The sequence below is a fragment of the Phodopus roborovskii genome, unplaced genomic scaffold (assembly GCF_943737965.1).
Source record: "Phodopus roborovskii unplaced genomic scaffold, PHOROB, whole genome shotgun sequence".
NCBI lineage: Eukaryota > Metazoa > Chordata > Mammalia > Rodentia > Cricetidae > Phodopus > Phodopus roborovskii.
In genome coordinates this window covers 24,450,845-24,522,933 of record NW_026125391.1, presented here as the reverse complement: position 1 = coordinate 24,522,933, position 72,089 = coordinate 24,450,845, and the positions used below count along the sequence as shown (strand labels likewise).

The window sequence follows — 72,089 nt, the reverse complement described above, 5'->3', positions numbered from 1 at the left end:
TAAGAGATAGCAGACTCGGGAGGAACTGGAGGGAGAGGGTGGGGATGAATATAAAGGAAATGCATGCTGTCTATATATGAGATTCTCAAAAAACCAATATAATAATAAACAGGACAAGGGACAAGGAGCAAAAGTGATTACGAGGACAGGAAAGAAGACAGTATCATTGCTAAACATGAGAAACACATGTCAGAGTTCTTTATACCAAATCTGAGAATGTTCTGGGACCTTTAGAAATAATTATCTTGCATATACCTAGAAAATCAATACGACAGCAGACTACACATGAAGTTCAGAGGTCATTTCTATGTTGTATGGCTAAGCATAGATAGAACTGCCCAGGGATTGTGGAGAGGGGAGCAGGCAGAGAACCAGTCATTGGGGAACCCTGCTATCATGGATAAATAAGAATTTAGGAAAACAAATAAGCTGATGGATGTTTATTCAGGGAGAAATCACTTACAACAGAAACAGATGACCACCAGCAGTTTCCCGACCCAAGGATGCCTCTGGATGCTAACTGTCTCCAACCAGGAAGCAAGAGAGAGCCTGCTGGGGTCCCTGACCCCAGACCTAGTTCCCCAGGTCATGCCTGCACCTGTTCCCCACCCCGCAATATGCCTGGTCAGTGCAACAGGTGTGGGCAGGGTGGCTATCTCACTATCTCACTGTACTCTGCATGCAGGACTGGGAAAGTGATGATGGATGCAGACACAAGGTCAAGAAGCTAGAAGAACCAGGAGAGGGACTGCTTGATGGGAGATGTCATTCTGTATATGTTTCTCATACTGGTTAATGAATAAAGCACTGTTGGCCAATAGGAAAGGAAGATAGGAGGGGCTAGGAGACAAGGAGGAAATAGGAAGGAGTAAGGAGAGCCAAGATGGAGAGACCAGGGAGAAGAGACGCTGGCCCGTTTCCCCGGTAAGAAGACCACGTGGAAATAACAGATTAACAGAAATGGGTTAATAATTAAGGCAGAGCTAGCCAATAAGAAACAAGTAACCGGGCTAACAAGGGCTGGCGTGGCAGCAGGACAAGACTGGCGGCGGGAGGAAAAACCTGAACTTCTTACAAATGGTGCCCACGTTGGCTAAGAACTTACACTTAAAATTTAACAAAAGCTTAAAAAAGGGTTTTAGAAACAAAAGAACAGAGACAAACAAGGTTTCTTGATAACAACATTTTCTGGGTTGCACTCTGTTTTGTGTGAGACAAGCAAAAATTTCTGCGACTCCTTTAAGGGAAGATTCCTGACTCAGCATAAGCGGCAAAAAACTGCAGGGCTTTAAAAAAGCACTGCTAACAATTTATTGGTGCATACGAGAGCTTGCAATGGCAGTGACCACATCTCCAAGCTGGCAGCATGCAGATTAAGGCAGTGAGAACAGCTTTCAGTGCTGGCGGTAAAATAGCCACCACCATCTTTTATAAACCGTGGCAGAAACAATAAAGATTTTCATTTTAACAATGTTGTTGTTTAACAGATAAAGACTCACGGCCAGAAAAAGATAAAGATTTACAGTAAGGACAGATTCATATTAAGAAAAATCTCTAAAGGTTTACAATGTGTTTTAAAATATATGTAAACATGAAAAAAAAATACTAAAATTGCTTTAAAGAGACAAAGAGGAACTGGGTGTGGTGGCACACACCTTTAATCCCAGCACTCAGGAGACAGAGGCAAGCAGATCTCTGTGATTTCAAAGTAAACCTGGTATGCAGAGTAAATTCCAGGACAGATAAGAGTTACACAGAGAAACCCTGTCTCAAAAAATAAAAAATAAAAAGTAAAAGAAACAGAGTAATAATAAAGCCACATAAAGATGAAAAGCTCAGAGAGAATCTGGTTACTGTATGGTATTATATCATCTTTGTATTGTTTGACTGCTGAGGAAACAACTGTTAAAACAAATGCTGCTGAATTAATTCAATTTATATATTTTAAAAATGCTTTGACTCAAAATTTTAAGTCTAAGGACAAGTTACTTGGGAAAAGGATTTCTAATTTTGTTTCCACAGAAAATAAAAAACTGTGGATTCCTTCCAGAATAATGTGGTTTGATCAAGCCAGACCCCCTGAAACAGAGTTCCTGGTGATCCAACATTAAAAACAGCTTGAACAAGGCAGCCTTGCAGACTACAGCCAGGATTTCTAAATCTTCTTAGGATCCCCATGACAGCGCCCCTCTCAGCAGGAAGTAGTTTGAAAAAAAAAAAAAAAAAAACGAAGCCCAAATTCCCAAATATTGTTTATAAATGTTTGTTTTCATTTAAATGGACTTGGTTATAAATGGTTAGTGATCACAACTATTATCCTTTTAAAGGCAAAAAAGAATTATGGTATGGATATGAATACTTTGTTTTGGAATGGATTTTCATTTATTGATACAATTTAAGGTCAATGTTGTGATATGTATATTTCTCTTCTTGTTTATGTATTGTGTTTATATAGCTCATTTAGAAATGTAATATATAATTCAATACAGATTATAGATAGTACCTATGATAGATATTATAGTTAAGTTAGTTAAGATTTCTAGATATACAGACATGTATTTGAGATGGATAGGCATTCTTCAAACCTTTCAAAGACCTACAGAATATGGCATTTAAAATGGTTTAGGGTTTTTCTTGACAATGAGACATAACTGCTCCTGGCAATACCACCTGTGTCAGAAAGGATGATGGACATTAAAGAAACATGTTATGGAGTTTGCCTCCAATATGGCAAGACTAGCCATTTGGACAAGATACTGCTCTTGTCTGGACTGTTTGACTTTGTGCTATATAAACTGGACATGCAGGGCCCATAGAAAAGTGACTTCTGATTGAAGATGGACATTGCTACAGAGTTCCTGCTTCATGGAAGAATCTGCCAGACAGTCTGCAGGACACAGAGAAAAATGACTGACAGACTGCCAGTACAAGAAGACAGTTTAAAGTTTCCTGCTTAGCTGAAGAGTCTGCCAGACACACTATGGCCTATGGGCTGAAGATGGAAGATTACAAAAGAACTTCAGGTGACCAGGCAGTGAGTTGTCTCTGTCATTTCTAGAGTTTATATACTATCCTTCTGTGGTCTTTAAAGGAGTTGAAGACAGTTATGGTTATAGTTTTCCTTAGTTAGGATTAAAGATAAGTTACATATAGAGTCACAAATATAGGATAGATGATAGAATAGTTTCTTCAAATCGTGCTAAATGTTAATGGACTAAATAGTGTTAACTGTGATTCTTATTTGATAACTGTTATGTGATATATTTTACTATATTAAGGTTGAAACCCTTCTTTTTATTTTAGAGAGAAAAGAGGAGATGATGGGAGATGTCATTCTGTATATATGTTTCTCATACTGGTTAATGAATAAAGCACTGTTGGCCAATAGGAAAGGAAGATAGGAGGGGCTAGGAGACAAGGAGGAAAGAGGAAGTAGGAAGGAAGGAGCCAAGATGGAGAGTCGGGAGAAAGCAGTATGCCGGCCGGCTCCCCGGTAAGAGAAATACATAGATCAGCAGAAATAGATTAATACCTAAGACAGAGCTAGCCAATAAGAAACTAGTAACGGGCCAACAGAATTATATCAAATACAGAGTCTCTGTGCATTATTTGGGGCAGGCACGGCGGCGGGACAAGACCAGCGGCGGCAGGCGGAAAAACCTGTACTCCTTACAACTGCTCTGGTATGTAAATGTAGGACAGTGAGGAGCCACATGTGACCAGGGAGAAGAACTGGCTTGGGCAAAGACAACTCTATATCTTTAGGAAAAATTCACCAGTGATGGAAAAGTGACACAAGAGCAAGTAGGAGCCGTGGGGGATACTGATCTGCAGCACATGGGAGACAAGGAGCCATTTTATCAAGGCAGGGATTCTAGGACACCGGTTGCCCAAGTATCCTCCAGGACATAAAGGGGAGAGGTCTATGGGGAAGGGACACTGACAGCCCTTCAGATACTTATTTTCTGGGGAATGCACATTTCTTAACACAGGGCTATGCCAACACAGGAAGGTTTTGAAACAGCAGTGCAGGGTTGCCTTTTTGAACAGCATCTTCCCAGCTCTTAGTAAGCTTGACTTGGAGATCCAGGGTCTTAAAAAAAAACTTGGCCACCATCAAAGCCATTCCACCCAATGCTTCTTGTCTTGAGAATTTGAAAAATGAAATTCATGGGAGGCAGAGTGAATTTTAGAGAGAGGTTCATTATAGATTTAGAGGTAAGTGATCAAGAGATGGGGAAGGAAGTAGGGGAGAGAGAGCATACACAGATGTAACAGGAAATAGGGTACCACTGAGCTGCTGGTCTGAAACCTTTTAGAGACACTACGGAAGAAACTGGAATGAGGTCAAGATGGTCCTTTTGGCCCAAACACAATGTGTCCTGATACCTCCTCTTCAGTTCAGTCACTCGGTTACTTGTAGCCTCTAGAAGAGGAACTCACCTAAGAAACAACAAAAGAACCAGAACCAGAAACTCTCTTTTGACTCCCCAGCCTCCAGCAACAACATCCTCAGAATTGCTCTGTGGGGCCATGGCCCCAACTGGCCAGTTTCTGTCTCTTATTCTCATTCATTTGATGTTTTAGCAAGTGACTAAAGGGATGCGTAGTGAGATGGCATAAGTGACCTCTGTAGACAAGATGAGGAGAAAGAGTGGAAGGGGAAGTAGGTCCCAAGTGAGGCAGAACACTTCTATTCTGCCAGCAGCTATAGTAACTGGCTAGCGTCTGTAGTAACTGACTGGCATCTGTAGTAACTGGCTAGCATCTGTAGTAACTGACTGGCATCTGTAGTAACTGGCTAGTGTCTATAGTAACTGACCAGCATCTGTAGTAACTGACTGGCATCTGTAGTAACTGGCCAATGTCTGTCCTATGCCAGTTGGGGTATTAACTGTTTAATCACATAAAAGAGCAGGCAGAACAAGAGGATCAGGCAACCAGCTGACTCAAAGGAATCTCTTCATTTGTGGCATCTCTATCAGGTCTTATGATAATTGTGACAATCACATGACCACCAGAGAAGAGTTTTTGAATAAAACTATACGTTTTTCAATGGAGAAAAGAATAATGTTTTTACTGAGGTATCTGGCAGGCAAATCTCTGTTTCCTGTTCTCCCTTAAAGAGACAAAGACAAAGCATGCAGGCCCTCCTGTTCCAATATCGCCAATAACTTAATTGCTTTAACTTTATTGTGATTCCACAAAAGATCAACTCAAATATGTGGGACTCCAGCTTTCATTAATTCAAACCTGCTGTTTTCATTTGGACATTTACTTTTAATCAACTTCGATAAAGAGCCTGATTACCTTGAGTATTAATAATAATAATCAATTTGCTAATGACTTCTTTCCCCTCTAAGTTGCAGGATTAAACAACACCAATTAGTCATCCCTGTTAGCATTTTCTTCACTGGGGAAACTAAATAAAATCCACACCAACTTGTCAACACTTTCTCCTACGTTTGCTTCGATAGGTTTCTTACTTTAATCCCTATTGTGCCAAAATTCTGAACCCCAGAATCACCAAGAGACCTGATCCAACACAAAAGAAAAGAATCTTCAATTAACAAGTTAACTGTATTAGCTAAGCTCCTCCATCTGTGAGAAGGACCCGGAGGAACCATGGGGCAGGGAATTTATTGGGGCAGAGCAAGGGGCGTGCTTGGGGTCCACAACGGTTTCAGGATTGATGCACTTCCAGGCTTGGGTGACCTATCCTGTGTTGGTCAATTGCAGCTGCAGCCAGGTTGCTATGGCCCACAGGCCCTCCCAGGGCAATTGCTATGCTCTATACTCCACTGTTGCTCAAAGCACATCCAAAGCCCACCAGCTAAATTCTGATTGGTTCCTTGCCACATGGAGGGGATCTGGCTTCCTGGTAACTGGGGCAAGTTCGGTACAAGAAACTCAGCACCTGTTGCTGAGTCTTTTCTGCAGCCGGTCATGGCTGCTAAAGCCTGGGGGTTAAGGTTCTGGTCCCTTCAATCCCCAGACTAGAAGCCCATTTACTGTACTCTCCAAATGAACTGGACCCAAAGTCAGATAAATATCAGGAAGTCAGGTGGAATATGTGTCTGCAACACCAGCTCTTGAGAGGTAGAGAATAGGGAATTAGTAGTTCAAGGCCAGCGTTGGCTATATAGCAAGTTTGTGACCAGTATGGGATCCATGAGACCAGGTCTTGTAAAACAAAAACCAGGGCTATGACAATCTTGGTAGGTAAAGTAGTTGCCATGCAAACATGAAGACCTGAGTTCAATCCCCAAAACTATATTTAAAAAAAAAATCAGAAATGATAGTACACACTTGCAATCTCAGTAATAGGGATGTGGGATGTGGACATATGCAAGCTCTGAGTCTCACTAATCAACTAAGCTTGTGTACCTGGTGAGTTCCAGGCCACTGAGACACACTGTATCCGTAAACAAGGCGGACAACACCCAAGGAAAGATATTATATGAGGTTCTTCTCTGGCTTTTATATGTTCACAGAGACATATGTACACGTACCTACACACTTGTGAATACACAGAGAGAGATAATCAGAGAAGGAGCATTTATATCTCAGTCTCTGTTAATTATAACAACAGCCGCAGTTGAAGAGTCACGCTAGGTAGTGTTTGCAAGCTCCATACACATCTATCTCATTTAAAATCTTACAGGGTTGATACTTATGGTATCTCCACTTTCAGGTAAGAAAACTAAGACAGCTGCTGGCTATCCTACCTTCTCTCTACATAGATTTGCCTATCTAGACCATTACTGTGAACAGAATAATTTCACATAGATCTTTCATGACTCCCTGAACTTAATGTGTTCAAGATTTATTGCCAAGTGATACTCCATTTCATAGATATACCACACATTGCTTATACATTCATCAGTTGATGGGCACACGGATTGTTTCCAGTTTTTAGCTCTTAGGAACATTGTAGTCATTAGTATGTGTGTGTAAGTTGTTTCTCGGTTTTTTAAGCATTCCAGTTTCTCCTGGACTAGTCGCCCTTCCAGGTGAATGAACCTGCAATAAACAATTGCAGGCTTCCCTGGAGATTTCTCTTGCTGTACCTGTTGAGGGAGATGGGTTTAAACTCTCCCAGGTCATCCTGTCTCCAAGCTCTCTCAGGCCTTGATCACACATCCTGGATTAGGGTTTATTTCTCCTAGAACTGATCTTCATGGAAATAATTCTGTCCAGAATACCCCTGTCTAGCACTCAAGCTTGGCATCCTCTTCTTCCACCACCAGCTCACCAATCCGTGCTTTCTCCTGCTATCTGAATTGGAAGCCCTTTCTTTAACCCCTGCACTTACCTTTATTCAATCTCTACCCACTAGAAATCACTTGGTATGTCCGTCTGTTGGCTTCTGCCTCCCTCATCATGAATCCACAAAACATTGTTAATTCCTGTATCTCACCTAGGCATAGTGCTGGTCACTGAAGACACAGGTATAACTGGAAGTCTGTGGTCTTGAAGAGTTCACACTCTGGATCTCAGTACAGTGAGGAGATAAGGAGGTAAATAGATAAGCTCACAGAGAATAAAATGACAGTGAATATGCAGAAATGAACTATTAGCCCAATCCTATGGTGACTTGAAGTACTTGTTTTTTTAACTACAGATGAAGTTTTTTGAGAAACATTTTTTAAACCCAGGGTTTTGATAATAAATGTTGAAGATTGGTTTCTTTTGTTTTTGTCTTAATAAAAAAGAGGGAGACTTAAGTAAATGTTCCTCACCTTGAGTTCTGAGGCTGGAGAAGGAGAAGCACCCTCAGATAACCCTGGATGGCTGGCCACATCTGAACACTTCAGGATTATCAGAATTACCATGACAATGACCTGAGGGTTTTTCCCCCAGATAAAGCCTGCAAACACATAGCTGATTCCAGCCAGATCCAACTGCTTGCCCTTGAGGTTTGTGTGTTGGGGGGTGGGGGGGAACAGAGAGGGAAGAAAGGGGGAAGTGCACACTAAAGGAAGAAGCCAGGATGTCTGCACAACCTTGGATTACACAGCTCAAATATGAGGAGAGCTCACTTGACATCTGGCTTTATCTTTGTTTTAAAAGGTTGGGGTAGACCACAAGACAGCTCCAAAACAAATTGCAGGTGTGTTAGGTCTCAACTTTCCCCAACTACTGACCACAGGAGAGGGAGCCAGTGCAGAAGAAAGGTACCTGGAGTTCCATTCCCCAGAGGCTTGGAGTTAGACAATGTAACTGAGATGCCGATGAATTTAGTCTTCAGAGACAAGAGAAGAGACAATACTCTCTGGACTCTCCTAGAGCCCATCCAGGTTCCTAACTCACACTGCAGATCAGTTCTTGCATATTTTCCAGATGGACAACCAGAGGTCCAGAAAATAGAAGGACTGGAAACTAGTCAGTTGAGGATATTGTTTAACAAAATACAAAATCAAAAGAAGACACAGTCAGATGATCCTTAATTCCACCCAATATGAAACATTCTGACACTTGATCAAACCAACACAGCATCAGACAGCAACAACAAAATTTCTGGATCAGAACTCGGGTCTCCTAGACCCAGACCAGAATCCACTTCAGGCTGACCCCTGTTTGCCTATATTGGAGACTATAGTGGTTTAATAAGGATTGGAAAAAACAGATAGGCTGAATAGATGTTTATTCAGGAAGAAATAACTTACAACAGAGACAGATGAACACCAGCAGGTACCTGATCCCAAGGATGCCTCCGGATGCTCTCTGTCCCCATTCCCTGTCCAGCAAGCAAGAGAGCACCCTGGAGCCCCTTCCCCAGACCTGGTTCCCCCAGATCTGCCCCTGTCCCCACCCCCCCCCCAATGGGTGTAGTCAGTGCCACAGGTATGGACAAAGTGAATATCTCACTACAATTCCCCTTTTAGTCTAAAAAAAAGATTTAGGCTTGATACAAACTATATACGAAACAGTAAATAACAAGTGTGCTCTAAGAAAAGGAAAATCAAGAATATACAAATGTAAGACCTACAGGAGACCTCATCAGCAATTTGAATATTCAGCCCAGATCCTCAATATCTATTCAGCAATCATGGAAATATGGCCCTTTGCAGGTCTCACAGGGAGAGAATGATGGATGGAGGAGAGGTAAAGAGGGCCAGTACAGAAGATGGGAATTTCCTTTTGCAGCAGACATTCTCCTTAAAAGGTGAAAGTATGTCCTCTACAAATCAAATTCTGCCTGTAAATGAAAACCTGAATGCCCTGTAAATAGATATCATGCAAATCCTTACAAAGGCAAGAGCTCCTTTTTGCCAAGTGAATAGCCACTTGTTGGTGTGTTAATGTAGGGTATTTAGAGTTTCATATCATTCCCCATGAAAAATAAGACAGTAAAACCAGCTCCACAGAGCAGTCTGCCTTTCCCAAGAATCCTAAGGCCTCCCTCTGGATTCTGACAACTCAGATTCCTTCTGTCTCTTTCTCTTCCGTCAGTCCTCTATGGAACCTCAGCCCCTCTCACAGTGACCAAGAACTTTGAGCTGGGCCTAACCTCAGAGTCTTTTGTTTTTTAAAGCAAAACTTCCAAAACTTCATGCTACACAGCAGCTCCTGTGGCTAGCTTGCAAAGCTACTCTTCCATCCCCTAATCCCTGAGCAATCCCCTGCCTGCTGACTCTTATTGCTCAAAAGCAACATAAGCTCTTCTGACATTGACCTGGTCAGGTAAGTACCAGACATAGCTCTGAAAGGAAAAGTACAGGACTCCTTGAGGCATGTTCTTGGTCTCCTTCATCTCTGTGGGGCACTCCAACTGGCCTAACCCCCTCCTCTGCAAGAGGGACCTTGAGAGTCTTCAGACGGGCAAAGCACAGGCCACAGGGACCAATGAGCTCCAGGAACAAGCCTCCTTTTCAAAAACTGTCCTACCCACAGATGCACCTTCAGAGAAACAAAAGACATGAAATTGGTTCTCTTTTCTTCTGCTTCCCTGCTTATGGACCAGGCCATCCATTTACCAATTAGATACAAGCAGTGGCTAGCTCTTAAGCTGTTGACAGGCTGGTGGTTGTATCATATCAGGCTCTAACTGGCTCCTAGCTATTTGGTTCTTCTCACTCTACCAAGGCCAAGTTCTTAAGACTAGAACAGAGCCACTTAAGGCCTTGCTTTACCCACAAGGGGTAGAACTGACACTCAGTAGTATCATTGCTTTTGTGGCTGAGAATTATCTTAAGTACATTGTGAGGCATACAAAAGATGATATAGTTATTTTCATTAAATTAGATTCATTTTCATTCAAGAATCTTTAATCTTTAACATTGCTTGGGTCTCTTTTTCACTTGGAATCTCCCCAAGGATACAAGAGACTCCTGTCATGTTCAAATGTTAGGAATAGACCTCTCTCTCTATCGTGGTTAATGCTGACAACATCATTGTCCCAGCACATGGTGAATCCTTGATGTCTAATATCCCTCTGCTAGAAAAAAAAAAAAAAAAAAGGAGGTTTTGTCATTAGAATACAGGGACTTAAATACTTCCTTTACCCCCTCTAAAATCTCACTGCCATGCCAGGCAAAAGATGTTTATGTTGCTGTATCCAAATCTCAGCCAGGCTTCCTCATGGCCTCCTCCCAGCCCTAATGCCACATAGACTCCCAAGGAAATGGCTTTTCCTCTTCACTCATTGCTCTCAATAACCTCACTGGGTCTCAACAGCCAATGGATATACCAATGCCATGTGACCTATGGCAGCCTCTTGCTGGAGCCATGAGTGAGAAGTCATTTGTTTGCTTAGAAGAGAAGTCGTCCTTCTCCATTGCCACCTTGGGGCAATGAAGCAAAGAACATAACAACCATGTTGGGGGAGTTAGAATCTCTACAAATGACTGAGAATGTCCAAAGAAATACATAGACAAAAGAATTTCCTAGAAGGACAGAAATCTGGGTAATGCCTTTTAATTAAAGCAAGATTTTTGAACAATCTGTCCTCAAGAAGGACAAAAGGAGTAGGAATTCAATTAGGATCTCACAGAAGAAAGAGGAATGTATAATCTCCAGACACCTCAGTCTATAAGTTCACCAGACACAATTCCCAGGAGAAAACCTGAGGGGTCTAATTCAGGGATTGAGTGCCCCACCTACACAACAAGGGAGATGAAGGCCAAGGAGCATTTTAAATGATTAGCTAACTATACACACTAAAGAAGGGACAGAAGCCTTCCTACTAAAGGGGAAAAGGAAAAGAAAAAAGCAGAGGTTCTGACCAAATGAAAGAATTCTAAGTAGGCAGAATGGCCAGTGCCCATCACAGACCAGAGCCTTGCCAAGAAAAGCTGGTAGGTGGGGAAAAAGAACATCTTCAGCCTGTGAGTTAACATGCAAAACTTAAAAAGAACATGAAGCACTTACCAGTGCAAATGCTTCAAGACAACTGGAGAAAAGGGATATAAGCATTAAATAAGTAATAAGCAGCCCCAGAGAAGAGTACAGGGAGAGAAAAGAGCAGACCAGTCCCTATAGGATCAGGGTGATGGGAGAGTAAGATTATGGGGCAGATGAGATACAGAACTATTTTTCTCAGGGATAAATATTTTACCAGTTACCTTGAAAGTAGCAATTTGAGATTTATTCAAGAATCTTAGCCCCGAACAATATATCTAACTACGTAGTAAAACATATATAAATCTCTTAATAATGTGTGATTTCAGTTCTTCTCTAACTTTTTATGTCTTCACAAAGTCCCTAGTCAGAGGCGCCGTCCCACTACCAAACACTTATTCTTAGCTGGACAGCATTCCAGAAAAATGTATTGCATGTGAACGGTGCTTCCCTTTATTTCTCTGTGGAACAGTGGACCACAGATAAACACAGAAATATAGATTTTGAAAAGACAAAGCAACTCTGCTAAGCACCATTGTCCAAACTCACATACCAAGAAATAAACTCCTGGGGGTGGGGGTGGGAATTGTGGGGGGGCAGACTAGAGCTATAGAGTGAACAGAAGCAGAGCAGAGGCTAACAGTCTCCTAGTGAGAAACCACTGAGACAGACAACCAGGACCATGATAAAGAAAGTGTCTGTGGAAACAAAATAAAACCATGGAAGAGCTAAGTGATGTGTGACGTGTCTCATCCAGGAAGTAACATGATCAAAAATGCCTAGTGATGGCCCAAGAGCTCAGAAGTCATAACCCTTTGTTCTTCACTGTAGCTTATCTCAAGCATATTTCAAGAATCAGTTTGTCAATGGCATGGGTAAACCCCAGAACGACCATGCTGAGTGTTAAGAAACCAAACAAAAAAGAGCACATGTCTACAATGATGCAAACCAATCTAACATGACAGAAGACAACTCACTGGTTTACTGTGGATGGGGCTGGGTGGGTGAAAAGAGCAGGGCTACAAAAGAGAAAGAATTGTTTTTGTTTGTTTGGTTGTTTGGTTGGTTGATTGGGTTGGGTTGGTTTTTCATGACAAGGTCTCTCTGTATAGCTCTGGCTGTCCTGGAACTCACTCTGTAGACCAGGCTGACCTTGAACTCACAAGAGATCTGCCTACCTCTGTACACATTGAATTTTTCGATTGCAGGAATGAGTTCACATATGTAAATGTCAAATTTAATCATATTATACTACATATTATTGCATAGCAAATCTGCTTTTCAAATGGTAAAAAGAGAGTACATTGTTCATTGAACTTGAGCATATAGTAGAAATTCTCTCAGCCTCGATGCTATTACATTTCGGCACTGGCACTGGACAATGCATTGTAATTACCAATAGCATCACCAGTGACAACCAAAGATGATACCAGACACTACCAAAAAAAAAAAAAAAAAAGAAAGGAAGGAAGGAAGAAACAAAGAAAGAAAGGAAGGAAGGAAGGAAGAAAGAAAAAAGAAAGAAAGGAAGGAAGGAAGGAAGAAAGGGAGAGAGAGAAAGAAAGAAAGAAAGAAAGAAAGAAAGAAAGAAAGAACGAAAGAAAGGAACAGTTGGGAACCTGTGTCTATAAGGAGAGGGGCACAGCCTGTGCTCTAGGAGAGGAGTTAAGCAATGGCCAAGCCAGACTCATAGAGAAAGGTGAGAAATAGTCATTCATCTACTTTTTCCCAGAGGATATTCACTCATATTCTCAGTAGGATTTGTAGAAACCAAGACCAAAGAGAGTGCTGCTATGTTACTGCACCTTAAGCCTCTACACACATGGCTTGAGCTTTGAGTCTCATGGGTTGGAAGCCTCGGTGATGTTCCCTTGCCCAGCTAGAACTGCCATGGAAAAGCCTGGAGGGCCAGGAAGTTCTTCATTTCTGGTGGTAATCTAACAAGAAACAGGCTGGTAACCTGTGAGGAACTGAGGGTGCTCAGCTTGAGGAGGCATTGGAGGACTTATCAGACAAGGAATGCATGAGTGAGGGTATTGAAGAATGTTCTTTTCTGACACTTAAAAATGGGAGGACTTTGGCTCTCTGAAATGATCTGCTATCACTGATACTGGGCAGGGAGATAAACAAGTAGTCAAAGACTAGCCCCGGGATTCCTTTCAGCAAGAAAAAGAAAGACTTTAGAGAGATGGACAACCATTTACCTCGGTCTGTGAAAGAAGCAAGGTTCCAGTGTGGCAGCCTCCCTTCCCCATACCTTCATCCTCCCAGAGACTAAAGACTTCTTTAGGAAGGCATTAATGTTAGCACAGTGTGAAGGTCACAAAGCCTTGCCTTGAACAGTGGGAAGATAGAGACTTGGCAAAGGGGCCTTTATGATCCACACAGATGATGGCACAAGCATGGTCCAGTCCTCTCTCAGCCCTAAGAAATCTAAATTAGTCCTCAGTGAAGGCTGACTACCCAAAAGAAAACTCACTAGAGACTTTCATCACAACATTCTGATTGGAACCTTAGTTATCAGAATATCTATGTGTGAGAGTGATGGGGGGCAGGGGGTCTGTGTGTTTATGTGTGTGTGAGGGAAAGAATGTATTTGAGTGTGTGTGCTTACAAGGCAATAATATTTTAATGACCAAGGCTTGCATTTTTGAAGTACCTTTCTCCTTCAGATCTCAAGAAATGTTCCGTATGGGCCTTTAAATTTTGTAATTATATATTTTAACAACTTTATAGTGAACAATAAACAGAATCATCAAAAAGGAAAAGAAAGTCCCTTCCCCTAAAACTCAACTAGTGTCAGGACATCATGGCCTCTCTTTTCTTTTATAATATGCAGATATAAATTTTTCATAACTGCTATTAATATCCCCCACATTACCTTAATGGTTAATTTTACTTAACATTACATAACCTACATGTGGTTCATGTCCTAGATCATTCACATATTTTAAAGTGATAGGATATTCAAATTGTTAACATAGCAAATCATTCAACAAAACTGCCACAGGGTTTGGGCATTCACATTGCCTTTCCCAGGAAAATCAGTTGCCTTCTAACATTTGGTTGGCTTGTCTGCTTGCTTGTTTGTTTGTTTGCTTGCTTGCTTGCTTGCTTGCTTGCTTGCTTGCTTGCTTGCAAGACAGGGTCTCACCATGTAATTCTGGCTGCCTGGAACTCACTACACAAACCAAGGGTCACTTGAACTCACGGTGATCAACCTGACTCTGGAGTACTGGAATTAAAGGCATGTGCCACCACACAAGGCTCTGGTCCATTTACTTCTTCACTTTCTCATTTAAGGTGGATTAAAAGGATGGCAGCACCCTGAGGACTTGGCAGATCACCATTGCTATCACACTGGCCTTGAACTGCCAGCCTCCTGGACGTAGTCTATGTAAGCTTTCACAACAGTGAAAGCCCTGCTTCTTGCAGCCAAAAGCCACCTAGTCACCACACCCTTGGACCACCTTGGGTCTCTGAGGGAGTGGAGCCCCTGCTTTCTGCACTCAGCTTCTTAGGGGATCCAGTGCCTTCTCCTGGCTTCACTGTGTCTCCCTTATCTGCACCTCAGTCTCTCTCCCTGTGTCCCTCTCCATCTGCTAATGACATTCTTAGATCTAAGGACTACTCTACAGAAAAGTCAGCAGGCCAGCACTCAGGGGACACAGGATTCCTTGGGGCTAGGTTTGCCTCAAGAACTCCTGCCAGCCTATTGAATTCTTTTCAGACTTCACTGTGGGCTAGGAGGTTTCCCCCAGCATTCCTTCTCTCTGTCCTTAGTCTGAAGCCACAATTTCTGGCTCGCTTCCCACTTGTCTCTAACAGAGTCCTGTATATATCTGATGTCATCTTGGCATATATTCCTCAAAGGACCCAGTGTGATGCACAGTGCAGGTGAAACGGTCTTAACAAATGTTTGTAAGCAGATGTAACAGTTGCTGCCATAGGAATATAACCTGAAAGGCCAACACAAAGGAATGCTAATAAGCATTGAGCTAATTCCACTAGAGGTCAAAAAAGTTTTAGGGCTTTACCAAAGGTGGGGAAAATGTAAGGCTGAAGACATCTCTATTAGATGAAAGTCTGTATAAATCAAACATTTTCTCTTGAAAGCCCTCAACTCTGGAATCCCTTGGCTGAAGGATGTATGCTTAACTCTTAACTCTCAATGGAAATTACCAAGCTGTTTTCCAAAACACTTCAGTCATTTTACATGCACTAGCAAATTGGTTTTGCAGTTGTTTCTCGACCCTTGGGTTTCCTTCCTATGACTTTTTTCCTGGCTAGTTTAGGAGTAAAGTTATATATGAGGTTTTCTTTCCCTTTCACATCTTTCATTCAGAACTTGACCTTAGGTGTTGCCTACTGTGTTTGTTGTTACTGAAGTGGAAGATGGTCTATGTCCCTGAACAAAGCATGTCTCACTCTCCTTGTAGCTCTCTGGATGCTGTCTTCAGTGTGTTTCCCTTCTCACTGGGTTCCTCATACCACTCTAATGAAGTATTTTGTAGAAGGAGACATCTTCCTATCTGCCCCCCACAAAAGTCACCTGAGACATTTAGGGTGTACGTTTCCTAAATGGATATCAAATGTATGGGTGTAGATTCTCCACAGTGTGTACCCCCAACTCAAGAACTCAAGGAATCACCCACAGTGATTGTTAAAAGCTGATGAGGACTATGAATGAAGTCCCAAGCTCCTTGCTGATAAGGAAGGACCATGGGTGAATTCTCAAGATCTTCAGTGATGAGGACCATGGATGAAGTTTCAAGCCTATTGCTGATGAAGATCATGGATAAAGTCTCAAGCTCCTTACTGATAAGGACCATGGATGATTCTAAAGTTCCTTGCTGATGGGGACCATGTATGGATTCTCAAGTTCCTTCCACTCATTTCGGTGTTTCTTCTGCTCTAATCAGTGCAGTTCTTATGCTGCCACCTAGTTCTCTTCCCAGGTCTACATAGTTACACAGCATCCCTCATCACTGCTGTCCTCTTCATGAACACTTTCAGCCCCGCTGCCAAGAAGAAGCTTCCACTGAACTCCCTTTGGCTGAGAATGCAAGCCTTCTGCTCACAGTCAATCAGCCTGGAGTCCATAGCACAGTACCATGTGATATTCTCAACTCATTGAAGGGTCCCCCTTTTGATAAAGGGTCTTGCAAGCCCCAGGAAACAGGGGGTCCTTTGTCTACACTACACAAAATGTCCAGAAAACATAACTCAAAGTGATCCACTTTAGCAACAGCAGGCAGAGTGAAGGCACATCTCTAGTAATTGCTGGCATGAAGCAAGTAGCCCCTAGGAGGATGAAAAGAAGAGGGTGAGAGAAAAGGTCTGCCACATCCTGTTCAATTCACGGGAGAAACAAAGTTTCTTTCCACTTCCCCAAAAGTTTGTTCGGAATACATCTGAGCATACTGTAAGTAGGGCCTTGTAATGCCTCAGTAATGACATCAAGCTTGTAGAAAAGGTGGTTCCTTTCCTCTGGGGACCAACTCCAGTGGCCACCCAGAACTGGCAGATCCTCCAAAAATAGATCATTCACATGAAAATATTATTGGCTCCAATTGCACATGCTCTGGGGTGCATTTTCCTTTTTTGAAAAGGAGCCTAGTAAGGGCAAGCTAAAACATTACATAATGAAGTAATATGTCAACCTTGAGGAATGGAAGGAAGAGGAGCCCAAAGGACCTTCCTGCCAGCATTCTGTCCACACACTGGTACCACGTGGATGTTTAAGCAGCCACCTTCCCGAGCCAGGAGAAGAGTTCTTGGCCATAAAATCAAGGTTTTCTGTTTTTAATTCGGAAGAAATCCCTTTTCTCAGTGTGTTCCCAAATCAGTTCTTCCAAGGTCTTGGAGTACCATCATTCCCTCTGCACAGGCTCAAGTGGTTTTAGATATCCAGAACCAAGAAATCCCACAGTAAAGAACCTTATTTAACTTTTTAAACTAAAATTTCCTGAATTTCTTGAGTTTGGGTACCTTTTTCCCTAAATACTGTCGATCAGCATGCAGAAAACCATATCCTGGGGTCCACATCACATTTTGACTGTACATCAATTTTTTTGAAAATCAAATCCTATTTCCCTGTTACTGTTACCTTCCATCGACATTTCGAGTTTTCTTCTTACCTCGTTGAGTTTATCTAATATTTTAGCTGGAAGCCTAACTTCTAAATCCAGGTCACAGTTTTGCCAGAAAGCTTCATGTGAAATCAAACAAATGTTTTAAAAACATGTAGCTTCCCTAAAATGGGATAACATAGTCCTTAACCTAATTTTTTGTTCACTTATTCATTCATCAATTCATTCACTAAACCACTCTCCCAGAGGCATAATGAGAAATACTGATAACACGATGGGGGACAAGTCACTGGGGATGAGTCCTATAGCAGAGATAAGAACTGAAAAACTCTATTTCCCTCCCATCTTGTAAGAGGTAGATAAAGTAGATCTTTGAGCCCACAGCAAGGCTCATGGGGAGGTGAGGATTTGAGGTTGCAAGTGATAGGGATTCGGCTACAACTAGCTTAAGCAAAAACAGTGAATGTATTGGCTTATCTGGGAAGCCCAAGAATGAAGATGGAGTATGGTATGACCGGATTCCTAAAGGTGCCTGCCCCACCTGTCTCTTCTCTCTGATGTTCTCTACAGGATTTAGTCATTTATAGTGCAAACAGGCCTTTTTCCTGAAGCACAGTGGGTGATAGCACCCAATCAATTCACATCCCTGCCGAATGGCTAAAAAGCAAGGCTCCCTTCCCGCCTCCTTGCCATCAGTTTCAGAGAAGGCTTCTTATGTTCCAAACCAACCTGTACATGCCAATATTGAACCCATCAAAGGAACAGGGACCAGGCACCTCTCTCCTGCCCACAAGAGCTTCCAATGGGCCCTGAAGGTAGCACAACAGTAACACAAATGGTCACATCTCTGGATGCATAGAGTGACATCAAAATGAAATTCCCGACTTTTAGGGGCCACCTTTCTATTCTGCCTGGTTTGGTTGGATTTCACTCCAGCTCAAGGTGGCATTGTCTTTGTTTTTCTTTGTTTTGCTTTTCACACTTTCCTTTTCTTCCAAGGGAAAAGTAAAGCCATTGCTCTTAATACAGAAGAAACATTGGTCCCAGTGCTAACTGAGTGTGTTCTCAAGAATCAGAACATTTTGTCTGTACTAACTTCCGTTTCTTTAAATTAGCATTGCTTTACAAATGCCTCTAACCCTAAATTCTATCACCAAATGCTACCGTTTTGATTGATTGAGGAGTAAAGAAAACAGATTTGGTGATCCTATGACATTCCAAAAGCAAAACACTAAAAAAACAACCTCACCAATGCAACATGCTACATAAATTTAAACATTTAAGTCTATATGTATTCATAAAACATAAAAGTCTATATGTGTTCACTATACATACTGGGTTTAACACATATCAAAGTTCTTAAGCTTCCTTCAAAGTCCTTAATGAGAATTATTTATAATTTATTTTGCCCTGTTTTATTGTATTCCGGACTGACTCAGAACTCTCAGTGACCTCCTGCCTCAGTTTCCCAGGTACAGACAGACATCAGCCATCATATCCAGCTGTTAATAATGATTCTTGAACTTCCCATGACAAATTCAGTTCTAGATTTTTATGTTTTGTGTTTCCCAACTTTTGTTCTGAGAACCCTCGATGAATTATCAAATTATGTGGGGTAGCTTGTCAAAAGCAGATTTCTGGCCCTAGCTTTACATCTATTGAGTTGGAATCTCTTGGGGGAAGTCTTTGAAATCTTTGGTTTTTTAAGCTTTGTAAATAACAGTTCCACAACCTAAAATGTGAGACGCTCTGTTCAGAAACTTTGGGGAGTTTTCTTGGGATTTTTTTTCAAACCACATTATTTTGTCAGTAAAATGTAACTAGCCATTCTATGTGTGTCATGCTATTTTTACATTTTATGACCCAAGTGTCACAGCTAGTTATAGAAGTCCCTCAGCTCTAAAACTACCCACTCCAAGGAGGTCACACATTAATGAATAGGAAAGGCAAATTCCACTATAGCAAACTTTTGTGATCATAATAAATAATGCAATGTGATTTAGTTATCATGAATGTGTAGCAAGAATTGACTGTGAAAAGATCCAACTGAAATTAATCATGGACAGCAACTTTTTGTGAGATTTCCTTCCCCGTGACCAGCCTTATAAAAACAGGATTTGATTCCTACAAGCTATCAGGTCATATATTTGACAACAAGATGGAAACCCTTCACAAAGTTCATGCATTTTGGAAAAGAAAGACCCTTTGGAAACAAGCAACCCTTTCTCCTACAAAGGAAGAAACTAAAGACCAAGTCACAGAGCAGAAGGACCTCCCGATATCTGTAGTTAACTCTTCCCAGACATAGCTCTTTCTGGAATAGCCACTGCTCTCACAGTCATCGGTGTTTGCAAACAATATATATGAGGGAATGGGAAATAGATATGTGCGCTAGGAACACACACACTCATATGTCCCAAGATTCATACACACGCGCGCGCGCGCGCGCACACACACACACACACACACACACACACACACACACACACGACAAGCTGTAAAATAAAAAGAAAGGCCACACATAAAACATGAGTTGTGTAAATTAATGCCATCTGGCTGCTTTTAGAGCATAGCTGAGGATCTATACTCTCCTACCATCAAGGCTACATGGTAGAAATGTTTGAAAGCCCAGTGCTACTTCACCAACACCGCTAAAATCTGACAAAGCTAAAACTGGGGGTATGGCATGATCCCAATATATATGTATGCTGAAAATAAATCAGATACCTCTGTGAAGCTCTTCTCTTGTGACCCACTGAGTATCTGCTGTAGGCCTGAGCCCAGATTTCCTCGTTCAACAAGAGTTCAGCAGCCAGAAGCTATGACACACCTCACAGTACTAAGATCAATGGACAGGGGCAAGCAAAACCATGTCCTGAATTGCAGTTTTAAATCACAAGCTTTAGAGCCAGGTGCAAGTTAGCTACACTGACCCAGAGAAGGGGTGGTAGTCTGTCTTGAAATCCAGCAAGGAGTTTAGCTAACAGATGGACAGAAAAAGAAGGCCATCATGTGAGCCTCAGGAAGTGTGAACAATGACAGAGATCACATGTGAGCAATGCCAGGAGCTTTAAGAATACTAGCATTAAAACTACAAACCTGTGACTGGGGAAGCCTTCGGGAGAGATCTGTCCTTCTGATTCTCCCCCTGAAGGCTTCAGAGGCCTTAGCTCTTAGTCTACCATGTCCAGAAAACCTGCTAACATTTCTAGAGGCGGATTAATCCTGGGAAGGAACATACTGGAGGGAAAGCGATTCGTTTCCAGGATTGCTCTAAGTTCAGTTCTTCTTTCCAAGGGTTTAGAATCAGAGCATATAGCAGAGGTTTTATGTTGGTAAGAGACCAGTGAATGGTAGACACGGATCCGCATATGATTCCTCCATCTGCAAGCTGGATGATCAAAGAAATTGTATACCTCGTGGGACACTGAGTTATTGCCATAAATGCCCTGCATGTTTGATGTGACACTTGAACATGATGCAAGGCAAGGCATCTATCACATAAGTTAAAATATATCGGACACCCATAAATGTTAGGTGCTTGGCATAATATAGTCACTTTGCCCATTCACATAGCAAATCTTTATTAACTGCAGAAAGCACACAAGTAAATCCGAATTGGATTTTGCTCCCACAGGCCTCACAATGCAGAGGAGAGATAGAGGGCAGACCCAAAAAGCTATGAGAACAGTTACAACCATGAGAAAGGGAAGAGGAGAGGAAAAAGACACTTAGAGTTAAGGATGAAGAGGCAGAACTGGGAGCTGAGTGAGGCCCAGCAAAACAGCTCTTCTGCCTTTCTGGTGTGGATATGGACAGCGACCTTCTGATCCCCTCACAGAGCCAAGACAGGTTTCACAACTGCCATAGATCATCCCACTTCACACACAGAGCGGAGTTCAGAACCCCTACTTCACACTGGAAGCACTTACCACTCTACTTTCTGACCTGCAGTTCATTTGCAGGCTTAGAGTAGAGGACGGGTCACAGGGAAACAGGGATGGGGTAACTAGCCACCGTCCCAGGTCAAGGAGAGCAGGGACTCGCCAGAGGCATGGTGAGAAGGGAGGGCTGGAGCAGGGTGGGAGCCCGGCGGGTGGGAAGGCAGGACGAGGGGCGGGCAGAGAGGGCGGGCGCACCCCGCTCTGCCCCCCCTCCCCAGTTGGTCCAGGATGCTGGCCCAGCCGGGAGCTCACACTCAGGCTGGCGGGCCATGGGGCGGCGGGCCCGGGCGCTGAGACTGCTGCAAGCGCTGGTGATTCTGGTTCTGAAGCCATCACCGCTGCAGCCACGAGAGCTGCCAGGGTCGCGCTGCCCGGAGCCCTGCGACTGCGCTCCTGATGGCGCCCTGCGCTGCCCTGGCCCTCGGGATGGCCTCGCCCGACTGTGAGTACATGGCACCCCAGGACTCTTGCCTTTTGCTACTCAGTGTTGGGTGACTTTGCTGGAAAGCAGGACATAGGTTTTCACCCTAGTAAACTCTCTCTTCTGAATGATAATGACCCAAAGGTTGAGCCCGCCTTGGTTGCTCGTGAGCAGCCCAGACCAGAACTTTCCGCATGGGGGAAACTGAGGCAGGTAACTTAAAACTGCCCCAAAGCACAGGAGGCGTCTTTTTGCTCTCCCTGAAGGTCTGATGAATCGGGTAGCCCTCCTGCACGAGTGTTCTATGCAGGAGCAGTCTGAACAGTTCTGAGCCTTGGTCAGCCCTATCTAGGAAGGCTGCTGTGGGTTCTGCATCTGTGGTCATCTAAGAACAAACCGCTTGCGCCCTAGGGCCAGGGGTGACCTGCTTTGTCAGCAGGGATGCTGGCCATCTGGCCTCCAGCCATCGTGTGAGCTAATAAGTGCCTGTGGCAGTGTGCTTGCTGCTTAGCCTGATTAGCTCTGCAGTGAAAGAAAAGCCTGTTACCTGGCTTCTGGGGTGCCACCCACAGATGTTAGTAAGGAAGGGACTGCAAGCATCAGTAAGAAGAGGAAGGCCACCCTTCTTGAAGCCAGGGGATAAAGACAAGGGGGAGTCATTAGTACTAAGATATCAGATGCCCTTCCATTTAGAAAAGTGTTCCTCTTGCTGCATGGTCCTGCTAATATGAAAATGGACAGATAGACTGAAGACTGGTGGGTTAATAGTTCCCAGGGGCCAGGGGATGGAGGGGTGGGTGTTTGTTAATGGCTATATGGTTAGGGGTGATAAAATTTTTCTAAACTTGGATTTTGGTAATGGGTGAATTTTACCTTACATGACTTTCATCCCAATAAAACCACCAAAGGAAGTAGGAGGTACCACAAATGTGCCACTGTGGTGGAGGTCTTCCTCAGGCTCCATTTGAAACCATGACTTGATATGATGGGGGAGAAACGAAACCCTGGCAGCCACCTCGGGAGGCCTGTCAGTGCCAGCTTCCTGAAGGAATTTACCCTTCCTGAGCACTTGCTCTGTCCCCTGTGGACAAACTAATGGCCTTCTAGGAATAGTTGTGGTTGTGAAAAACAGTTACTGGTTGAGGGGTTTCTCTTAATTAGTTTCCATTCACTATCTTGTCAGCTCTATTCCCTGAAAGCGATGACCATGCTGATAGAATTTGTTTCAACCAGTCAACAAATCTATGGGACCTGCCTCCAAGTTCTTGCCTTGTCTTTCTGTGACAAGCCTCCTGCATTGCTCTTATAAGTGACCACGTTGCTAACAGTCTTTTTTGCATGCCTGCCTTATACACTTTAGACAACGATGCTGAGGTCTAACTAGATGGAATCCTTTGTTTCAGGTCCCTCAGCTATTACACTGTGAAGAGAGCCTTTATTAATTACCTTTCTGCAGTTGCCTGTCTTCCTAAGAAAATTACTTTTCCTTTAATTAAAAAAAAAAAAAAAAAAAAAAAAAAAAACTACTTTCAACTTCCCCAACTTTGGTACTAGGTGGAAACTACCTATGGAGAAGGATGGAGAAAAATAGACAAGCCAAGTCCTAACCCCTTTGACTTGGTTCACATGTTGCCTCAGGAGGGGAACCCCTGGTAGACCCCTTCCCTGAAGAAAACTGAAGTGAAAACACCAGATGCTATTTCAGTGCCCCGCAGCATGGTTGAGACAAGCCTTCAAAATAGTTGCCATGCACACTATGGCTAAGTGGGAAGGAGGAACAATAATATTACAGTGAGCAGTTCTGGTTCTCTAGAAGGAGATGGTTCTGAAGGTTTGGGAGGGATCCTAGAGAATCCTCAGCATCCTCCACAGACCCTCCCTTTAGCTCTCACCAAGTTTAGAGGAGAGCATCCTCTCATAGACATTTAGAAAGCCCCACACCAAGCATGGCAACTCATACAAGGTCATGCTTCCTGAAGGCCACCTGACCGAGAGATGACCTTGTCCTTCCAGCTAGAGCTCTGTGAAGGCAGAGCCTTTGTAGGAGCAACACAGAGAACCCAACATCCATGTAAAAACAACAGATGCTTATTTAAAAAAAAAATAGGAAAGTTGTCACTTGGAAACAATGTTTCTCCAAGTGTGAACCTGAGCCTGCAAAGGATGGGCTTGGATCTCAGGCCCATGGTACTGAATCAGAAACTGGGAAATCTCCCGAGAACACTCCAAGTGTGGCTCTTCGTGGTAGCAGTGGCATAAACTCTCTCCAGCTATATGTGTCTCTTCCCCTCATCCCCTCTGTACATATGCCTACTTATTGGAAGAGGAAAGCATAAATTTAAATGTTCAAACTCAAAGACAGATGGAAACCAATCAGGGCAATGGAAGGTTTTATTTTGTTTCGCTTTTCTCCAAAGAGGAATAGAGGAAGAATTCCATAAGGAAGGGCAAGCAGAGGACTCCAGGGATGGGGAGGGGGGTTGTGAGTGTGAACTCTCACCTGAAGTAGGAGGGAAGCAATGGTCTAAAAACTTAAGTGAAGGGTTAGTCTCAAGAGAAGGGTCATCTGTGTGCTAAAGAAAGATGTGTGGGCAACGGTGGAGGAAGGGCCACATGCTGTCATCCCCATCACAAATGTGTCATTTATGATGAAAAACATGAATGAAGCAACAGAAAAATCATCACAAAACAGAAAAATGCTATGGATAATGAATTATCCAGAATGAATACACAGAAGAGATCTGAGGTATTGAAAGAAGGCTTCCAGAAGGAAGCGGTGGTCTGGCATGAACATGAAGGCAACGTTAGGCTTTTGCAGAGGGGAAGGGCGCCCAGGCTATGGCGGTTTAAAAAGGAAGGGAACTACCTCGTACTGTCTCTGAATTCATCAGTGTCCCTAAGTAGATACATCTGTGCTTTAGTCAGTCCAGAGGCTGAAAACGTTGCCTGCTCAGATCTTTGAAGTTTAAAAAGAAGAACAAAGGGTGCATGAGTGATAATTGCTTATCACTGACAACGCGCTGCTGGCAATTTTTCAAAACGTCATTGTTCAAATTATTCATATTTTCCTCCCCTTCCATTTCTCATTAAAGACGTAAGTGTTTAAAACCTAAACTATGACACAAGAAGCAGCCTCCTACATTTTCGTTTGTTCTAATGGGGGGAGGGATAAATGGAAAAAAATAATTTAAAATTTTCCCTTTCGTTTCTTCTTATTAGCTCTAAGCAACTGGTAGGAGGAAGTGGGGGTGGAAATCTCACCTTGCACATAGTTATATAAAGATCTTTGTCTCTATGACAACAGAAAGGTTGATCTGCTTGATATGGAAACAGCTTCTGAAAACCGTGAGTAAATGCTAATAATAATTATGGCAATTTATTGTTTGCACTTCGTGCCTTCTAAGCAGAGATCAAGTTTCTAGATGTTTGCTGGTAACACAACCAGAGACTCTGTAAGGAGAAAGCATGAGCACCCACCAATCCAGTGTGCCTGCAAGATGAGCATCTTGAGATACCTTGGTGGAAAGGTGTCTCTTTTCGCCACTGGGGGGGCAGGAGGAGGCTTAGAACAGTTCTCAATGCAGTGACAACAGAAATGTGTGTGAGTATGGCTCTGTTGCAAAGAGGGGGAATCTCGCCCAGGAGACTAGTGTAAGAGGAGAGAAAGGGCATAAAAGACTCTGAGAAACTTAGAGTTTCAGTGAATCACAAGGGACTGAGTACTCCAGAGGAGGGCTTTGTGGACCAAGGGTGAGAAAGCTGAGCCTTGAAATAAAGGAGGAGGAAGCATGTGCAAGAAACACAGGTTCCACTACAGGGGCCTGGCTGGGAAGAAGAAAACAAAGCTGAGTGGCTTCTTCCTTTTCTTCCCTCTCCCAGAGCTTTTGGAATGAAAAAAAAAAAAAAAAAAAAAAGGAAGATGAAGGTCATCAGAAATCCTTGATTAATTACCCAGAGAACCGTACTAAAAGAGAAACATCCCTGGTAACTAATGCAAGTCATTGTTTGATATTTGCATTCAAAGACTACAATTAGGAATCTCTTTCCCCCTGAAGCATTCACCATGCTTGCTACACACAGCACACAAGTACACACACACACACACACACACACACACACGTGCACACACCTCTGCATACTCACAGACATCTTTCTTTCATATTGGATCATTTGTTCAAGCGTGCCTTCTCCAGTCTGAACCTCAGTTCCTTAACATTTGAGGGCAGGCATGGTTTGTTGTGAAGGACTGTGGGCTAGCATCTCTGACCCCTGACCTCTAGATGTCAGTAGTACTGTTCTCCAAAATTATGGCAAGCCAAAACAGAGACACATTGTGGGGACAAATCTTCCCTCAGCTAATTGATTGAAAATCAATATGCTGGACTGAGAAGCATTTGAAAGAGTCTGATTTAACCCAGGATTCCCAGAACTCCATAGGCATTCTGATGATTAACTGTTTACTGGGCTATATGATGATTGAATTGTGGGGACAGGTCAGTTGTGGCAGTGCAAGTCTGTAATCCCAGCACCCAGGAAGCTAAGGCAGGAGGATTGTCCTACCTCCAGGATTTCAAGGTCAGACTATTTACATAGTGAGTGCAAAGTCAGCCTAGGAAAGCTGAGTACATGGGTGAATAGAACAATAACCTAATGCATGAAGTGAGTATGTGTGTTAACACATGCCACAGTTAAACATCACAAATCTCCATCTACTCAAGAAAGCAGTGGAGAGGGGTCTGTGGGTAGTCAAGGGAGTTCTTTGTATCTTTGTGCTATGTTAGCATCCAGATCCTGCAATCTTTGCCACTCTACAGAGACACAAGGCCTGGCTAGCAATGTAAGTCAATGACAGAGCTTGCCTGGCAGGTGTGGGAACCTGGGTTCCACCCCCAGTACTGCAGTCTGCAACCTGACAATCAACCAGCCAACAAAACAAGAGATGGGGACTACAACTTATTAACATGACTATACCCATCTAGATTGTTTTAATCATTGGTTCACATCCTGGGAGCCATTAAAACAACAACAATAACAACCAAGGCAAGTGCATTAGGACACACAGGTTCCCAGAGCAGGGTAATACCAGCTACCAGGTCACATGAAAGTGTCCACAAAACAGAAGAGAGATCCTTCCAAGCTCCTATGAGAAGTGGGCTTCAGACTCAGTTGGCCCAGCTGTGCTTGGAAGGCAATTCTTACATCTGGTTGGACAGATAAATAGTCTCCTTATATGGGAGGACCAGATTTTGCTTTTGAAAATCATCCTTTTGGAGAATAATGCCCATAACAGGACACAGAAACATAAACAGCTCCTAAAATCTCAGTGAGAAAGTATGGAAACCAACAGGGCCACATAAGAATCCTCATTTAGAAAACAATAATAGTTCCTTGGGCTGTCTGGGGTTCTGATGGTTTAACTCCAAAATCTGTGAACACAAAGCTCATTTCTGTTCATTCACTGACCACTCTCTGCCTCTCAAACCCATGAGTCGGCCTTCACTTCATTTCTATTTTTTATATATTTATTTACTTACTTGGGGCTGGAGAGATGGATGACTCAGCACTTAAAAACACATACTGCTTTTGTAGAGGACCCAAGTTTGGTTCCCTGCATCCATACCAGGTAGCTCATAGCTGCCTATAACTCCAGTTTTAGGAATTCTGAACCCTCTAGCCTCTGTGGGTACTTACATGCACATAGTGTACATAAACACATGCAGATGCCAACACACATGCGCGCGCGCGCGCGCGCACGCACGCGCACACACACACACACACACACACACACACACACACGGGGTTGGGGGAGAGAGAGGAGTATCAATGTTTTGAAAAGAAAACTTCATTTCTGTGTTGTATGTATGAGTGTTTGCCTGCATGCATGTATATATACTACATGGGAATCTGGTGCCCAGTGAAGCTAGAAGAAGGTAATAGATTCCTGGAATTGGAGTTTGATATTTGCCTGTAAACAACATGAGAGGAGTGCTAGGAATCAAACTGGACTCCTTTGCAAGATCAGCAAGTGGTCTTTTTAAAAATAACATATTTATTTTATGTGCACTGATGTTTTGCCTGCATGTATGTCTGTGTGTGGCTGTCAGATGTTGGAGGTACACACAGTTGTTAAATGCCATGTGGGTGCTAGGAATTGAACCCAGGTCATCTAGAAGGGCAGTCAGTGTGCTCTTAACCACTGAGCCTTCTCCAGCCCCCTAACAGCAAGTGGTCTCAACCTCTGGTCCATGTCTCCAGCCCCAGCCTTCATTTCTTGAAGAAAGTTAACAAAAATCTTGTCAAAATGCCATCTCCCTTCAGGCGGCAGCCCTGAAGGAGTCCTAACCTTGTGTAATGCTGGTGGTTCACAAGGTTTGGCAGGTGAGTCAGGACAGTGGAGAGAAGCCTTGCTGTTCACTTGAAGCTGAAGAGAACTGGGTCCTTAGTACAGATGTTCTATGTGCCTGCACTTCTTGGTTGGAGAGAAATTGCAAATTTTAATGAAGATTAGCAGATTTCCTACCAGATCTTTTGTTCTGCTTTGTTTGACAAGGGAATTAAAAGAATACCACTCACCATGCTCTGGCTCTTGGGCAGTGTCTGGGAACTTCTCCACAGAGTCTTCATTTCTTTTTCTCAGCTTCCACACCATTGGAAGATGACACCCCTCCCAGGCAACAAACCACTCATAGCTGCATCGCACACTTGAACCGTAACCCTCTAATAACGCTGGAGCCAAATTCAGAAAAGCCCAGTTCAGAAATAAAACTCAACTTGCAGAAGGGAAGGCTTTGCCCTATGTTGTTGTTACAGCTGCCCTTGTCTCTGATGCCTGGAGTTTACTCCTGGGTCACCAACTCCTCATGACCATCAGCAGTGGCAGCTTTGATCCCTCAGATAGGGATGTGCTGGTGTGACATAGCAGAGGCTAGCACAGCCTCTAAATTGGCTCTCTTCCCTAATTTTCATTATGGGTTAAATCTAACGATAAACCCTGTACCTTTTATAACAAGGGTTATATGCCTTGCCTCTATGTGGGGCTCTGTTTGAGGAGGATAAACACAGCAACCAAGCCAAGAGCACTAGAAAATCGAGGTTTCATGTAATGACAAAGTATTATCGTAACAAACTGGCGATGCAGGAAGACTGAAGAATCCACAGCCCAGACATACAGCTGCACAGCAAGTATCTGTCATCCAGGGGCCAAGCCTAACATAACTGTTTTGTGCCTGGGAGGTGTTCATTAGAGAAAATGATCCACTGGTTCTACTCAACCTGGGAGGCGAATAAGCTAAAATCTCAAAATAACAGAGCTCATTATTGCCTGGAATCTAATATTCTGAAAACCTGGCTTGAGCCGCCTCTGAGCTATCCCTCTCCCTTCCAGAACCAAGATGATTTCAGAGTCAGATGCCCCATCGTAGGACTGCCAGACTCCTTTTCAGTCCCTTTCCTTCCTTACTTCCCATTCCCAGGCCTCAGCCTAGACCGGGAAAATGTTCAGGTCAGATTTGGTCACACTCAGGGTCTATACACTGAAATAAGAGATCCAAAACCCCATGCCCTGCCCTCCAGGAGAGAAAGGACCAATGCTCAATTATTGGAAAGAAATGCATGTGATTACAAACCAGATAGAAATCATAAACATGGTGGTGTTTAGCAGTAGGAACCATCGTTTTTAGCCAAAGTAGCAAAGAAGCCTTAGTGAAGGGCTAGCTCACCAAGTGGAGTTTTGTAATTTCAGGCACTTCAATTCCATTCTCAGATCAATTAACCAGTATTTACATGTTTAGTTCCAAAGAAAACCAGGGGGGGAAGTGCTGGGCATGAGAAACCTGTAATGAATGAAGAAGCTTCCTGAAACATCTCCACAAGGTCACTGCCCTGACAACATAATATTCTCTACCTCTAAGAAATATTTTTGAGAAATCATTACAGATGACACAGACATTCCCTGGGGAGAATTCAACATGTAGTTTCATTTTCCAGAGTTATTCTTGTCATGTTATACTATTGCTGGAAGGGTTCTAGTTTAGCGGGTACGTTGAGTTATTTTGCTGCGTGTCTTTAGAAAACTTTAAATGGATTTTGAGTAAGGGCTTAGACATGTTTACCATTTTCCTCGGAGGCTTTATATTTTTAATTTAGTTGTTGCACAAATGACTTGGAAAAGCCATTATCCACAGAATCTTCTTAACATCTTTGTTCGAAGGGTATTTCATAAACTCCTCACAGGAGCTTCCTGGGTGCTCTGGAAATGGGCGTCTTAGAGGCAAGTCACTCAAACTGCATTTCCCACTGGGGAAGTTCCAACTGGCTGGAATTTTTTGAATCAATGAGCAAATTCGAACTCTCGGAGTGGCTCCCTATAGTCAAAACAATGCAGTGTTAAGAGCAGTGAAGTCACTAGGCCCAGAATTGGACAGAGGAGAGAGAGAAAATCCACTTTGGGGAGTCCAAAGCTTTCAGGAAGAATAGTAATGTAGCAGCATCTTCAAGTTAAAGACTGAGAGTGTGCCCTCAAAACACCAAAGGCTCCTGAACCTCAGATGGTGAGATTGAGTGACTTGATTCTTGGAGAATACAACAGTGAACCACAAATGTGGTGACCAATACCAGGACTGGCCCCTGATTTACCACAGGAAGTCACTGCACTTATCCTAGACTAAGTCTGCTTCCGTGTAGTGAGGAACTGAGACAAAGAACCTATAATGATTGATCCCTCTGCCCTGGCTCATGGACTTAATGAAGGAAGTGTGTCTGGCTGATCATCGTGGTAGTCACCTGACTGTCCTTTCCAGGGCCACTTCCAGATGTCCTGATGTAAAGTTTAACTAGCAGATATCTGGTCAACCTACCTCATGTTGAGTAAGCATGGACACCTCAGCTCACTCAAGGTAAAAACTGAAGCCTACAGACCAAAATGAAGCTACCCCCAGTGCCAAAGGAAAACCATTTCCATTTCATTCTAAATAAAAGCTAACTTTATTGTAATTGCTAAAAAGGTCCAAAAAGAAACAGGAAAGTCTTGGGTTTATTAAATGTAGGACAAAACCGTGCATAATAAACACATAAGCATTAGCGTTTATTTGAATGTAAATGCACATGTCCACTTTTTGATTGGTTTATGTACCAAGATTTTTTTGTGGCTTTTTTAAAAAAATAAATCAAAAGCTTTGACCTCCGAGTTCTCCCCTTTTCTCCATTTTAAAATTCAGAGTGTAGCTCTAGCAATAAGCTCATGGTCTGTGGAAAATATATGTGTGTTTGTGTCTTTCTTGAATGGATAATGTGGATGGCACTCTTAAGACGGTGGTTAATAAAATTATTTCAGTCTCGACCCATGCTGGGCAGAAAGAGAGGTGAGAGTACCCACAAGATGATCAAGACTCTACACAGGCTTTGAGGACTTCAGATGAATGCTGGATTTCTCCTCTGCCTCTCCACTCCCCTCACCCCCCCAAACCCCCAGACCCCCATCCTTGATATAGCTCTTCCTAGGTGTCTCAGAAGGTGGAGCTGCCCAGGAAGCAGCTTACACTCTGAGAAATCTCAGGGAGGTGAAAACCCTGCAGCTATCATTTGCTTTATGCAGCCAGAAGCTGTCTTTTTAAAAAGTGTCAATTGAAGTCTATTTTTTTTCCCCTCATTCACCTAGAGAGTTTGCTATTTCAAGGAACCCTGCAGTGAATCCTTCTTTAGAACAGAGACCTTTTGATAATTCAAATGTATCTCTATTGATAGGTTTTCTTAACCAAGGATTTCTAAATCCATCTGCTTCCTTAGAGGCAGGCCCCCGGAGCCCTCCTGCAGAGCAATGATGCTTCCCAAACTAACCTCACGTTGAGAGCTGGTTAACAAGACAGTGAACTGGACAGACTGGTTCCTTCCAGGGATGTCTATAATACTAAACTCAAAAAGAAATTGAAACCCAAGCCCCATCCCCAAGAACCTAAGAGACATTAGAAATGACTAGGGAAGGCATAATAAACTAACGTTGTTTTCTTCATGGAAATTGGATTTATTGAAATGGCATGCATGTTCAGTTGTTTCATTCTGGCGCAAGGTGCACAGGAGCTTGGCATTTGGGGCTGGGTAGAAACAGGAAGCAGTTAGCAGCCCTGGTTTTAAAAGTTTTAAAAAGATAAGATGGTCCTCTCTCGGGTGGCCACCATGAGAAAGGGATGACCTTCCTCCACAGCTCATGAGAGGAGAATGGGGTGGCAATCTTAAAATGAAGGTATACGTCCAGGAGCACAGAGGTGGCAGACAGAGAATGAGCCTATATGCCCTAAAGGATAATTTTGGTGGCTCACCAGAGCACTGACTGAAATACAACCCAGTACAGGATCCCCAACTGTGCCTGGAGGCCCAGCTTGGCAATCAGAATTTAGCAACATGAGCTACTGAGTTAATCTTACACAGCTAGTAGGTGTGCTCCCTCAGGAATTGGGATCTGGTGTTTGGGATAATAGGAAAGAAGAACTAGATGGTGTCTGAGGTTAACTGTTGGATAAGGAAATTAGGTAAAACAAGCACCAAAAGGCAGGGAAGTGACACTAGGGGGCATCCCTGCTCTCCAAAGGTGGCTGTGTACCATTCAAAACATGCCCATGGCTTTGCAGGAATTGCAATGTTCTAGTTTCTTCTGACAAAAAGCAACTCGAGGGGGAAAAGTTTTCTTTGGGATGACACTTCCGGGTAACAGCCCCTCCCTGAAGGAAGTGAGCGGGAACCTGCAGCAGAAAACTTAGAGGAAGGCTATCTTGCCAGCTCCCTCTCTGATTCTCTTACCCCTTCCAAGGAATGCTGCAGCTCACAGTAGACTGAGCCCTCCCCCATGGATCATTCATTACAACAGTCTCTCACAGACATGGCCACAGCCCACATGACAGAGGCAGTTCCTCAGCTGAGGCTCATCCTTCACAGATGACTCAAGTTGACAGGATGGCCAACCAGGACACATGGCCATTTACAGGAAACTTGAACCATAAGTGGCTTCATTCCAACCATAAAGAGCAGAGACCACCCCTGCAGCTTTAGCTCATATGTGGCTTGGGCTGGATTAATGAGTAGAGCCCATCCCAAAGCCAGGAAACCTGGGGCTGTTACAGGGAAGCTGAGTGTGTTATAATCCAAGTGTCACCTGTACAGCATCATTGATTCACCTAAAAATCCAAGTCTCAAACAGTAAGATTGAAAAGTGAAATCAGTGCAACATCTGTGGTTCCCCGGCTGTCCACTCAGAGAACAACACACGCTGCAAGCTTGATTCTCACGGGCCCTGATTCTTCCCACTCATCCTAGATTCCTTGCATATTTATCCTGGCAACTGCCTGGTAGCTCCAGAGGCCATCCAAGAATGAGGCCTCCTCCATTAATGGCTTTTCCTTGTTCTGAATCACCAGGTTGTTGCAGAACATTAGTTTAAGATGTGTTACACTTCTTTATGCTGTGGAATATTTGTTTAGTGGTACAAAGATGTGTTGCATTCTTTTATGTTGCACTTGTTTAACTCTGCAAAAACGGTTACTTTGTCTGCCTAAAACACCTGATTGGTCTAATAAAGACTGGCCAATACCAAGACAGGAGAGGAATGGTAGGCAGAGAGACTAAATAGAGAAGAAATCTCTAGGGAAGGGGGAGGATTGAGAAAAAGAGAAGTAGAGGAGGATGCCAAGGGCCAGCCACATAGCCACACAGTCAGCCACAGGGTAAAAAGAAAAGATATATAGAATAAAGAAAGGTAAAAGTCTCAGCAGTGAATGGAGAGAGAAGTAGGAGAAAGAGAGGGGAGAAGAGGAAAACATGTGCGACTAGGAAGATTGAGTCAGGGTAGGAATAGAAGACAGGAGAGAGAGAGAGAAAGAGAGAGAGAGAGAGAACATAAAAGAGGGAGCCAATATTGGTTTGAAGAGAAAATTGAACACAAAGAAAGGTCTAGAGACCTACAAGACTGCCGCCAACTAACAATTTGAGCATCCGTAGAAAGGCTACCATAAATGCCCTTCCCGGATAGTGAGATCAACAACTAACTTATCCATGGAGCCCTCAACTAATGCCTGTTGGAAACAGGTGCAAACACCCATACATAAACACTGAGTCGAACCAGAACCCAGATGCAGAGGGAGAGGACAAGACCAGGTTGCAGAAACACATAGAGAAAGCTGACCTGAACAAGGAGGAGCTAACAGGTCCCCAGACTGATAGCTGGGAATCCAGCATGGGACTGACTCAGGCCCCCCTGAATATGGGTCTCAGCCAGAAGGACTGAGCAGTCTAAGGGACCTCAGACAGTGGAGCCAGGATGTATCCCTGGTGCACAAAAGGACTTTGCGAACATATCCCCCATGGAGGGATAACTGCCTTAACCTAGAGACAGGAGAGAAGGCCTAGTCCCTACTTCAAATGACCTGTCAGATCTACATGACCCCACCTGGATGGCATTGCCCTACATATGGAATTGGGGTGGGGGGAAGGGAGGGGAGGGTGGTCAGGGTGCATGTGAGAGGGCAGAGAGGGTAAAAGGAAGGGAGGAAGAGAGGGAGGGAGGAAGAGAGGAAAGGAGGGAGAGAGAAGGAACTGGGATCAACATGTAAAATAATAAATTAAACAAAAAGAAAGAAAAAATGGGATAATTTAAGTTAGAAAAGCTGGCTAGAAGCAAGCCAAGCTAAGGCTTGGCATTCACAAGTAAGAATAAGTCTCCATGCATGTATTTGAAAGCTGGGTTGTGGGCCCCTAAAGAGTTAAACAAAATAAGCCAAGCATACCAGGTTCCCACCTTTGCATCCCTCTTGCTTAGGGAGAGACATCTAGTGGAGTGTCATCCACTTGCTTTAGACAGAGCAGGGAGGGCCTTCCTTTGCCTTCTCTGCTATGTGCATAACACCTGTTCTTTTCTGGAGGCTGGCCTGGAGAGCTGCTGTCCTAGACTCACTCTGGCCTCTTTCCCCAACTCTCCCTGGCTTCTGATCTTTTTCAACTTTTCCACAGGGGTTCCCGACAGTCACACTTTTTTTTAATGAAAGTATGTCTAACTTCAGAAAATAAATGAATGAATTGAAAAGAAAATGAGTCAGTCAGTCAAAACACAAAATTTTCTTCTCCTTTTGCTTCTGGGTACAGGGACTTAATTGAACATATGGCTTCATCAGGGTAACACGATCATTGGCTACTCAGGTCTCTAACTTTAGTTAATTTCTGAATCCCCTTTTCTGACTTCTGTTCTTCTTTACTCTAGATTGGTAAGAATCCTAAGCTCTATGTCCATGTTTTAGTGTTCATGAGGATAGGATTGTGGGCTTATTTAGATAATTGTTTCCCACTCTTAACAGTTCCTGGCACCGCAGAAAGAATAATCGAGGCATCCACCAGGGAGGGAGCATCCTCAAAGGGAGGACTTTCAAACAGGGATTTACAAATCACAGCTGTAGAGGAGGAAAAACTCCACAAGAGGTATCCATCAGGAAGGGAGCACCTTCAAAGGAAGGACTTCCAAACAGGAATTTATAAATCACAGCTGGGGAGGAGGAAGAACTCCACCACCACCCTGTAGCACAATATATTAACTATGGTAACAATTAATTGACTGTTTCAACATAGCAAGCCTGTGTGAAAATGTCACAGTGCCCCTCATAACTATGTGTCAATATTTAATTTTAAAAATGGGTGGCATCGTGAATGGGTGCTTTCAGAGGTGAAAAGCAACACTTGGTGGCACAGAAGAGCTGAAAACATGACATCTTGGAATAAAAGTATGTGCCGGTGGACAACCATCTGGGATCTCTTTTGGAACCTTGGGACCATGCTCTCCATGCTGCTTTGTGGGAGAACACTTTGTGAAAGCCACAGGCACCTCCTCATTCCATTTCTCTCCTCATCCTCTGGCCCCAGGCAGCTCTCCTGACCTAGCCACACCCACAAAGCCGCCCACTGTTCTCAGTGGTCCTTTTGATGGTGGGGATCCTTTATGCTCATCTAAGCTGCCTCCATGCCTCTGCAGAGCTGGCATCAACTGCAGAATTTCATCTTGCACTGGGGACAGCCAGTGCATGATCTACCGCTACTCTCAACTTCTGCCCAACCTTTGCTCCTCGTCCCTGAGCCCTACATCAATCAAGTGCTCAGGCAGCCTCCCTGGTCAAACCTAAACCAAACTGCTCTTGAGGGAACCACAGCATGCTCCCATTTGGAAGGGGAGGCTGTCTGCCCAGAGGCTTCAGCTGTGGGCTCCATTTGCATGAATAAACAGCTCTGAAGGGTTCAGCTGAAGCTTTTATGTAAACACTCTCCAAAATATGTTCTGTGCTGCGTTATCCCCAGCAATAAAGATTCTGGAATCGGAATTTGGCTGTCAGTTTTATTGATGTTGCGTGGGGTACAGTAGAATACAGCTTTCTCTTTTGGAAATTTATTGGCATGGCAGTGCAGAGAGCAATAAAACTGTGTTTTTAATCAGTAAGCCAAGCAGACATGATTTCAGGAGAAATATAGGAAGCAAACGCGCCATGGCAAGGTTTCTCCCTCCACTGCCCCTGCTGTTCCGGAGCTCTGGTTAAATAATATTGGGGGGAGGAGGGAGTATATGTGGGACAATTGAGTGAGAGCCATTTCCAGACATGAAGTTTCTGAAAGTCCTCTGAATTATCTCCAAGGAAGGAATTGTCAGGGAATGGGTTTGTGAGAGGAGCAGGGAGGATAAAACGCTCTAGAACACACTTCCGTGAGAAGCAGGGTGTGCTGCCTTGATTCCCAACACAGGAAAGGTTAGGATTCAAATGTCCCTTTCAGTGCCCAGAGGAAAGGCATTCTGATGCCATCTGCTTTGTTGTTGCTTTGGTCTGTGTACTCAATCTCTTTGTGGCTGAACTTCTCCTGTTGTTCACGGGAAGGACCTGCTTCACCCCACTGTCCTACTGTCATGTGGATTAAATAGTTATAGGTGTGTGTGTCGCTCACAGGGTAGTTTATGAAGGCAGCAAGTCCCCTCTGTCATGAGCTGACTGGAGCCTGCTATCACAGAGGAAGTGAGTTTTCCTGGTGACTGAGGTAATCCCTCCTGTGCCACCATGGTTCTCACATGTGTACTGTCACCCGAAATGTCCTGATCTACTTCCTTCAAAGCTTTGTGCCCAAAAGTCTTGAGCCACTGCAAACATTCAACACCAATGGTTGGTTAATCTCCCTCTCCTTGCATCTCCTAAGTTAACTTTAAAGCACATTCACATGTCACTCATCCACTGGTTTTGTTGTAGCTCTTTTCTCAACTGTAAGAATAGGTAGGTATTCCCGGTGGCTTTGAGTGTCTGAAGGAAATCCTCCCATAGGTAATCCCTCAGATGCCATGAGATGCCTAGGGGAATGAACCAGAGGAGGGAAGTCGCCCGCAAAAGGTCATAGAGGTTGAGATAGAAGCATCCCAAGTGAATTTTTCCTTCTCCCGCTCATGGGGTTTCTGATTGTCATTCCCCCCATTGTTTCCTCAATGGCCCCAAATAGCTTCTTGTCCACCTTCAAAACCAAACCAAGCAGAATGATTCAGAACTGTTGGTGACTATTTACTTGGTGCCATGCCCTGTTTGGACCTATCCTGATGAGATCTCTCAACAACCTACAAGATGGGAATTGTTATTCCAGTTGTATTGACGAAGAAACTGAAACTGAGTGTTTGAGTGGTGTGCTCAGGGTTGTATAACAAGGTACAGGGACTGTGGAAATTCGATCCAAACACTTGTCATCTTAATTACCAATTGACCCATTCTGATAAGCACCAGGAATGACTCCTGGCATAATCTCCTACTAACAGAAGTTAGATGATTAAACCACAATCCAGATGTTAATCTTACAGTGGCAAGTGCACCATACACACATGCACACATGCACGCGCGCGCACACACACACACACACACACACTATTCATGAACTTGAAAAACAGCCAGCCCCAACCCTTAAACTTTTACCTTTTCTTTCTTTTCTCTTTTTTTTTTTTTTCTTTCCAGATCGCTCACCTATCTCCCTGTCAAAGTGATCCCATCTCAGGCTTTCAAGGGACTTAATGAGGTCGTGAAAATGTAAGTAAGATAGCGCACATCAAAAAACATTTATAATTGAAATAATGAATTTTTTTTCTAGGAGAAAAATACAGTTGAAAGGGGATAATTTTTCCAGGAGAGAAACTGTGTTTAGGAAACCCAACTATTTTTTATCTCTATAATACAAATAGTATCTAGCAGCCTTTGAAGAAATGGTATGATTTTCAAGAGCCATTAAAATCTGGATAATTAACCTTACTTCAAATCATTGAATGCATTTTGATAAGTGACGATATCTTTTTAAGTAGAAAAGAGATAGATTCCAATCATAAAAGTTCCCCTTCTGCTACAGCAGTCATTCCCTAATGCCACTTTTTTTTTTTTTGATAACTCCCACATGGATGATAATATGTTAGAAGTTTATTGTGCATCATAAGATAATCATTGTATCTAAATATAATAAGTGCCTGACAAAAGCATAGGATTTATAGCTGTGCTGATGAAAAGCGTGAACGGAAAGCATGAAGCAGCTGACGATGCTGTACGATCTCTTGTTCTACAGAGGGGACTTCTGCCTCTTATTCTTGGGTTTCAGCTTCCAGAGCCAAAGACCTCATACACAGATAGAAAACTCTCCAGACAAGGGAGCTTTGCAGTGTCTTCATTAACATTAGCCCTAGCCAAACTGGCTAAATGGCCATCTCCTCCCCCATGAGCCACCTCTAAACAATCCAAGTAACTGCCAAGTAGATTTGCACACCCAACAAGACAGCACTGACCTCTGCTTTTCCTTGTTATAAGCAAGCAATGAGAACATTAAAAACACTAATATCATCAAGAGTATGCCATGCTCTTGCTTGGGACTGGAATTCGGTTCCCAGCATCCATGTTATATGACTCATAGCTGCCTGTAACTCCAGTTCCAGGAGGATCTAACGCTGTCTTCTGGCCCTCACACACATACACACAGAGAGACATACACACAACACACGCACGCACACACACACACATACACACACACACACTAGACCTTTAAACTCCCTCAATAGCAGTGTGTCTTACAGGACACTGACTCCCTGCAAGTTGCGGGTGTAGGTTTGCCAGCCAGCCCTGTGCTCTTCTCCTCTGAAGTTTAGATGTTGAATGTCCATGACTTTTAAATCATGGATACCTCCTACTGAGAAAAACGGGCACAGTTAAATAAGCAAACCATCAGATAGGGGTCAGGTGAAAGAGCCCAAGAGCCATCCACTACAGTGATGCTGTCATAGGCTCTACCTTCCTGTGAGCTAACCTCTCCTGGAGTCTAAAGCCTTCAGTGAGCATAAACCTTAGAAATACACAAAACCCATTTGTAAGCAACTTCCCTAAGATGACATAGGTCCAGTCAGACTAAACTGTCTATGTAATTGAGTCTAAACTGGTGCTTTTGCCCTTATGGGCCTTCAAAGTATAATTGTTACATGAACGAGCAAGTAAATGAAAACTGAACTTAAAAAAGAAAAGAAAGAAAGACGCAAACCCACACTTGTGGTGGAATGGAGACTTTTTCCTCAGTCAGCAGGCAGCAAATGTCAGCTTTTGTGGGGGTTGGGACATTACCACGGTGCTTGGGTTTGAAGTATAACAAAAACGATTCATTTACTTTCCTACCTTTCTTAAGAAATACATTTCTTAATGTATTTAAGAATTCAGTAGTCTATTTGCTCCCATATTCCTTCAATCTCTGGGCATTTATCAGACAAGACGAAGCCACCAGGGACTCAAAAAAAGAACAGAAAGTGTTCCTTGTCTTGAATATGCTCAGTGTAAGACACGGGAGGAAAAGGATAACTAAAACCCAGGAGTGATCTGACAGTGTCATGTGTAGGAGGTAAAACTACCTTGAAGGAGCCTCAGAAAAGGCTTTGGAAAAAGCAAGAGTTAAATGTCATGAAACAAATAATTCAGTTCAAATTCAAGCCTTGCTGGAATGATGGAACCAGTACCTCAGAGACCTCAACCATAGCCTTGAATCTTCAACTAAATTCTATTAGAGTATCACTGTCCAGAGCTGTCCAGTGAATGAATCAGACAGATTTTTTTAATGGCCTATGCACTTCCAATAATGTATGACTCAGAGCCAGACAAACAGGAAAATAGACTTTTGTATAAATAGGGTTGACTGAAGCTCACAGTTCAATTGCACTAGAGGTGTAGACTCCCATTGGTGCTCCTAAGGGAAATGTTAGCCCCTAGTGATGTAGGGACAACTTGGACACTCATGTTCCTTCTCAGAGGACACAGTGGGGCATCCAGTGATTAGGTCATGCACGGAGGTCATTAGCACAAGGACATGGTCATTTCTCTCACGTTTCTTTCTTTTCTTTCTTTTTTAATTTTTCCTCTCCCCCAGTGAAATCTCTCAGAGTGACTCGCTGGAAAGGATAGAAGCTAACGCCTTTGACAACCTCCTCAATTTGTCTGAAATGTAAGCATCAGCTAACAGATAGTTTATTGCTGTACACTATTACCCTGGCTGGTGGGAGCCCACTTGGTATTTGTGCTCAAGCATCCAATGCTAGGAATCCGAGAGGAAAAGACTGTAACAATTACTAGGTCTGGGGAGGCAGACTAATCTCTCTCACTGCAGTGGCCTGAAGGTTGCCATGGTGACAACTGCCTCTCCCCAGGAGCTGTGCAAACTCTGAAACATCACAACACAATGCTGGAAATTAAAATTGACATTGTGAAGTCCTGCCAAGTAGCTCTTGCCTCGTGGGGGCTGGGGGTGGGGGTATGGAACATTTGAAGTAAGTGGGAAGTTGGAAAAGGGCTTAGGGATCATGAGTTAGTTCATCGGAGGCTGTGAGACATATTCGGTCTTTCAAGTTTAAGTGCTTCCTTCCTTAATACCAACCATGACAAGCCTTGTGTTAAGCCTGTGAATGTTGAACTCATTGAGCTGTGTTGGCGTTGTTATTGCTAGATTTATTCTTTAAAGTAGGTTTTTCTGTAAAGGACAATCCTGCTACAATCCACAGCCCCAGAGAGACTAGGTAACAAGGAGGGCTCAAGGGGGGACACATGGATCTTCCTGGGAAGGGGAAATAGAAGAGATCTCCTGGCTGGACAGGGTGGTGAGGATGGGAACTTGAAGGATCCAGTTGGGTGATGGATGGAAGGGGAGAACACTGAAAGTGAAACTCAATGGGATGGGGGGTCAGTTTGGTGTCAGGTAGAAACCGGATGCAAGGGAAACTCCTAAGAATCTACAAGGATGACCCTGGTTGAGACTCCGAGCAATAGTGGATATATAGCCTAACTTACCATCGCCTGTGATCAGATTAGTGACTACCCCAATTGTCATCAGAGAGCCTTCATCTGATGGAAACAGATGCAGAGACCCACAGCCAAACATTAGGCTGAGCTCAGTGAATTCTGCTGGGGGGGGGGGAGCAAGGATGTTAGGAGCCAGAGGGGTCAGGGACATCACAAGAAAACCCACAGAAACAACTAACCTGGCTCATAAGAGCTCACAGAGTCTGAATCAACAACCAGGGAGCCTGCACAGGACTGACCTAGGTCCTCTGTATGTATGTGACAGTAGTGTTGCTTGGTCTACTTGTGGGACTCCTAACAATGGGAGCAGGGGCTATCCCTAATGCTTTGGCTGGCTCTTGGGAACCCATTCCTTTTACTGGGTTGCCTTACCCAGCATTAATACAAGGAAAGGTGCTTAGTCTTACTGCAACTTGATATGCCATTTTTGTTGATACCCATGGGAGGCCTGCCCTCTTCTAAACAGAAGCAGAGGAGAAGTGGACTGAAGGGGAGGGCAAAGAGTAGGGGAGAGGAGCGAACAGAAGAGGAGAGAGGGTAAACTACCATTAGGATTTAAAATAAATTACATTTTTAAAAATAGCAAATGTTTTCAAATGATCATACACAGTCATCCACAACTCAAAGGGATGGATAAGAATGACCCCGAAGTATTAACTCACTTGCTTAAGATGATACAGCAGCAGCTTAGTACCAGAGCTGGACTAGGCACTAGGTCAAATGACTTACAAACCAGGGTTTTTTGTGCTACCACTGGGGGCTCCCTCCTGGGCTTCTTGAAGCACCTTCAAATTCCCCTGTAGGCATGTAGAAAGTACACCAAGTACTTCTGAGCATCCGTGCTTGGCGTTTCCTCTAGGTTGTATCATTGCTCTCACGGCTACTGGTTCAGTTAGACAATTACCATTTTGTTCAGAGAAAGAAATGGAAGCTGGGAGAGTGTGTGGGTGCTGTAGACACTGGCTGGTGTGGGACTGAACTCCAACCCACCTTTCTCCAAAGTTTGTATATTTTCTATTATACCAGAAGGCTTCCACCAATGGCCTAATGGGTAACTATCTAAGTAGATAGATAAGTACACAAGTACCTGCTGCTGCATGCCTGCTGGGCCCAGGAGCTTCTGAGACAGGAGCTGAAATACACTTACCCATCAGGACAGCCAGGGAAGTGAGGGTAGTTCACCAGAAACTTACAGAAAAGGCCAAACAATAGGTATTTAAATTCCAAGAAAATAGTCTGGATTTACTGTGAATGGCACGCAGGGTTCATTACTTTGTAGATGACTGTGCAATGCCAGACCTGAGAATACTGTAGCACCATCAAGACAGCAAGTGACAAACAAAGCAAGACATCAACCAAAAGGAAAACAAAGCATTCTGCAAAGGATGCTGGTGGATTCCGAAAGGAAACCCCAAGACTCAACGTGCTAGCCTCAGGCCGTCTCTGTGCTCTTGCCCTTGCATAGCTAGGGCCGTACTCGATCACCTAGACACTCAAGGATGCTGATGGAATGAATGACTGTGTGAGTAAATGATTTATGGTTAGAACTCAGAGGACCTTTGTGAGGAAACAGTTGCTACCTCTCATGTGTCTGACTGATGACTGTTTTCTTCAGTATTGGAAAAGCTACCCCAGGATACCATTCACATCTATAGAATCCAAACCTTATACCCATGTACCAAATGAGCATCTGTGTTGGAATCAGAAAAACTAGATCCCATTCAAGTCCTGTTACTCTTCATATATAAATCAACTTCCACCATCAACACTGGTGGAAACTTTAGCATAAATTAGATGGTCACACTTACTTCTCAGAACCCAGGGATTACATGCAAAAGAAAAGCAAAAGGGGGCATTATCTGGGAGGAAGGGAAGATCCAGACAGGGGAGGGGTTAAGAGTAATGGGGGAGGGTATTCTATTGTCATTTATAGAAAGCACACCAGCTCAGGAAAGCTAGGAGGATGGGAATCCTACATAGCAAAGTATTTCTAGAATGGGCATAAGAGTCTAGAAATCTGAATCCCAAGGCCTCTGCCCTGTGCTGTTCTGGATGTGTCTCCATCTGGATAACTTTTCATCCTGCTTACTAACTCAGTATGATCAGAAACCAGTTTGCCTCCAAGGGTCCACGTTTATTTGTCTATCCTCCTGACAGCAGTGCATCCCATCATTTCCAATGTGCACGCTCCAAGCTTTACTTGGCCAGGACCCCTAACACCCAGGATGCTGTTATCTGGTAGGAAGGGACAGAAGTAGAGTCATGCATAGATAAACTCCCAGCTAAGATGCCTACTCTTTGGAAGGGTAGGCAAAGCTCCTTGGAAATGGCTGCCAGAAGCCTCAGGACACCCCAAAGTTTTAGGAGCTTGTCTTAGGCCTATAACAGTAGTTGCTTTTAGTTCCAGGAGCTTGATTTCATGGGTGGGATTTTAGTCAAGAATGCTTGGTGACCAGTACCATGCATTCCAATGTCTATTAAGCCCATTTTCCCTTCTCTCTCTACAGACTGATACAGAACACCAAAAACCTGGTAAACATCGAACCCGGTGCTTTTACAAACCTCCCTCGGTTGAAATACTTGTGAGAAACTTTCCTTTTTAAGCCTTTGTAGAGGGGAAGATGGGTATCTGGTGAGACTGAAATTGGTCAAAATGCTGAAGATTTTTTATTTTGTTTCGTTTTCTAAAGTATGTGTATATGTGTGTGTCTGAGTATGGGTGGAATGTCCACAGAGGCTAGACCACGATATAAGAAGTATGGTTCCCATCACCATGACATTGAATCCCCTAGAGCTTGAGTTACAGGAGGTTGAGAGCTCCCTCACATGGGTGCTGGGAATTGAACTCTGGTCTTCTGAAAGAGCAGCAAGCATTCTTAACCATTTAGCCCCTGAGCCAGCCCCTTGAAGTTTTTTAACCTACAGACAACACTGTTTGCATGTTCCTCCTTGTTAGCCTTCTGATTTAAATTTGATCCATGTTTCTTCTTTGCTACTATGCTGGAAGTTTTCACACATATACATAAGTGGCTCCCAATATTCCCTCTGCCCCACACACCTTAGGAGAACATCACCCCTTTGTAGTGGTTTTCAAAGCTGGAAATGGGAACGGGGGTTCTTAACACTTCATAAAGGACAAATCAGAACATCTAAGGTAAGTGACAGCAAATAAAACTGGGAGAAGGGGTTCCAATTTGATTTCTCCCATTGCATGATGGGGAATTTTCTCTCTTTGGTCTCCTTTGCTCATTCATTCATCAAGATAAAACTTCCTAATTATTGCCTGAGGTAGGCATTGTACCACATCAGCTCAACCATTTTCTTTTTCATTTTTTTTTTTTTTTAAGAAGCCCATGCGCCGGCCAGAAGCTTTATAATTAATATAATGTCTGTGTGTTTATTTGGGGCTCAAGAGCTGCAGGACCAGACAGGCTAGAAAACTCATGCTTACATATGGTTTTTAGCTTTGAACAAATACACAAGCACAAATTTAAGCAGTTAAGTTCTATCTACATCTAGCCTGGTTATACGAAGCAAGGAATATGAACAGTTCAATCATCATAATTCTGGAACTTTTATAAATTTTCCACTCATGACTGAATCATTCAAAACAACTGATTTGACTTTAATAATATTCTTATGCAAAAAAAGGTTGGGATTTAGGTGCTGGAGAGAGAGCTCAGTGGTTAGGAGCTCCGACTGTTCTTCTAGGGTACCCAGCACCCACATGACAGCTCACAACTGTCTGTAACTCCAGTTTCAGGGGTCCCGACATCCTCATACAAATGTATGTGCAGGCAAAACACCAATAAATATAAATTTTAAAAAATTTAAAGGTAGAATTTTTTTTAAGCTGTTTCACATTAAGATGCCTTTTTTGCTTTAGTTACACTTTTAATTTTATTTTTGATCTTTCATACAATATGTTTGATCATATTATTTTTCTTTCCCCATCTTCCCAGATTCTTTCCACCTCCTTACCCAACTTCATTTTCTTTCTCTCAAAAAGATAATAATTAGTAAATAATTAATTTTTAAAGACCTAAAAATCCTAAAAGGAAACAGAGCAAAACAAAAAGAAAAGAAAGCCCACAAAAATTCCATTTTTCATTAGCCAACTCCTGTGCCTGAGGCCTGCTCTGGAGTGTGTTTGGCATGTCTAGTGGCAGGCACTCTATTCCCAGCAGTCATCAATCATAGATAGTTTCTTGGTATTCAACCAAATTGGAAACCTAAAAGAAATGGATGAATTTCTTGGTAAATATGACCTACCAAAGTTAAATCAAGGTTAAATAAATAATTTAAACTAACTCATAACCCCTAGTAAAGTAGAAACAATAACTAAAAATCCTCCAGCTGGGGACTGGAGAGGTTACTCACTCAGTAGTTTGGCAGCTCAACCATTTTCTATTTCCCATTAAATCCAACCAAAGTCTACTGGTTAGCATTGACAAACGGGGTCCCGCCATAGCCCAAACAGAAACTGGCTCTGCCAGCAATGCAAAACTCCTAAAGTTTCCCAAAGTCTATAGCTGTATGGCAATTAATCTTCCCACATAACAAGTCATCCCTACCACACAGAAAAGTTACCACCACCACTCAAATGAAAAGGAAAAGGAGAAAGCAGAGGATGAGGTAAGGGATGCTCTACACCATCACTCTTGATCCCAGGTGCCGGGCAGAAGCTCCATGGATAACTGTAAACCCAAGCGCTATGTGTTTCCCAACCTCCAGGGTAGCATGGGCACTTAAGTGTCAACTACTTTAGAAGGCATTAAGGATAACCCAGACCCAAATTTGACCAGCAAAGCCTCTCATTAGTCCGTTGTCTTTATTAGTTTTTCATACCAAAAAGTGAAGGTTCCCGGTCCATTTCACATTGCAGTCTGAGCCTCCCGCTAAACTCAGTGCAGACAAGGCATAGAATCACTGTTAATACCTTTACCCCATTTGCACATTTGTCTAGACGAATTAGCAGTAACATGGAGATGAAATAGTATGGAGAGAAACCACCTGTGTTTTTTGTCATCAAAGTGCCACACAGCTCCTATCAGTTGTCCAGAGGCCATGCCTGCTGTGTCTCAAACTTCACTGGGGAAAATCCAGGTTCCTGCATGCCTCTGAAGGAGACTTATTCTTATAATGACATATTATACTAACCCCTTCCTTCTTCAGGGGTTAAATGGAAGGCATGAGCCTTAACTGTTTCCAAACACAAAAGCAATGTTCAATGGTTCCAATGAGGTATAAGGAAGAACTTCCCAAAACACAAAGTACTACATGCACTTTCTAATAAGGTAGGGAATGGGTTTCTCATAAAAATAATCTTCCTGTGACAGGCAGTGGTGGCATATGCCTTTAATCCCAGCACTCAGGAAGACAGAGGTGGGTGGATCTCTGTGTGTTTGAGGCCACCCTGGTCTACAGAGTTCCAGGACAACCGGAGCTACACAAAAACCCTGCCTCAAAGGAAAAAAAAAAAAAAAAAGATTTATCTTCCTGCAATGCTTGAGTTAAAACCACACTCCAAAGGAGAAGGTTCCTTTCTGGAGCTATCAACAGTAGGGACTAAAGTAGTTATCAGAAAGGAGTGATTGCAATTCAACAGGAAAATGCAATGGCTTTAAAGGAAAGATGGGCTGCAAATACAAAGGCCAAATACCTGCAAGCTTGCCTGGTCTCAGCTCCTAAACCTCAAAACAGAAACCATTATGACAACTTCATCTAGCAATGGAGCCTTTGAAATTCTGACTTTCTTCATCAGCTAAAAGTGTACCTCATAAAGCCAAACCCAATATTTTAAAGTTTAATATGGACATAGTGTCTGCCAAGTGCTCTCTATTCATGACCTAATGGCAATCACCTGTTCTCTCTGCCCACATCACCACCCTGCCTGGAATCTTAGGAGCATCTGCAACACAGGCATCCGAACCCTTCCAGATGTTACAAAGATCTCCTCCTCAGAATTTAATTTCATTCTGTAAGTATCAGGCTGACTGCTATGCATAATGGTTTCCTATTTGCAGCTAAATTTGTAAAGTAAATATTTCTCATTTCTTTCCTCAAGGGAAATCTGTGACAACTTACACATAACCACCATACCAGGAAATGCTTTCCAAGGGATGACTAACGAGTCCATCACACTGTGAGTGACACCCTGGCTTGTTACTCTGCCACACTGTCTGCTCTGCAACTCTCACATCTGGCATGAGGTGCCTCACCACATTCTTTACTCTCTGGGGACAAGGCTCTCCTTAACCTAGACTGCCAATGGTGGGACGAGTTGTGTAGGATAGCCACAGGGTCACATGCTCATATGACAACTAACCTAAGAGTTCAGTCTAGCTTTGAGCAGATGGGTCCTGAAGATTGGCCTGAAGATGTTGGTGAAGTTCTCCCCTGCACAAGAGCCACTAGTTTTGACCTAAACTTAATCAGGAACTGAGAGTTACTCCTCTAGGGTATTTGAGTATGATGGGAATGGAAGCCAAACAGGAGTGAAAGGATGTGTTGGGATAATCCAATGGGACCTGCAATCCCAGCAAGCCCTTTCCACAGAGCATGATTCTATATGAAAGCAAAGAGCTGCCCAGCGTTGGTTTCACAGGGCTATTAACTTCCATTGCTTGTGATCTGGAGAGGAATAGTGCACACAAGCCGGCTCTAATTGCCTCACCTCAGAAGTTAATGGGGACTTGGGGATCTACTCCTCCCCGAGTGCCTGTGGACCATTGTGCTCTGTCCCCCTCCCCGTTCTTGGCCCTTCATCTCCAAGGGGTGTGATTAGTCATTTGCTTGGCACTTGTTCTCAGCTGAATGGGTAAGTGAAGGGTTGTGTGGAGCACCCTGCTGGAAAAGGGTGTTACATTTGCCGAGGAAAGCCTTATTTTCCCTGGCTGTAAAGTTCAACTCCTTAATTAGAAAACACTGAAAGCAAGCCTTCTCTTTTCATTATTAGCAGAATTTGCTCTTGGAGGAACCAGTCTGGACCTCCCTCTGCCCAAAATCTTTGCCAACTGTGAGCTCATTTAATGAAAACAAAACACTTCAAGGAGTGCATGCATGAAAAGCTCTGAGGGGCAAAGACTAAAACTGTGTATTACATTCACATGTCCCTTCATGGCCTCTGTGGCTGTTCATTAAATCTCCTCTACAGGTCACCTTGACATGTTCCCCACCCGCCTCATCTGCACTTAGCTGTTTAGCCTTTAAAATACTCTGGATGACGATGGGTCCAACCAAACTCACAAAACAAACAACCTTGAGATATACTTGAACTCCACAAGTTAGGGAAATGTCATAGCAATTCCTTTTCCTAAGTCCCTTGAGAGTAGAAGCACCTTGCAAAGAGAGACACGATCCTTGGCTGCACCTATGATAAAGCCACAATACAAAGGCAACTGAGTGTGGAGCTTCAGTGTTAGTCCCAGCTCTAGGTGTAGCCAACCAAGCGGTATCAGTCAGTTTAGGCCTGGAAAGCCAGGCCCCATCTCTATTCAGCGGGATTATTGATGCCTCCTTGTGCAGATCCAATCACACTGTGCCGGCTACACAGTCACTAAGAGTGCCACAATTAACCACAGTTAGCAGCTAAAAACTAACAACCCAGAGAAAGTCGGTTGTTGGAGGCCAGCTCCAATAGCTCAGCATGTTTTAAATGTTTGGATTTTGTCGATGTTGTTCTAGTTTGATTTTCTGTTGCTGTGATGAAACACTGTGAGCAAAACCAATCTGGGGGAGTAAAGGTTTATTTTATCTTACACTTTCAGGTCTCAATCCATTATTAAGGGAAGTCAGAGCAGGAACCTGGAAAAGAAACCATGGAGCAATACACTGCTGGCCAGCTTGTTCTCTGGCTCACTCCCAGGCCTATGCTCCAACAGACCAGGCCCATCCATCTAGAGATGGCACTGCCCAGTGGGCTTGGCCCTCCTACATCAATTATCAATTGAGACCATGCCCCATAATGCCCACAGACCAATCTGATCTAGGCAATTCCTCTGTTGAGCCTTTCCACTCCCAGGTACTCCCCTTTGCTTTCTAGCGCTGTGATAAACACCACGACCAAAAGTAACCCGGGGAGGAAGGAGTTTCTCTGGCTTACACATCCCAATCACAGTCAGTCTATGAGGGAAGTCAAGCACTAGCAGAGGCAGGAACCTTGAAGAAACAAATTCGAATCTAATTTACACACTCACCTTCCCTGCCTCCTCTACTCCCTGAGCTGTCCCTGTGCTTTCTTCTGTTCTGCTAAGCTTTGCATTTTTCAAGGAATTCCGGCCATCTGACTGCATTGCTGTGACTAGAGTCAGCCCAAACATTGCCATGAGAGCACAGCAAAAGCCATATTGTGTCTCTCTTGCTAAATCAAACCAGGAAGTACTTCACGTGGCACTCTCTTACCACTCAGCTGCTTGCTTAAGGTGTGATACTTTTCCCTTGTCCCTTCCAAGTCACTTGTGCTGGGATCCCGTGATTTGTGACACACCATTGGCCACACCTTTCAGCACCTGTTGTTTCTTTAGAATTACAAAGAGAAGTACACAATGGTTATTTGTAGATTCCATCATTCTTCTGTGACGATTACCCCACATATCTATTCTTAAAGGGGGCTTCCTTTGCCATTATTTCTCCTGCATGCTCTCTCTCTCTCTCTCTTTCTCTCTCTCTCTCTCTCTCTCTCTCTCTCTCTCTCTCTCTGACTCTCTGTCTGTATGATTTTAAGTATTACTTGGAACGTGGATTTCTCAAAACTTTATCGGCCACATTAGAATCCATTACTGTCATCTTCCCTTCTGAAACCTTCCATCATCTTGAATGTGACATATGGTGAAGTCACGTAAGTTGACATCTACTTGACTGAGGTGGTGGGAAAACAGCTCAGCTCAGATGAAAGGCAGGAGGCTCAGCCAGCTCAGAGACTGGGAGAGTCACAGAAATGGAGGGCCCTGTACATTGGAACCAGGCTCACAGCAGCACATATGTGTCAGAGAGCAGCAGTTATGCACACAACCCTGCCCGGGACAGACACTGGGAAATGGGTTTTGTCCACAATGACCTAATTAGATTATAAAAAACAAACAAACAAACAAACAAACAAACAAACCTCCAGCCACTCAGAAGACAAAGGGTGAGTGTGGGGGTCCCTTCTCTTTAGGATGCTTTCCTATGGTCACTTGGTTAAGGAGAAAGAGAGGCAGCAGGGAAGGAAGAAGGGAGAGAGAGGGTAAAAAAGAGAAAAGTTGCTACATGCATTCCACCAGCAGGCAGAGTGCTAAATTGCCATGCATTGTCTTTCCACAATAGGGCCACTCTTTGACATCCTGAGGATCTGCAAACATAATCTTTCTTTTTTGGAATCAACCAAAAGCTAGGTGGCCACAGGATCAAGAGAATGTCTAGCACTATTAATATAAGCCCAGAAGCAGTGTGCAGCACCCTGGTATTATTCAAAGAGGAAGGCAGCATTCAGAAGTACAGTATCGGCTGTGATTAATTTCTAACTCCTGAATCTTTCTTGGATTAAAAGATGCCATTCCTTCTGTTTGATTCGCAATTACTGATATCTGAATAGAGAGCCCAGACAATGCCTGCAAGTGTGGAGCTGCTACTGCAGCAGAGAAGCAAGGGGGACCTTTGTCTCATCTCTGTTCCAAGGAAGCTCCCCCCTCCTTTCATCCTGACACCATGAGATTTGGGGAAAGCAGAATATGAAGTGACTTTCCAGATGTTTTCAAAGGCGTTGAAGGCATTGTGTGAGCCTGACAGCACGAGGCCTCCCACTCACATTCACAAATTCTCCAAACCAAGGCAGCTGCTCTTTTAATCAAGTCAAGACAGCATCCTCCATTGTGTGCTAGCAGTGAGAACAGAGACTAGTTGCCACTGAAAAGGAACCAGGGAGCCACAGTCCAGAAAATTCTAACAAGCATGACCCGGACGATTCAAAAACAAAAACAAGCCATGAAAAAAAGTCCATAACAGTAACCCAGGCAGAGGGAGGCCTGGAGGTACAGCCCAGGTCAGTGACCTGACCTTCTCTGCAGAAGCAGAAAGGTCTCACTCCAACACAGAGAAGTAACAATTTATTTAAAAATGGGCCTACAGCTCAGAGAAATCCTGTCCAGATCTTGTAAAGGGAGACCTCTCTGTTCCAATTGGGGGCTTGAGGCCACTGCATTGGTTGTGTTCCAGAACCTACTTCTAAGTGATTGACATATGTTTATGCACAACAGCTTTTTATAGGGTTGATACTATTACTGTCATCCCAAGTTTTGGATGAAAAAAATTGAGACTTTTGTAAGAGGTTAAGTAAGTTACTCAAAGTAATTTAGCTTGTAAGAAGCAGAATTCCATTGAAGTCCAGGCAGTTGGGATCAATACCTACAGACTTAACCACAAAGCCACATACCCAGTCCTGGCTCTATGAGTCCAGAGAAGAGTGACAAGATCCCAAGAGTGACATGTATCAAAATTGAAATCACAGGCTGAAGAAATGGCTCAGCAGTTAAGGCTGGAGTTCATGTCTCCGCACTCACATGGTGACTCACAACTGTCTGTAAGCCCAGTTCCAGGGGATCTGACACCCTTGTCTGGACTCTGGGCAGCAGGCATACAACATGGTACTCAGACATACATGCAGATGAAACAACCATGCACATAAAATATTAGTAATAAATAAATAAATATGCTAAGCTAAGGGTAGCAAACCACAGCAAAGGGGAAGGGGCTTCCAGGCAAATACAAACAAGCCAAGAAGAAAACCCACATGACAGGAGATGGACAAGAACAATATTCTAAGCATTACACTCTTCAAAAGGTCTCATGGGATTCAGCTGCCAAGAAGGAGAGAAAGCCATATGTAATTGCCCCCCAAAAAATGACAAGTCTGAAAGGACATGTCCCGTTATGTTTTACACTGGAAAATTGTGGGGGGAAACAATTGGGAAATGGCATCCAACAATCTAATTAATACAGGTCATGGGAGCTCCCATGTGCATCTGTATACAGAAAAGAAACCCAGAAGTGAGGGAGGGCTCTCTTCACCATGGATGGCAAAGCTGATGGCTCCTATTAGGGTCCTGAGCATTCAAAGCTCCAAGTTTGGTAAGGGTATGGGGGTTAACCACTGTATACTTATTGTGAAGGTTAAGGAACATCCTGCAATATTTCAATAGTATATGCAATATATACCAATCAGGTCAGGGGAAATAGTATTGTCTTTTCTTCATTGTTTCTCTGTATTTAGAGCCTCTGTGGGCCTTCTTCCTAGTTCTGATTTTGATAGAATGTCGAGAGAGAGAGAGAGAGAGAGAGAGAGAGAGAGAGAGAGAGAGAGAGAGAGTTCTGTCTCTGAACTCAATCTAATGAGGAAGGCATGGGGATAGCTTTGTGATCTCTAATTTAGGTTTCCTGAATTTCATAGCTGAATACCACCTCTATTTCTTGATGCTTGGTCAAATGTTTTCTGCACACATCCACACGCTACATACATGAACATACAGGAAGAGGGGGACATCTGTGTTAGCCCGAATTAACAAAGACTAGAGAAACCAGAAGGGTATCAGTTCTCTGTGGTAGGAGCAGGTGTCTGTACTATTTTTTCAAGTCATCCACTCACACATCTGCCAACACTAGAAAGGACATCATAGTCTTGCAGGCAGGTGAGTTCAATCACATCACAGCATGGCTGTTTCTCACTCAGGTGTTGTTTCATGGCTCACAAAGAGCTCACACAGATTTTGACATGTAGGATGGTGGCTCTCAAATGTGCTTGGTTATGACTCATAGCAAGACATCTTCCATAGGCCCATTCAAACGTTCATCAAATTCATGTAACACATTTACTGTAATGTGCTGAATTCCAACAGTTGCTCGGGATACAGGAGAGTCTACAAAGAATGCCATGGTTTGAAACCCTTGTTGTCATGGCATCATGCTCTGTGGAAAGAGGCAGACAAGGAGTGAGTAAAGCATTTCGTGCTACATGGTAGTAAAGCTAAAAAAGAAAGACATGTCAGGGAAGGCCAATAAGAAGAGTTGGGAATGAGGGATTGGAATTTTAAACATGAAGATCTCGTTGAGGTCTCATGTGGCATTGAACCAAGGAGAAAGGCGAGGATGTCTTAAGGTTACAGGGACTGAAGAAAAAAAAAAAATAATCAGCAAAACAGAGGTACTGAGAGTAGCCTCAGACAAAGTAGAATAGCCTCAGACAAAGTGTGCTCTGGTGCCCTCCTTGTCATCCACCCCATCTGAGCCCATTTCCTTCCTTGTAAGATGAAGGGGGTCTTAAGTGAGCCTTGTTAGGTTCCTTTTGGCTCTGGTACTTCCTAAGCATGGCTGGAAACTGGAGTCTAGAGTTTCTTATTTCTCTATCTGGGCTGGTGTGTGTGTGTGTGTGTGTGTGTGTTTTGCATGTGTGGAGGGTTGTTTCATAGATACCCTATATAATGGAGGAAAAATGTGATAAACATTCATATCCTAACCTCTAGCAAAATACTCCCAACACTTCTCCCTATTTTGTTTTTTTAAATGCTGGTTGTACTCAACTACATTGATTTCACTACCCACTAATAGGCCTTGAAGAACTGTTTGCAGACATTTAGGTCTTTGGGGATATGGAACCAGTTTTGGCATTGAAAAAAGAAAGAAAAACCACAAGCACAGAGAGAGAGAGATACACAGCAGGTGATTCAGCCCTGGAGCTTTGCTCAGCAGCCCACAAAGCCCACAACCCCCGGGGCTTTCTGAGCAGGCCTGGCAACTCAGCCTTGAATCCCAGCTCTGCCCCTGCATTGAGTAACCATAAACCCAACCGCACCAATGCTTGCCTTTCTTATCACTATAATGGAAGCAACAGCCCTGAGAAGTAAATCAGAAGATGGGCATGCCAGGGCTGGTAAAGTACAGCTCACCTAGGAAACGTTCTATAAATTGGTGGTGGTGATGAAGCAGGTAGAAGAAAACCAGGAAGAGCAGCTTCACCCCTTGCGCCTCCAGGGTCCAGAATGCTGGAGAGACAGCTAGCTATACTGAATGCCAGTGGTTATCTTAGCAGTAAATGTCACAGGAGGGAAAGTGCCTGCTTCCAAACTGTGCTTCTGTCAGCTCCTTCCCATCCCTGAACCCTATCTCCTCCCTCCTCCAGCAAACTGTATGGAAATGGATTTGAAGAAGTACAAAGCCACGCATTCAATGGGACGACACTAATCTCACTGTAAGTATATGCGTATTTCCCCGGCCTGTGGATAAAAATGAAGTATTACTCTGGCTACCAGATCGCATTCGATCTTCAGCAACTAACTCAGGGCAAAAATAAACTTTCAAGTGGCTAGTCTTCTCTGAGTTGCACGAGTGTTACTAGGCAACCGGCTGGCTGGAAACCCCAGAGCACCCTGATTTCAAAGCCAGAAGCAGCCTCCATGCATTGAAGTTGACAGTTTGTTGAAATATTCAACACCCTACTTTGGTGCCTCCTCCATCTTGCAGCGCCTCTCTCTAGCCCCCTTGTAGAGGTTGATGCCCTGTTAGACGAAGGATATTTCAGGAGACTCTTCCCCAGACCCCACTGCAGGGAAATGGGGTAACACCTTTTATCAGCCTAAACAGCTGCAGCAAATTTACACACCCACCTCCCTCTTGCTCTCCACAGGAGAGAAAGCTCTGGCTCTTCCCCACCAGTCCAGTCCCCCCTCCCTCTTCCCCAGCTGCAGTAACAGCCTTTGACAGGGATGCAAGGACTCTTCCTAAGGAGGGCTCCCTTCATTACTCTCCCCCTCCCCTCCCCATGGTCATCCTCAGGAAGAGTGGTAAATTTACATACATGTTTGTGGGCATATGTGGTCCCTCACAATAAAGGATGAGGCTCCACCTGCTCTGTAATCTCCAATAGCAAAACCTAAGAGCACCTGAAAAGCTAAACTGAAGATAGAGTTAATGAAAACAAACAAGTCTTTTAAAATAAATGAGTTAGTGGTCAGTGAGGTGGCACAGAATGGGAAGAGACTTGCCCCCAAGCCTGACTACCTCAAAGAAGGAGAGAACTGACTCCCAACAGTTGTCCTCTGATCACACACACAACATGGCATGGGCATGTTTTCTCTCACACATAGAGATGTGGATGGATGGATGGATGGATGGATGGATGGATGGATGGATGGGTTGGTGGGTGGGTGGGTGGGTGGGTGGGTGGGTGGGTGGATGACAGAGAGAGAGAATTCATAGATAAACGAATAAATAAATGTAACAGAAATTTTTATTAAATATTGTGTGATGCATGATCTGCACCAATGAAGCATTCACACTTGTAAGAGACACCTGGGCTTAGTTAAGGCAGTCTCCTGGGCCCCACCTGTACTGGCTTTGCTTGGGGAACCTCAAAAGCACTGAGAGTTCACACATTTAACAAGCCCCCAGAAGACCCTTATACATCAAGGTCTCAAGCTAAGTGGCTCAAGTCCATATAATGTGCTAATAATTTTTAGCTGTGGGTCTTAAACCAAAGAGCCTACTGTGCTGATATCATGCTGTATAGTTCCATGGTTTCAGCAAGACCTAAGAGTCGAGTCATCATAGCTGGGTCTGAACTCCAACCCACTATCAACTTGCATCACATTGAACGAGTCAGCCTGCCCAAGCCACTGTGTTCTCGGTCATAAAGCAAAGCTACATGTAGACTGACTTTGAGGACTGACCCAACACAATGAAAGGGTCTACTTGGCACCCTTAGCACGTGGTACAGCAACTGGTATTAAGTGTTCCTTGATTAAGTTTATTCTATGATCCATGTGAATGAATGAATGAATGAATGAATGAATGAATGAATGAAGATTTTTATGCACTTAGCTCAGGGTCTAGATCCTACCATGTGCTGAAGAAATGGGGGTTGTAAAAGCATTGTCCTCACAGAGGGGATTTGCACGATGTCTTGTTGGCTTGACAGTTGCATATAAAGAATTGATTACTATGAACCCCAAGATTAGGTGGGAAGCATCCCAGCTCTCTGGTCCCCACCGTGCCTCATTCTATTATTCACTCATCATTATTCACCCAACTCTACTGGTGGGGTTGCACTGTATTCCAGGAGAGATGCAAGCTTGTAAACTGTGAGCTGAAGGGTTTACTCACAGGGATTCACAGCATGGGGAAAGGCAGCTCCAAAAGGTGTGTGAACTGTTCCCTAAGGGTAACTCAAACAGAAGGCAGGGTGGTGTACCTGCCCTGAGTTTGCAAGTCCTCTGGGATTTCAGAGACTCTGGAAGGTGTCATAGAACATGTGCGAGGGGGTGGGGGGTGGATTGCGGGCTTTGAGCCAGGCTAATGTGATCAGGCAAAAGTAGAAGGAAAATGTGTCCTAACAGAGGCTAACAAAATGAATGGTGGGTAGAAGAGATGTGTTCAGACTGGCAAATATCAGAACTTTTGGAATGTGAGGTCAAAGCAAGAATGTTCCTCTATTAGCAGAAAGGACCCAGGCTGGAGGAGCAAGACAGGGCTGAGGTAGAGATACTGGGATCTTCCCAAGAGAGATGGGGCCGGAAGTCCTTTGTTACTTCAGCCACCTAGATGTGGGTTATAACCTCTCCCAGTGGACAGCCACTGAGAATGTACATGGCAGGAGAATCAGATGAGATTATGAAGAGAACCACCTGGAAGGAACCTTACTCTTGTTGGTATGTGGCTTTTGACAACTGCTGAGGCCTCCAAGGTCACAGCAACTCAGAGAAAGATAAGGCACAGGCTGCATTGTAACCCAGTAACCTTGGACTTGTCAAGGAGGAGTGTTTTAATCCTCCCCCCAGGAGCCTGGTGGCAAGTTCTTACAAATCCAACAGGAGGGACTGAATCCATTTTAAAGTCACAGTACAAGGAGTTTCACCAAGTGATGGGATAAGACAAACAACAGGTGAAGCCAAATAGCGATTTCACAATTTCACCAAGGACATGCATCTTTCTTCCAGTTTATCTACCCCTTCCTATCCCCCTCTGCCCCACCACACCATGCACACGGCCTACTTTAACCATGCGTATAAGAGGCTATGGAGGTTGATGTGAGGAGCAAACCTGACTAACACAAATGTCTTTCCACACAGGGAGCTAAAAGAAAACATACACCTGGAGAAGATGCACAGTGGGGCCTTCCAGGGAGCCACAGGGCCCAGCATCCTGTGAGTATAGGGGTGCAGCCTCCTCTCCGACACAGTGGACCCTAACAGCCCTGTTTAGAGGCCAGTCATATTGCATCTATAGCTGAAAAGTACCAAATGTGTTAGTAATGTACTGACATGAGGCACTGTCTATGGCAAAGCCCCATATTTGTAGTGGGTGTAGAGTTGTCTGTGTTTTCATGTCTATCTTCTCTACTAATTTAATTTCCCCCATTTTTATTAGGATATAGGCATAGTGGATTATGGCTTACCATTGATTTCAGTAAAGAGCCTGTGTCCAAATAAGATATGCTGAATGAATAGAAAAAAAAAAAGTGTAAATATGAGGGGCCATAATTCAACCAGTAACACCAACAGGGTGTGGCCTCATGTGCCCATTCTGACCTGGTCCACCCTCAGTCCTTGGCTAGCCAAGGCTGAGATGCTGCAGACAGGGTCTTCCTATGATAGTGGAAAGACTGAGCCTTCAACCCTTCGTGAACAAGGGTTTGTTCAAAGAAAAAGCTTCTCCAAGCAAGGCTGAGAGACCCTCAGGACTGTGAGTAAAGGCACAAACACATAGAAGGCAGCTTAATAACATAAGTGGTTAGTAAAATCACAATAGTAGGTTCCACTCTTAGGCTGATAGCTTCCCCCAGCCATGGGAAGTGCTAATTTTATATACTGTCATTCAAAAAATAAATGGCAAAAACCTCTACGTCTAAGAAGAGTTTGGAACCTGATCACTAATTGTCCACTATAAACCAGCAAACACACAGAAGCAGGAGAGATATCTAGAGCCCTTGGGGTAAAGTCTCCTGCCTCCACTGTTCCCCCCAGGAACCTGTATGTACCCTTGTACCCTGTACCATCCTACTCACACCTTTCCCTACCAGCACTCCTGATCCCTGCCTGTGCCAAGCCCTGAGCCTCACACGGAAGCAGACTGTTAAAGAGGATGTGCTGCCCGGGAAGGTTTGGACATTAGCCCCTTAGAAAGGAGCAGGATTTTAACAGGAAAGCTGCCACCAACTCCCTGATCCTAAAATTTTGTACATTTTGAAGGTTTTCTTAGATTTTTGCCTTGAGTCTAGGAAAACCAATGAGCACAGTTGTGCTAGCTAGCGATGGTGTTTGCTTGCTGCAGATGGACACATCCAGCTGGTTATTAGAGTGCTTGCCTGTGCAACGATTCCTGGGTAGATGATGGCTAATGCCACACGCAGCTCTTCATAGGGTGGTCTGCCGGCACTTTATGAAAATCTCCCCTGCAGGGCTGGATCAGTCAAAGACTGAGAGACATCAAAGCTCTGACTACCTCCCCCCCATCCCCACCCCCAAGGCAGAACACAAAAGCTGATGTCACCTGAGTGCTTGCTATCTTAGAAAGCAAGCTGTTGGTTTTTGTAAAATAGGGAGAAGGCAGTAAGGAGGAAGGGATGGAGGGTAGACAGAAAGAGAGAGAGAGGTGGAGGGAGGCAATCAGAGAGAGAGGAAAATCAGGAGCAAACCCGGGGAAATGCTAGTGGCCATATAGAAGGTACTAGGAGTCACGCACAACCTTGACTACAACAATGGGTTGCCCACGAGACAGAAATGTCGGAACAGTTCTCTGGAACTCAGATAATGCTGAGAGTAACTGGAGTGAAGAGTGGAAGGGGAAACAAAATGGAGGAAAGATTTCTCAGCCCCTTGAGGACTGCTGAATAAGATGTGTGAAATCAGTCAACAAAAGGCCTTTCTCCCCTTTGCGGTTCAGGGATATATCCTCCACCAAATTGCAGGCCCTGCCTAGCCACGGGCTGGAGTCCATCCAGACCCTCATCGCCGAGTCATCCTACTCCCTGAGAACACTGCCCTCCAGAGAAAAGTTCGCCAGCCTCCTGGTTGCCACCCTGACGTACCCCAGCCACTGCTGTGCTTTCAGGAATTTGCCGAAGAAAGAGTAAGTGGAAAGCGGAGGCGCTGTGGGGAAACTGGGATCTAGACCTAGCCCCATGGCCCACAGTGCCCTGTCCCTCACCGGCTGCTTTCAGGTAGACAAAAAAGAAAACTGCCCCTCCTTCCCAGAAACTGCCAAACAGTTGAAGCACCTCTGCAACCATGGCAAAACCCAGTGTGTCAAAAAAGAACAAAAACAAAAAACAAACAAAAACAGCCTGTGCTAATTCTTAGCAGAAAACATCATTTACCCAATTAATCTTTAATTTAAAATTGTCAATTTAAAACGTGGTTTTGCGTGCGGTTTGCTTTTGCTTCTTAACCATTTGTCTTCCGTGGAAAGCAATGTCCATTTGGGAACAGAAACTTAGCTCCTACAGATTGGTTAGTGAGCAGTCCGAACGGAAGGGTAGTCATTGGCTGCTCTGTGTCCAGCAGAGGGCGTCTGGCCGCTTCACTGCACTCCAGGTTGGGGGTGGGGGTTGGGTGGGAGTGAGAGGGGCCAAGGGATGGGATTTCTTACAGCATCATTTTTTCCAGACTTCTCTGAGAGGCATCATTCTGCATGGCTACCCAGTAAGTGTCATATGTATAAATGAAAGGCAACGGCTAACGTACATGTGACATAGGCATGTGACACTTCCTGAACTCTCTCCTCTGTCTCAGGCTTGTTTGTTTTCACCATAGGCCTTGATGTGTTCTAGTGTTTTCACAACTCCCAGTGGAGAAAAGGAGTGCTCCTAAGAGTCATTACTGCAGCTTGCCCAGACTGCTCAATCAATTAATTAGATAAGGCACTGCAGGGGGACACCAGGCCACTGCTGGCTTTGTTTGGAATTAACCTATTTATAGCTGATCAACCAACCTGCATTGTGTGTGTATCTGTGTGTGTGTGTGTGTGTTTCTGTGTCTGTGTATCTGTGTGTGTGTGTCTGTGTTTCTGTGTGTGTGTGTGTTTCTGTGTCTGTATATCTGTGTGTGTCTGTGTTTCTGTGTGTGTGTGTGTCTGTCTGTCTGTCTGTTTCTGTGTGTGTGTCTGTCTGTCTACCTTTCTGTGTCTGTGTGTGTGTGGTGTGTGTTTGTGTGTGTCTGTATGTGTCTCTATGTGTGTATTATGTGTGTATGTGTGTGTAGTGTATGTGTGTATGTGTGTGATGTGTGTGTGTCTGCATATGTGTGGGTGGCATGTGTGTATGTGTATTTGTGTGGTGGTGTGTCTGTGTGTGTGTGTGTGTGTGTGTCTTGAGTAAGTAGAATCAGTTCTGCTTAAAGATTTGAGGCAGCTGAGAACACAAAAACACTTGTGTTTAAAGATCTTCACCATTTGGGGGTGGGGAGTGGTAAGGATCTCACTCTGTAGACCAGGTTGGCCTCGATCTCACAGAAATCCACTTGCCTAAGCCTCCCAAGTGCTGGGCTCAAGTGCTACACTATTAACTGAGCTTCCGAAGACTTAAATTGAGCTCTAACCATGTTGCAGGTTTGAAGACAAGATGAGACATCATCTCAGCCCTCACAGAGTGGACAGGCAGTATGAAAGAACACAAATACCCGTGTCCGTGGTTGTAACAGAGCAGAGAGCAGGGCAAAATACCCAAGGACTGCAGAGGAGTGTCTAGGGCTCGTGAGAGACTTCCTAAAGGAGATGACTTTTGCTGAGCCTTGCAAGAGAAGGCTTGGGCAAATCATGCCAAGATGGAAAGAGTTGTGTTGAGGCATGGGGCAAGAGATGCTAGAAGATGAATGCTATTCAAAATCAAGCATGGGAAGATGTGGGCACATGGAGGAAGATGAGTCAGGAGAAGAGGTCCCAGGGAGTGGTGGGCCGGTGAGCTTTGAGTACCAACTCTAGGTTAGGGAGGGGATGAGGAGCTTCAAGACTTCAAAGAGAGAATATGCAAATTTGCTTTTGGGAAATCTCAGTTAGGGCTATAGTGGAGTAAAGGATGGCCTGAAGGTGCCAGAGCTGACAAAGAGAGTCACCAGACAGGGATGTTGCTTGGGATGAGGCTGGTTCTGGTCACCTACTTACACTTCTGTGGTAAAGAGGTCACACTCCTCAAATTACTGACACGTGAATGTTTAGTTCAGACCTTTTGTTCCAGAAGATGGGAAAAGACTACCTCCAGGTAGAAAGAGGGTTATGGAATTATGACTATCTGAGCTTGGTGTGAATGTCATCACTCACAGGCTGTCTTGACTGAGCTTGGGAACTCCCACCAATTCACAGGTACTTCTGTGACTACAAAGCCCCAAGTCTTAGAGGACAGTAAAGTTGGCTCTGTGGGATTTTGGTACAAACTGGGGCTCCCTGGGGATAATGCACTTGGCTGCCTGGGCAGAGCCCTCTAAGATGTTCTTGGTTAACTGTGAAGATGGAATGGCTATTATGCAGGATAGGCCAAGTTCCTGGTAACTGTGGACTTGTCTACATACCTCATCCCGTATCTCCATCAAATATGGAGCCAGAAGTACCCCCACCTCACACTTACACGGGGTTAGGGGACTTGGTCCAAGTTTATAAACTTACAATAGTGCCTTAAATTACGAGGTGATTAGTTTTCAAAAGGCCATTTGGTAAAATCATCCTGATGCCATTCCCCATCGTTCTACCTTTTTACAAAACCATGACTACAAGGACTTGTTTCCTTGGTGCTGGATAATGACAGCACAGAGGAATGTCCATGTTGTGCCACCTCATCTCTCCTTCCTCCCCAGGGAAGACCAAGGCACTCACGGCAGCTCCCATTCCCTCATTCCTCATGTCTGAACACTTAGGTTTGGTCCCTATGTACCAGCCTTCTTCTGTCTCCTTGTCACATCCCCCATTTCCTAAGCCAGGTTTCCCAGAAGGGAAGAGAAGGAAACATCAACACAATGCAAAAGCTGAAGGCCTAAAACCCATAACAGTCACACCCAGTCCCAAAGAATCCTGAAAAAAAAAAGACTACCAGTTACGATTCAAAGCCATGAATGTCAAGTAGTTAATCAAGGCCGATAGGAGGGAGAAGAGTTGGTGAGGAGCAAACTTGAACATACCACAAAAGGGAGCTTTCAGTGAGCATAGAGAAACCCATCATTCAATACCACAACTTTACGTGTGCCCCCCACCCCCACCAACCCACACAAAACACAGCATTCAAAGCATTTTCTCTAAGCCGGAGACAGGCTAAGGACAATGCAAGGAGCTTTACTTTCTCATCTGGAAGCATTTCAGTCAGGACAATGGCGCAGAGCCCACTGAGGGTGTGATGGGTAAAGAATGTGGTTGAGCAAGGCATAAATAGCCATGATTGGGCCAATGGATCAAAAGCTCAATGGCTTGTTTTTCTGCCTCTTCTCTTTCAGACAGAACTCATCATTTTCCATTTTTGGAAACTTTTCCAAACAATGTGAAGGCACAGTAAGAAAACCAAATAATGAAACGCTGTAAGTACTCGCATGCAGATGCTCGGGAGGCCACATCTTGTTCGGTGGGCACCTTATTGTTGTTTGCTGCGACGATTTTCTTTTGATAAAAGTCTTGGTGAGTGGATGTTTGCAAGGTGTTTTTCTATAGTTTAAAACTGGGAATTTTTTTCTTTGCAAGTGACAGTTAATTGTACATGTTATCTTAGCTTTTTTTCAAGCAAAAGGAAATGAAAAGGTCTCTTAAGAATATATCAAAGTTGTTACTACATGCATTAATGTATATAAAACTGCAGTTTTATTTTCAGACATTTGGGTGTCACTAAGGATGGCTCTAAATGAGGGCTTCATTTGAAGTAGCTGGCACTAGTCACATAGTAGTCAAAGGCAAACTGACTGCAGACATAGCTTCTAAAGGCAGGTAGCTCCCTTTAAAGATGTTTGGGCCAACTTGACCAGTGTGTGCCTGAGGGTGGTATCACCCTTTCATCTTAGTGTTCTTGTCTGTGTAGATGCATGTGCTTGCATGGGAGGCCAGGGGGCACCTTGGATATCATTTCTCAGGAGCTGTCCACTTTGTGTCTTTGAGACAGGGTCTCTCCATGGCACCTATAGCTTACCAGTTGGGCTAAACTGACTGGTCTGTGAGCTGTAAGGGACCCTCTCATCTCCACTTTCCCAGAATTGAATTTTTAAACAAGGGTTCTAGGGACCCAATTCAGTTCTTCATGCTTCCACAGCAAGCATTTTACCGATGCCACCATCTCCCCAACCTCTTAACATTAATCTTAATGTCATCATTACCATACACTAGATGGCAGCTACATATCTATTCTACTGACCGATTCTAACATTTTTCCTGCTTTAAATGCTGACTGCCCTGGCATTTCCCTTACCTTCAGCTGTAAAAGAGCATGCCTCAGAAGACAGGCCCCCCTGTCCCTAAGCCACATTTATTATCATTCCTCCCATGTGCCCTGGAAGACTACAAAACCAGATGGCCTTCTCAGACACTCTGAAAATTTCTGCTATTTCCTCTTGTCCCCTTCCCACCAGTCTCAGTACAACAGAGGCAATGTTTGCTGTGACTGGGAGCCTTGGACCTGAGGTTATCTTAAAGTTGGGTGTGACCCTTGGCAGTAATGTTCTTGCATCACAGAGTTTGGCAGGTACCTTTTGTGGGGACAATAGTTCTGGAGCACTCTTGTGCTCATCTTTCTTTCTCAACAGAGAGCTACAGAAATGAGACTTGACTTTCAGAGCCAGAGTGAAGGGCATTGTCACAGTATCACCCAGTATGGATGCCATCCTGTCTCCTCTCTCTTTCGCTACTATCTAGCCTATAATATCCCCTTCCTCACATGTCCCTTGTTGAGTCTCAGTCTTCTTCTCCAGGGCTCCTCTGCAGCCATGGGGCTTTATTCTAAGAGACAGAGACCACTTCTAATTACATTCAATTGTGCTTATGGGGAGAAACTTAATCCACCCTCAGAAACTGCCACTAACCCTGCCCCAGCATTTCCAAAAGAGCAACCTTTGGGTTTGCCATGGTGAAACTTCTTTGGTTTCCTTTCTAACAATATGAGGAATTCAATCAGATGATCTCTAAGCATCAGTGCTAAGAAGGATTCATTTCCTTAATAGTCCTTTATAACCATCTTCTGGAAAACTAACAGTATGTAATTATAGTGTTGTCTATGATATAAAAACTAAGTGTGTTGCTTTAAAGTTATTTAATAATGACACAGCTAAGGATCCTATGCTGTCCTTCATGTGGCCACAGCTCTTCCCCTTCTCTACTATTTTCACGTCTTAAAAAACAAAAATGTATGTATTCCTTTCAGTACTGAATGCCCCAGATATATTCTCACATTTTAATTAATTCTTTGAGACTTTCATGCAATACATCTTGGTCATATTCACACCCACCCCCACCCCCCAAAAAAAAACTCTTCCTAAATCTACCTCCCATCTCGCCACCTCTCCTAAATTCACATCCTTTTCATTTCTTTTCTTAACAACTTACTGAGTCCAGTATGTACTGTCTGCATACTCATAGTGTGGGACTATCCACTGGAGGCACGATTGACCTACCAGGAGCCACACTCTTAAAGAAAACTGACTCTCCCTTCCCCAGAAGCCATTAACTGTCAATAGTTCCTCGGAGTCTGGGCTCATGAGCATCTCATCACTCCACACAGGATTGTTAACCAGCCTGATCTTGTGCAAACCTAATGCAGGCAACCATAGCTGTTGTGAGTTCATGAGGGCAGCCATTCCGCTATATCCAGAAGACACCATTCATCATGGTCCTCTCCAAGCTCTGACTCTTAAAATCTTCCCACACCATCTTCCATGATGGTTCCTGAGTCTTCAGGATGGAGTAGATAGGTGTCTCTTCTACGGCTAAGCACTCTTCCTTTGACCAAGTGTAGGTTTCTACATTAATCGCCATTCACAGCACAAAGCAACTCCTTTGATGGAGGCTGAGAGCTGTACCAATCCATGGACATAGAGAATGAATTTAAAGGGCAGTTTGATACTGTATCCTCTTAGAAAAATAGTAACAGTAGGTTCACTCCTGTGGCCTCTAAGCTCTACAAACTTAAGTTCCTGACCATATTTACAGTACCAGGCATGCATTTCCTCTTGTAGAGTATACCTTAAATTTAATCAGAGGTGGTTACCCCTGTAACATTTGAACCACTATTGCATCCATATGTTTATCTTTCCACACATGACACTATTATACTTCAGTGTTCACAGATGAATAAGACTGTTGATGGCTAGTTTTTCCCTATCAGCCTACATAGCACCTTCTAGTACCATGAAAGCTGGCCAGTACTGAGGAAGCTAGTCTCGTCCTTCCTGGTGAGGGAAAGATACTTTTAATGAGAGAAACTCTCAGGTGATATATATACTTGTAATGGCCTTTACAGAAAATCATACCCATTTCTCCATCTCCCAAAAGTATCAGGTTACAAATAAAGTCAAAACTCAATTAAGCCCATGTCTATCATCAAATATTCACTCAAAGTTCTCATGCCCTATTAATTCCTTCCAGAACCAGGGTTTCCTAGTCTACATTTATTCGCTCCACAAAAGTTCATTGAATGGAACCAAAACTCTGCCAGACACCATGACTTCAGAAATAAGATCTTGATCTTGGCAGAGTTCTTGTCTTGCAAGAATACCTGAGCTTGATTCCCAGAACCCACATTTTAAAATAGAAAGACGAATAACAGCCAAATGTGATCATGTAAGCTTGTAGTCCCAGGACTGGAAAGTCAGAGACAGGCCAGCCAGCTTATCCTACTTTGTAAGCTCCAGGCCAATGAAAGACTCTATCACAAAAAAACAAAAGTAGGATGGTTGCCTGAGGAATAGCATCCATGGCTTTCCTCTATCCTACACATACACACACACACACATACACACACACACACACACTAAGAGACAGCCAAGAATGATGGTGCATACCTATAATATAACACTTGGGAATTAAAATCAGGAGTTTAAGGACAGCCTTAGCTATGTAGCAAGTTTAAGGTCAACCTGGGCTATATGAGATCCTTTCTCAAAAAAAAAAAAAAAACAAACTAAGAGATTATTAAATAAGATAAACATATATCAATACTTATTGGCAATATGTTTTGATAACTAAGTGCAACTCTAGCAGAAAGGAAGGATAATAAAGTCTTTGGAGAAGAGAACCAAAAGTGGCTTCCTTGAGGAATTTGTCTTTCAGGATGAGTGAGAATTTTCCAGAAAATGAAGAAAAGAAAGAGTATTTCCAGAAATAGGCAGAACCCAGGCCAAGCAAAGCCTTGAAGCTCATCAAAAGGAATGTGGCTTTTATCCCAAAGAGGATGGGGATGTGGAGAAGGGCTGAGATGGATAGGAAGTATTCATATTTCTGTCTAGGAAAGGCCTGGATGGAGAGAACTAAAACTGGATAAAGGCTGTCAAGAAAAGCATCAACAGAAGTGCTCCTGCAAGAGTGTGAGCCCAAGACTCTCAATGGGGTGGGTGCTTCACCAGCAATAGACTCACACCCCAAGGAGTGCTGGATTTCATCTTTCTTGCTGTTGTCCATACTCTTCTTCCTCTGCTCTAAATTTCTAGTAATCTGCTGTTGTTTTCAAGTTCCCACTTGGAACACTGGATCAGCCAGGGACTTCAAGTGCAAACAAGACCCCACTGGCTGAAGATTCCTAGTGCCGCAAGCCTTCCAATCCCACTGTGTGCTACTACAAACAGCTTGGTAGCAATTTGGTTAGCAACTAAATGAGATAAATAGATAAGAAAATGCCAAGAAGGGGTTCCTTTAAATTTAGCATGTATATATTATGTCTCTAAACTTGTTTTCCAAAGAAAATCATCCCTTGTAAACAGCTTCATTAACTCGTTATATCGGCATGTTAAATAGATATATATTAAAGCATCTAGATGGCTTTTCATTTTCTTTTGAAAGGATTCCATCAAATGAGATAATTTAACAAGTAAATGTAAGGCTAAGGCTGTAATGACTTTGTTTTCTAGTTTCTTAGGCTTTAAAAGCCCACTCAGGATGATTCCTGAATTTCTTTCAATGCTCAGAACTGTAGGAAACTTCTTACATCTCCCTCAAGCCAATGTTTGTCTTGCAGCTATTCTGCCATTTTTGAGGAGAGTGAACTGAGTGGCTGGGATTACGATTACGGCTTCTGCTCACCCAAGACCCTGCAGTGTGTGCCAGAACCTGATGCTTTTAATCCCTGTGAAGATATTATGGGCTATTCCTTCCTTAGGGTCCTTATTTGGCTGATTAATATCCTAGCTATCGTTGGCAACCTAACAGTGCTCTTGGTTCTCCTGACAAGTCGTTACAAACTGACGGTGCCCCGTTTCCTCATGTGTAATCTGTCCTTTGCAGACTTTTGCATGGGACTCTATCTGCTGCTCATTGCCTCCGTGGACTCCCAAACGAAAGGCCAATACTATAACCATGCCATAGAATGGCAGACCGGCAGTGGCTGCGGCACAGCTGGCTTCTTCACTGTGTTCGCAAGTGAACTCTCTGTCTACACCCTCACAGTCATCACTCTAGAGAGGTGGCACACCATCACCTATGCTGTCCAGCTAGACCAAAAGCTGCGGCTGAGACATGCCATCCCAATTATGCTCGGAGGATGGCTCTTTTCTACTCTGATTGCCACGTTGCCCCTTGTGGGTGTCAGCAATTACATGAAGGTCAGCATCTGCCTCCCCATGGATGTGGAATCCACTCTCTCACAAGTCTACATATTATCCATCTTGATCCTCAATGTGGTGGCCTTCCTCATCATCTGTGCTTGCTACATTAGGATTTACTTTGCAGTTCAAAATCCAGAGTTGATGGCTACTAACAAGGATACAAAGATTGCTAAGAAGATGGCCATTCTCATCTTCACAGACTTTATGTGCATGGCACCTATCTCTTTTTTTGCCATCTCGGCTGCCTTCAAAGTACCCCTTATCACTGTCACCAACTCAAAAGTTTTACTGGTCCTTTTTTATCCTGTCAATTCTTGTGCCAATCCATTTCTGTATGCAATTTTCACGAAAGCATTTCAGAGAGATTTCTTTCTGCTACTGAGCAAATTTGGCTGCTGTACACACAGGGCTGAACTTTACAGAAGGAAGGAATTTTCTGCCTATACCTCCAACTGTAAAAATGGCCACTCGGGATCAAGTAAGCCTTCCCAGCCTGCCCTGAAGTTGTCCACAGTGCACTGTCAACATCCTACTGCCCTAGACAAGACTTGCCACCAAGAATGCTAATTCACTAACTACATTATTGAATTGTGCTTCCATATGTAAAAGGAAAGTCTACCTGAATTAGTCACTTTAATATAATGCATTTTAGAAAAATATTTATTCTGAGACACTTTAGGAGAATTGTATTTGGTTCAGAGGGTGCCTCATGACCAGTGGTCATGGGAACAGGGCAATCAAGAACTGCTCTCTGGAACCTGATAACAAAATTTTAGGAGTGTCTAGAAACTTTTGTAACAATTTAGACAGTAATTTTGTTTGTTGAATCTAATATTAAGGAAACCTATGGTGTCACTTTTTGCAAGTCTCTGATCTTTTTCACCTCAACCTTGTAATTTTTGCTGTAATCTCCAAATGTATTAATTCATAACAGACTGGAAATTGTAAGTGGTCTTTGTCCTCAGGTGTCTGATAAACACATTCAAGAGATGCAGTGTGCAGCATGGTAGCCATTAGCCTTATATTGTATACGAAATTTTCCAAGCGTTTCACATACCTGACTGGTAGTGGGCGGTACAGATGCAAACTGCCTGAATCAGTGTGGGGGAGTCTATTAGACAGCTCTGTTCTAGAGACTTCTGCTTCCTATTTACATTCTGTACACTTGTCTGCCTTGCAGTTCATGGACACCAGGCAGGCAAGAATGCATCTCAGCCCATTTTGCTTCCTCGTATCCTACCTCGGGATCTTGGGAATGACAGACAATAAATGAGCCCAGCTGAATTGATGACATCTACAAGGAAGTGTATTTCTAGAACCTTGGCATTTTTAAGCAAAATAAAATACTTAAGTATTGAAAATGATTATTTCCATCCTTTTCAGTTAACTGAAAAAAACATATCTAATATTTGTTAAAAGCATTTTTTAACTTATTATAATCAAGTTCTTAAAGAACAGCCAAACTATGGGTCTAATTACAGCACTTGTTTACTGCTTCAACTTTTACTGAAAGTTCATTATACCCCCCAACATCTTGGTTTTTATTATGTAATTTCACCAACTGAATCTTCATAAAACTGTACAGAGCAGATGCCACTAATATTATATGAGAGAAAAACCGATTATCATTTTTGGAAGTACTAAAAACTAGTAAAAGGGTCACTAAGACACTTCAGTCTCAAAGCTCTCAAAATCCTAGCCTCTTAATGATTCCCATATTGGTAACCATGGTTTTCCAAGAGTTACTTGGGCTTAGAATACACACACACACACACACACACACACACACACACACACAAATAAGATACGTTCATGGATGGATAGACAAATAAAAATCAGATAGATAGGTTTTGTTACCTAAGAGTTTATATACATTCCTTAAATTTCCACAATATTATATTATGAACATTTTCAAATGTATAGAAATGTTGAATGAACTATGCAGTGAACACCCATATATCACCACCATTTGTAGTCAGCAATATTTACTATAATGACTTTAATACAATACTATGCAAGTATCTGTTATTTACCTGCCCATTAATGCATCTTATATTTTGATAGTTCCACGTAATTGGGCAGACATTAGCCTTACACAAAAGTATATACTGTACAACCCCATGTATATGAACCTTAACACTCTTATACACCAAAGTGTAATTTAATATTTATTTATATCTTAGGTATAATTTACATGCAGAGGAATGGACATATCTTAAGTGTGCCACTTATGTTTTGAGAATTGCATGCACCTATGCAACACAAGCTTCTGTCAAGCTTCTGTTACCATCAGAAAGTTGCTCAGCACTATTACAGAGGTGCTAATAGCCAAATTTTTGTTTTCCAACTTAGTTTCCTCTCCTAGAAGTCTTGTAAGTGTGCTTATATAATACATGGGCTTTCTCACAAGGCTTCTGGGACTCAGTATGATGTTTTTGCTGTTTAATCTGTTTATTTGCTTGAATCTATTCATTCCTTTCTGATGCTGATTAATATTCTACCACAGAGTCTTCCTGCTGGTGGATAACTTGGCCATTTCCAATTTTCAACTCCCTGTGAGCATTTTGCTAAATAAATGTCCAGCCATAATCAGACTCTGTTCATTCAGTTTGCTCTCGATTCCTAAGTCATTATGCAAAATGATTCAGAGACAATTGTAAGCCTTTAAAAAAATCTGTGTTTTTTCACAGTTATGACTTTTCTGCTCCATAACAAATGACTAAATGACTTGGTTCAGGTGGAGCTCTCTCTCTCTCTCTCTCTTTTACTCGCTCATTCTAATGTCTGTCTCAGCAATACAGAAGAATACCAACTCATCATTCTACTATGAACTACTTGATATTCTTTCTGATTCATAAATCCCAGGAACAAAGCTCTCTCTCAGTGAGAAAAAGGAGCAAAATAAGAAAATCCAAACCCATCCTTGTAAATAAGCTCTTAGGCCAGAACACAACAGTCTGAGCCTAAGGAGCTCACAGTATGCTCTGCAAGCCAGTTGTGCCCTCTTACACAGAGGATGGTCTTCCTTTTCTACACTCTGACTTAAGGTTTAATGTCTCCCTCGTTCTCATACCCTCCTACCTGTAAGACCTATGTTTGAGTTGTCTTCCAACACAGGTCTTTCCTTTATATCCCTAGTGCCATGTGTCTTTCTCAGGACACCCCCCCACCTACTCCTGGACTGTGCCATAGCTACCTAACTTATATTCACACCAGTCTTTCCCAAGTCCTCACTGTCATACATGCCAGCAATGAACCTTCCCAAAATCTTATTCCATCTCATTGTGGGCCTGCACAGAATCCACAGGCAACTCATCAACACCTGGAGAATGTAAGTGCACATTCCTGGGCTAACACTCAGAGACTATGGACTCTGCCCTCAGACCTGCCTGTCCTTTCTTCTGTGATTTTCTTCATGGGACAAAATGACCCAGTTACTCACTCTTCCCTAAGCCGTTCTCTCCCTCCTGTCTCCATGCTAGAGCCTATGCCATTCTTACATGAGAGAAATGTATCTCTTGTCCTCTTTTCTACTTCCTTTGGAGTCCATGCTGGTCTACTTCATCAAATGCTCTTATCTGCTCCTTCCCTAATGCATTACAATTCAGACGCCACCTCTGTGTAAAATAAAGGACATACCAAATATGTAACCCACGACAGCCCCTCTCTACAAACTTTTCTAGCCTGCATGCATGTCTTTGTGCCACATGTATGCTACATGCATGCCTGATACCCACAGAGGCCAGGAGAGGTGTCAGATCCCCTGGAGTTGTAGTTACAGACAGTTGTGAACACCATGTGGGTACTGGGAATCAAACCCTGGTCCTCTGGGAGAGCAACCAGTGCTCTTAACCACTGAGCCATCACTTCATCTCTATAAACTTCTTGAACATTTTTTTCTATTACATTTTCATTTTCCCCTACATTGGAGTATTAATTACCTACATAAAACCATCTTTATGTCACCAATGTTAAGAAGATAAAAACTACTTTCTTTTAGCATCCCCAGCTTTCAAACTGGTTCATTTTCATAACTAAAATATAAAACAGCCTCTGTTAAGTATTTCATGTGTGACATGTCTACAATGTGTGTTACTATCTGTATAATCCCTCATGACTAAATCATAAACAGTCAGATACTCAATGATTTCATATCTCTTGTAGTTTTTCACTGTGTTAGATATTGTTATGAGTGGGCTGCAAAA

At 43.4% G+C, this 72,089-nt stretch overlaps 1 protein-coding gene across 2 annotated transcripts; it reads left to right on the top strand.

Annotated features, from left to right (window-relative positions):
* The first annotated feature begins 21,625 nt into the window (after positions 1-21,625).
* On the top strand, positions 21,626-68,618 carry Lhcgr (luteinizing hormone/choriogonadotropin receptor). 2 transcript variants are annotated; one of them, XM_051175244.1, is made up of 11 exons: positions 21,626-21,821; positions 37,799-37,870; positions 40,227-40,301; positions 43,660-43,734; positions 47,058-47,132; positions 47,220-47,297; positions 54,303-54,371; positions 57,247-57,321; positions 59,060-59,245; positions 62,590-62,670; positions 67,299-68,618. In XM_051175244.1, the coding sequence occupies exons 1-11, from the start codon at positions 21,649-21,651 to the stop codon at positions 68,449-68,451; spliced, it is 2,112 nt and encodes a 703-aa protein (XP_051031201.1). In that variant the 5' UTR covers positions 21,626-21,648; the 3' UTR covers positions 68,452-68,618. The 2 variants fall into 2 exon arrangements, with proteins under 2 accessions (XP_051031201.1, XP_051031202.1); XM_051175245.1 differs by lacking the exon at positions 37,799-37,870.
* The last annotated feature ends 3,471 nt before the right edge of the window (positions 68,619-72,089 follow it).

What these genes read in the sequence shown, in the direction of transcription:
- Lhcgr (XM_051175244.1), top strand. Translation starts at nt 21,649, where the DNA reads ATGGGGCGGCGGGCCCGGGCGCTGAGACTGCTGCAAGCGCTGGTGATT. An exon ending in TCAGAATTTAATTTCATTCT is followed by an intron (nt 47,133 to 47,219) that starts GTAAGTATCAGG and finishes TCTTTCCTCAAG; the next exon opens with GGAAATCTGTGACAACTTAC. An exon ending in AGGAATTTGCCGAAGAAAGA is followed by an intron (nt 59,246 to 62,589) that starts GTAAGTGGAAAG and finishes CTTCTCTTTCAG; the next exon opens with ACAGAACTCATCATTTTCCA.